Raw genomic sequence first — 72,089 nt, 5'->3', positions numbered from 1 at the left:
CTCACAGAATCAAAGTAAGGTTTAACATGCAATCAAGAAGGTGAATGACACAAAACAATCCACAATAGACCAGTCTTAAACCTATTCCAAGTGTTAAACAACTTACAAGAAACTAAATAAGCTCATAGAGCCTTTCCAATTACCAGAACACAAACAATAACACAGACTCTAAACAACCAAGAGGTGATAAAACAATACAGCACATTGATTTTTGGAGATAGCCAAATGTAGAGTATTAAGCTAAGGAATAGGAGCAAACAAAGCAAAAACCCCTCACAACTAGTTTTCCAAGTTCCAGAATCACATTAGTATCAGTTTTAGGATAATTTACTAACCAGCAACACAGGGTAAGAGATCAAACAAGTGCAACTAGGTATATCTTTAAGTCATTTTGCAGGTTTAGGCTAGGTTCAAGTCCATTTTTAAGATGTACAAATATGAGAAAGCAAGGTAACACAGGCATGATCCCACATGAAAAGTTTTTTTAAATTCAGTATTTTTTAGCTTTAGACAAGATAAAAAAGACAAGCAGTGTGCGAGTTTTATAAATACAACATGGTCTCAGGTTCCAAACACCTTGAATAAACTCAAAAGATCTTAATGATGGCCTCAAAATGATGGTCTAATCCTAAGTTATTTCCAGGACACACAAATAAGCCAATGGCACAAGTAGATTGCAGATACAAGGAGCAAATGCAGGTCACAGTAAGTGAAATCAATATGGTTTCAAGTTCAAAATTCATTTCATTCAATTACCGACTAAAAAAAAAAACTCCAAATGACTCAACAATGTTCAGATTTTATCAAAGTGGCAGTCACAACCTCGAGAGATGGTGATTGAGTCACAAGTCTGGTTCAGATCATAACGTATACACATAAGCTAAGGGTGTAAGTGTAACACAAATAGACAGGGGTCACAATGTAGGAAGGCTTAACAAATGGTAATGCACAGAATTGGTCAAGGTCTCTAAATGAAGGTATGATACAAGATGTAAGGTGCATGATACTAGATCCTAGGCTAATATGTCGTGGTAATGCAAAGCAAGGTTTAACAGTAGACATGGAAGATAAGAAAACATAAACAAGTCTCAAAATATCCAAATAGTGGGGAGAGGAAAGGACAATCACACAAGCAACACACGCAATCCCCCTAAGCCTCTAAAACAGTATTCAAACTTCAACATAATCAACATTTCAATCAATAAAACTCCAGATAGCCAATGTAACAGTAAACTAACATCAAAACAAACCTCATATCCTTATTGTTTATCAAGTTTAAACATCAATATCATCTAATAGCACCTAAATCTTAAACTAAACTACATCATATCAAGTTCATTACACAAAGATCAGATTCCACAGTTTCAGGTTATATACACATCAAGAAATAACGAAATATTCCAAATTCCCCTTAAGCATCCATATAAAATCATCATAGCACATAAACAAGCTAAAATAGGATAGAATAAACTAGAATAGGATATTACTTTTTTATCGGGCTACCTAAAGATCAAAATGGAGGGATTGAATCTCAACTTCAACCACAAAGCACTTTAAAACCTTTTCCAAACCTTTTCTCTCTCTTTTTTTTTTTTTGGTAAAAGTAATCCCTTCTCTAGGAGAGTAGTATCTCAATCTATATATGTATATATATATATATATATATATATATATATATATATATATATATATATATATATATATATATATATATATATATATATTAGTAATTTCTATGTATGTGATGTATATTTCAAAAAATGATTCAAACCCTTTGAGCCCTTCTCTTTTTTTCAGGAAAGAGGGAAGGAAGAAAAGAAGACTCTTTTACACTGTCCCCCCCATATCTATTTATAGCGGGGGGGAAATTTCATCCCTCAGAATAGACATATTTCAACGAATTTCCCACATGCCCCAATCAGAATTCCCCCCAAAATCAAATAAAACAAAAGGGATCTTATCCTAATCTTACTAAAATGGCAAAATAAATCCTAAGTTCATATGAAATAGTACACGCAAGGACGACAAAATAAAAAATAAAAAAATCCAACCGTCACAGACTCAAATTAAAAAAAAAAAAAAAAAAGTAATGACAAAATAACACAACACATTGTACTACTAGGAATCCCTATTTTTTCACAAATTGTACGAGTAATAACCAAAATGAAAATCGGATTAAACAACCAGACGCCAACACACACAAAACAACAAAACAGACCAACAAACAAACAAAATAATGTCGTTAAAAACCCCATCCAAGCATACACGTCCCCCAATAATCATCTCCACCCTCGAGTAAATCACCACACACCCCCTTTTTGTGGTGGTGTGATGGCACAAGATGGCTAGAGCCTTAAAGGCTCGCCCATGGCATCCCACACCACAAAGGGGGTGGGAAAATACCCGTTGGAGGCTAAAAAAATGGTGGCAACATGACGGATGGGCGGTGGTGGAAACCCTAACGCCGCCATTAGATCCTCTCAAACCAAACGAAATTAGGGTAGAAGAGGGGTAAAAAGTGACGCATCAAAAAATGATAAGGGGGGGGGGGGTGGTGAATATATTAATTACCCCCTCCCTTTAACAAAATATAACAAAATCTTTTTTCAAAAAATAAAACACATAGTTTAGGTTAATTAACTTAAATCACTTGCATAAAAATGGCATTTTGACGAAATAAAATTATAGTACGAGCTTTGAAACGAGCCCAATATTGATATACTTCCGAGCGATATTTAAAAATGTGAAAAAACGTAGTCAAAATGAGCTGTAATTCATACGTCATTTTTAATTGACAATTTTTTCGAGTTAGACGGAGCGAGATATGTATCTTCTTTTTAAATCACGTTTGTGAAAGTAAATAATTCGTAATTTCTTGTAATTGTCAATTTTTATAAAAACAATAATTAAACGTCAATTTTTGCAATTTTCTCGGGGATTTTAAATTTTAAAATTTAAAGGTGCATCCTTGCTCCGTTTTTGACTCAGAAAATTTGAAAATTAAAATACGCGTTTTATGAGGTGAAAATTAGGTGTCAACAGGAGTTATCATGGAAGACATTATGAGTTTCATGTATAGGTTCATAACAATGGAATCATGCCTTAAGAAAGAAGGGTTAGCCTTACATACCTTTACGTCATCTTAACTATTTAACGTTCTCCTCCAAAGTCCGAAAAAATCTACATTCATGAGGATTCATACTAAGGTTAGGTCTCAAAGACATTCTTAAGTTAAAACTAGTATAATTTGTGAGCTAGGGAAAATTGGGCAGCATTTCCCCTATTTCATCCACTTCTACCAAATTTCAAAACAATTCCCAATCAACAATGACATTATCAACAATACCATAATTAAAAGACTTCATTCAAGTTATGCTCCATTCAATCCCCAAAACTCCCTTTCATAATCACCCATAATAATAATTTCAACACAACACCATATACACTTGTATACAACACTTCCCCATCATCATTAGTACCACCCACAACAAGATTATACTCATAACATGCCAAAAATTATAACTCAAGTTAATTTATAGCTCAAGATATCCTCAAATTCATATTTGAACTCTCTCTTCATTTTCCTCCTTCAACCAAGTTGTATGACAATCAAACAACCTTAAATACATGCAATAGATGTAAAAACTTACCTTAATCACACAAGCATAAGTCTTGGATCATATTACTCCACTAGAGTGAAACCTCCAACTTCAACACCAAAGGAATTATTGAGCTCCACAAACCCTAGTAAGCTTTCTAGCACTTGAATCTCTTGATCCTCTTGGATTTGGTAGGGATTAGTACATAAACTTGGGAAGAGGGTTTTGGAGAGCTTTAGGGTCTGAAATAGGGAAATAATGAATCCAAATGGGGAAAAATGAAATATATAAAGCTTCACTTAAAATCCCGCCGGCAACCTTGACGGACATTTTGACGGACCGCCAAACATCCTGCAGTCCGTCAAATGGACCGTCAAATATGCCCAACCAAACAGACCTATCTATGACCATTTCACGTTGGAGGCTCCACCATTTGATGGGCTATCAAACATCCTACGATCAGTCAAATGGATCGTCAAAGTGCCCTTCCGGCAACTTGTTCTCGTTGACTCGTTTTAACCTCTAATCCTTCCAATACTTACTAAGCATAAACTTAACCCTTCACATACATAACATGAACATGCTTAGTGTCATATAACCTCAAAGGTAATCCCAGTCCGAGCCTAGAATGACTAACCTACGACAATCCTTTAACATACGGATCTACGAGGTGTAACATTGAGCTAAGGGTTCGCCTATCACGGCAGGAATGATAGGTGCCCGTACGGCCTAATAAAATGGGTCGTGATAGAAATCAACAAGAAAGATTGCTACAAGGAAAATAAGCTATGCTTATTTATGGAAGCAGCGTCAAATCATTCAAGATTTCGATCAAGTACCATTAAGAGATCTTTCCTTATATCAAAGGAAAGTAAATAGTCCAAGGGAGGAAGTCACTACTCAGCAATCAATTAAAAAACATTCAAGATCAATCAAATCTGCCCCAACTAGGAAACAAGTACTAAATCCCAACCGCACCAAATATGTTAGGGATTGACTGCATGGAAATCAAGGAAGGGATATATATCGCATTAAAAGCTCTAACCTTATTATTGGAAAATAGGATTCCTTATTCCTTTTTCCAAGGATCAACACTATTGGGTTGCCATCTCTGCTTTAAGCCAAACACTTCAAGCCGTTGCTATTTAAAGGCTCACACCAAGACGAAGAAAGATATACTTTCGTCTCAACTTCTCAAGCTCTCTGCTCTACTTTTCATTAGCATTGTAATTCTGAGTGACTTATAGTGTAAACAAAAAAGAAAGGAGATATGTAGTATAGTCGGTGAGGCACTGTATCAAAAGACTAAGAATATTTGAGTGTAGACGTAAAAGCTCCATTCAAACAAAATATTGTACCAAACCTTCTTTCAACAAGAGCTGCAGAGAACACCCTTGCAACCCAAGGAGATTGGATTAGGATTCAAAATTTATTTTTTGCACTTATTCAGTTAATAGTTGACTACCGATCCAAGTCAGTCGACTAACTAAGTGAAAAATTACAATTCACCCCCCCCCCCCCCTCCCCCTTTTGCACTTTAACATTCAACCCAATAGAAAATAAAGATAGGGTTTAATGTAAACTTTCTTATGATACATATAATAAGCATGAGACATGAGATAAAAAAGGGAGGACAGGTCAATTAAATTGACATCTGGATTTAAAAAACACCCACATTGGAGAGGTGATCAAGCAGAAGGTTAGGGTTCTGTTGGCATCCAACAAAGATTTAACACCAAAAAATCAAGAGAATCACATAATAAAATGAAGGATTGTGAAGTTTTAGGAAAGGTATTCCTAGAATTACTCGAAGATTTGATATTCTTAGACTTTGGGTGTGTTCGGTATGAAGGAATATGTTTTCTTAGAAAATATTTTCTTTGAAACCAAGTTGGCCTTTTACTTATTTTCTTGTGTTCCGCACATAAGCAAAAATTCTTATCCTAAAAGTATTTGTATATAATCTAGACAAATACTATGAGATGTGAAGGTGGGGTAGGGGTGTTTAGTGGTGCGGATGGGGACTACGGGGGTGAGGTTGAAGATGAGGTGTGTTGGAGGGTGGGGAGGACATAATCAATGTGGATGTCACTTGTGGGACTTGTTTTCCCTATTTCCACTAGGGAAGTCATTTTTCTCATTTTTAAGGAACTTGTTTTCCTAGAGAAAATATTTTTCAAAAATTTTGATCAACCGAACACACCCTTCATGGACAATATCAGTATTATCTACATTGGTTATAGACATACCTTCCCTATGGAGTTTTGATATTGGTTGTGTTGTTAAGAAAAATTATTATTTAACATTTACTTATCACTGAATAAATGATAAATTTAACAGGCAAAACGTATTTTAGCCTTTAAATAAGATGAAGCCTATAGGCATAATGCTGCATTTATATCTGCTTTTATTTTACAAATTGCAAAATTTTATGATCTTACAAACAAAGTTTTATGTATGTCTTTTGATAATGTCTCTAACAACACATTTGATAATGCAAGTTTAAAAACTGATCTCTTTTCGCCATCCGATTTCCTTCATGAAAGCTATATATGCTTGATTGGAGGGTTCCCTAGCCTCCGGATCAACTCCCTTCATTCATCCAAAGTCTTAGAATAATACGGATGATCTTTATGTAGGAGTTCTATTATCTCCTTTGAATCAGTGTTAACTTGTAGAGGAATTAATTTTAGTTTAACAACAGTTTCAATCCTTTTAGTAAAGCTATAAGTTTCACATCTGTGTTGGTGGTTGAGTATAACCTTTCCATGAAGCCAATAATTCTACCTCCATTAGGATCTCAGGTTACTCCACTTTTACCTCGGCAACCTATTTTTGCCATTGCTGCGCCTGGTGGTTTCCGTGAAAATATATTTTGATCGGACATTGCTCAGTTTGACCTTTGCCAATCAAAGCAGTGAATTCCATAGAACGAGTGAAAGGAGTATTAGTAGGTATATTACTGGTCCTCTTGTTATGTAATTGTCGTTTCTTGTTAACCAAATATTCCAAATGTAAGAAGGGAACGCATCCTTCCAATTAATTATATTTTGTATCTTAGTCAACTTCAAGCTCCTAACACAGTCTAACTAATGAAAATTAGAATTATGGAGCAAGTTTATTTAATCTATGACACCCATATTTTGCCAAAATTTGAGCACAATATATACCACATTCTAGAAAGATATGGGTGATTGATCCAGGATGGTTGCAGAAGTAAGACTTTCGTCCATTTAAATACATGTCTTACTGAGATATCCACATGTTGGTAGTCTATCTATCCTACATAACCGTATGAAATTTTTAGTTCACCGGGGCAGTTAAGTTTCCATATCGAGTTGAATTCATTTTTCCTGCTGCACGCAGCAAATGACTGGTAAGGAATTGGTAAGCGGATCTAGTTGTGAATAAACCTGTAGAGCTTAGCTTCCAACATGGTTTATCATTAGTATTGTGATCCGGGGATGTGTATGCCCTGATGATCATATATTTGATATCATCGGGTAAGTAGAAGGAGATTTTTTTAATGTCCCAATTCCATTATTGGCCATAACACTTTGAACTCTCATATTTGTATCCTCCTTTGATAGAGGACCTATAAGCATTTTCTCTAAGGATTTTACCATTATTTAACCAGTTATCTAGCCAAAGGGAGGTTGTGCTCCCATTTCCTATGGACCACACTAAACCTTTGCGACATACCTCCCAACTCGTTATGCTATTCGCCAAGTTTCGACTGGGAGTTTTACTGTACTGGCAATCATGGAACTGTCCAGACTTATAATATTTTTGAGTAAGTATTTCAGTCCAAAGGCTATTTCACTAAGACATTTCTGTTATGTTGTTCGTGCTTACCAATGCCCTCCCAGTGTTTATGGATTTGATGAATGGGATCTTCAAGCCATACTTGGATTCATTCGTGATTGTATTCATCGATGACATCTTGGTTTATTCTCGAAGTAAGGAAGAGCATGAGAAGCACTTGAGGATCGTGCTTGGTCTATTGAAGTAAAAGAATTTGTATGCCAAGTTTTATAAGTGTGAGTTTTGGCTTAGTTCTGTGGCATTTCTGGGCCATGTTGTGTCTAAGGACGGGATTATGGTTGATTCCAAGAAGATCAAGGCTGTTAGAGATTGGGAAAGGCATACTTCAGTTACTGAGATTTGTAGTTTCGTGGGCCTTGCGAGTTATTATCGTCTGTTTGTGAAAGGGTTTTCATCTATTGTTTCGCATTTAACTCGATTGACTCAGAAAAATATTTCTTTCTAGTGGTCCGACGAGTGTGAAGAGAGCTTCCAAAAGCTCAAGGCTATGTTGACTTCGGCCCCGATTTTGGCATTACTCGTGAAGGGTAACGAGTTCACCATATATTATGATGCGTCCCGCATCAGTTTGGGTTGTATGTTGATGCCAGAGGGCAAGGTAATCACGTATGCTTCGAGGCAATTAAAGGTTCATGAGAAGAACTACCTCACTCATGATTTGGAGTTGGTGGCGCTAGTCTTCGCATTGAAGATTTGGAGGCATTATTTGTATGGGGTTTTCATTGTGAGCTGTTCATTGATCACCACAGCCTTCAACATGTGTTCAATAAAAAATATCTCAATTCGAGGCAGCGTAAAGGGATGGAGTTTCTTAAGGATTATGATATCACCATTCTTTACCATCCGGGCAAGGCAAATATAGTAGCTGATGCGTTGAGCCGAAAGGCGGTGAGTATGGGTAGCTTAGCTCGTTTGGTTGTTGAGGAGCATCCTTTAGCTATGGAGGTTCAGACTATGGCTAATAAATTTTTGAGATTGGATATTTTTGAACCTGGCAGGGTTCTGGCTTGTGTTGAGGCGAGGTCATATTTTTTGGAGCAGATCAAGGCATAACAGTTCGATGATGCGAAGTTGTGTAAGATTCGGGATAAGGTGTTGAGTGGTAAGGCCAAAGAGGCCATGATTGATAGGGAAGGAGTCTTGAGGATTAAAGGGCGCAATTGCGTTCCTCGTGTGGGTGGATTGATTCAGTTGATATTGGAGGAAGCTCATAGTTCCAGATATTCTATTCATCTGGGTGTAACAAAGATGTATCGTGATTTGAGGCAGCACTATTGATGGGGTAGGATGAAGAGGGACATCGCGGATTTCATTTCTCAGTGTTTGAATTGCCAGCAGGTTAAGTATGAGCATTAGAGACCAGGTGGTGTGCTTCAGAGGATGCCCATTCCCAAGTGGAAGTGGGAGAGGATCGCTATGAATTTTGTGGTTGGTCTTCCAAAGACCTTGGGCAAGTTTGATTCGATTTGGGTTATTATGGATAAGTTGACTAAGTCTGCGTACTTCATTCCGGTTCAGATAACGTACAGTGTAGAGAAGTTAGCACGGATTTACATTAGAGAGATCGTCCGATTGCATGGAGTGCCCATTTCTATCATCTCAGATAGAGTGTCACGATCTAATTTCACTAAGTCGTGCGGGCACCTACTTTTTCTACCTCGGTAGGCGAACCCTTATCCCAACAACCATAAACATAAGTAAAGCGGAAGAAAAAAGAAATAATGTAAGTTTTAGAATAATGATATAAAGTGCGGAAAGTAGTGAAATATAACCCCAATATCATGGTCTGGTCATACAAGAGCTCTACTAAACCATAAGTCTGAATAATACATAAAAGTCTCAATTCATGTCCAGGAATAGAAAGTGAGACAAAGCAATAAAGAGAAGTCTTCGGGCAGCGAACGTCATCATGCTCACCCTGAATGGACTCAACAACAAACTCGAAAATTAACCACAAGGAAATAAAGTGAAACCTGGCAAGTACTCTGCATCCATAAAAGAATGCAGCAAATGTAGGTCAGTGCAAACAAAAAGTACTGGTAGGTATCATAGGTCGACTAGGACTAGCTAACGTATATGAAGACAATAAAGTAAGAATAACACGTAAACAGTAAAGTACAAGTCATTACTAGACAAGTATCCACAATGCCAATCACAACCTCTGTTATAGCACCGAAGCCCAAATGCTCCAGGCTTTAGAATAATTACCAAGACCAAACTATTACTACAGTATCCCGTCCCCATTTAAACACATACAAGGATCCCAACACAATCCATATCCAATCCAACAAAAATCCAAATCACGCTCAGCACATAAGAGAGAGATAACAAAATGCAATAGAAATATATGCCAAGTCTCAGTATATCAACTCTAAATCCATCAATCATAACCATATCACGCATCCAAACCTAATTGTGCCAAGTCTCAGAGATTTCAATCACAAGTCCATATCCTAATCACCCAAGAGAGATAATAAGATGCAATGCAAGATGTATATGATATGTATGCAATGCATATACTCATACACATGTACTCCGATGACGGAACATCACGTCTTGACAACACAAACCATGGGGGACCCGCGAAGTCCATGTATCGGTCACTCCGCACACAACCCAGAGATGACTCAATGTGCAATATCAGTTACTCTGCACACAGCCCAGAAATGACTCAACACCCAATACCATTCACTCCGCCCACAGCCCAGAGATGACTCAATATCCAATATGGGTCAGATATATAAGTGTTTCCATATCATTCACTTCGCACACAGACCAGAGGTGACTCGTATCAATATGTCTCAATGCATCTGTATTTTCTTCTCATTTCCTATCATCAGTACCATATCAAGGAAATATCAATATATCATGAGAATGAGTATGTATACAGTGCAAGCGTAATATCAATAAACCAAATCAATCCCAAACAGTACCACACATAGGCACACAAGTTATATTATCAATAAGGCTACGCAATAAGCCACAACAGATTCACAGTTGTTATCTTAATATCAACAAAGTAAGTTACCACAGTATCATAATCATGATATATAACTAACCACCAATATCCTATATCTCAACGTGGCGACGAGCCAACAAGTACATAGAACAGATAAGTCAAAAACGCAATGGGGTGGCTAGCCCCCAAATCATACAACAAGGCCCAACCTAAGGCAATATCCATCCCAAACTTTATACCTGAAGGTTTACATGCATTCTTCGACAATATCATCTAAACATACGCTTCGCTAATCGAAGTCTCACCATAAGGTAAACCATAACCGACCTGGAAGGCCGAACAGCAACCTCAAAGTGCCAATCATGAGCCTTGCCCTTTCGTAGCATCTCAAAGTAATGAAAGACTAGCCATATCCAAATATGAGATTAGAATCAAGAAGAAAAAAATCAAATAACCATATTCCTAATCAAGTCCTAAACCCTAACTCATAGAACGGGGAAAATAAGGGAATTCGAAGGTCAATCATGAAATTCGTACTCTAGGTGATCAATTCCCATAAAAAATTAGCCAATTTAACTCATAGATTAGAGAAGTTCGGATTCTAGAAGAAACCCCCAATTTTGGGTATAAACCCTAAATTTGATTTCACAAATTAGGCACTAGAAATAGAGGATTCAAGCTAAAATAGTCATTACCTATCAATTCCATGCTTAATCAAGTTAAATCCACTAATAAATCAAGGTTTTATAATCATAAGTCCATCAGAGAAGGAAACCCCAAAACCCACTTAGTTCTCATGATTTTAGGGAGATTCTAGCATGAATTAATGTTAAACTAGGTAGAATAGTGAATCATGATTAAGGAATGGTGTTAGATGGACTTACCTCAAATTTTTCCCAAGAATTTGTCGAAAAGCTCCCAAAATGCTCTTAGGCCGAATAGGGAAATGAATGGAGGACTTAAGGGTTTTTATAGGAAATTATATGCAGAAACTACCCGCCACCTGCTTCCGCGCTCACTCGACCTCTATAGCGATCCCACTTTAGCGCTATTGGGACCACTTCTGTGATCTCTCAAGAAACATAACACACCGCTACAGCGGCAGGGCCACTCCTATAGTGGTACCGCTGCCACGCGGTACTGGTGTCGCCATGCCGAAACACCAGAACCAGCAATATTCCCAACTTTCATAAACTCAATCCGAAATCCCGACTATCACCCGAGACTATCTGTTCACATATCAAATATGCAACTTTACATAAAAACACGCTACGAATGCACTCGTGGCCTCGAAATTTATGGGGTCTCGTTGACCAAGTCAACCCCTGATATCTCAAAATTAACTTTCCGACCCAAGTCCCAAAATGCACCCGAGTGCATTGGGACCCGAACTGAATATACACACGAGTTCTAAATGACCATTCGGACCTCTCAGAATCGACAGATTTTCGATAAAGGTCCATTTACCCAAAAATTAACTTCGAGTCAAACATTTTTCACTTTAAGCTTAATTTCACAAAAACTAACCTATTTCGCACCCGATGACCTCGAAAATTGTACCAGACATCCCCGAGGGTCAATATTCAATGATAAAACTCGGGAAAGGGGCAACAGGGTCAAACTAGCTGTAACGACCAAACGGGTCATTACATAGAGGTACTCAGTTTACTTCTCATTTCTAAAGGACTTTGCAACATGAGTTGGATACTCGATTGGAGCTTAGCACTACGTTTCATCCATAGATAGATGGTCAGTCTGAGAGGACTATTCAGGTGCTTGAGGATATGTTAAAACCTTGTGTTATCAACTTTGGTGGTCATTAGGACCAGTTCTTACCATTGGCAGAGTTTGCGTACAATAACAGTTATTACTCGAGTATCGACATGGCACCGTTCGAGGCTTTGTATTGTAGGAGATAGTGTTCTTCGATTGGGTGGTTTGATGCTTTCGAGGTGAGGCCTTGGGGTACGGATTTGTTGAGAGAGTCCTTGGACAAGGTGAAGCTAATTCAGAAAAGCTCGGCACCGCAGTAGGCAAAAGGAGTATGAGGACCCGAAGGTTCGTGATTTAGAGTTTATGGTTGGGGAGCAGGTGCTGTTGAAGGTTTCACCCATGAAGGGTGTAATGCGATTTGGGAAGAAGGGCAAGTTGTGCCCAAGGTTTATTGGTCCCTTTGAGATTCTCCGTTGTGTTGGTTAGGTGGCCTATGAGTTAGCTTTTCCACCAGGCTTGTCAGGTGTTCATCTGTATTATATGTTTTCATGTTGAAGAGTATCATTCAGACGGTTCTTATACCATTCAGTGGGATTCAGTATTGTTCGATTAGAATCTATCCTTTGAGGAAGAGCCGATAGAGATTTTGGATAGGCAGGTGAGAAAGTTGAGGTCTAAGGAGATTACTTTAGTCAAGGTGCAATGGAAGCACGTCTAGTCGAGAAGGATACTTGGGAGATCGAGGTAGATATGCGAGAGAGATATCCCCAGCTTTTCACCGACTCAGGTACCTTTCCTTCGTTCGCTTTCTTCTGCGTTCGAGGACGAACGGTTGTTTAATTGGTATATGATGTAACGACCCGTAACGACTCGTTTGGTCGTTACATACGTTTTGACCCTTTTACCCCCATTGACCCTTCCCCTAGCCCCCTTAGAGTGATTTAACCTGCGGGGATGGGTGACACGATTCTCGAGGTCATCGGGTGAGTTTTGATAGGATTTGAGAAAGTTAGAACCTTAAAGTGAAAAGCGTTTGACCAATAGTTGACTTTTAGGTAAATGAACCTATTTTGGGAAGTCCGTCTATTCCATGAGGTCCGGAAGGTCAATTATGACTTGGTGGGATGTTTGGTTCGGTTCCCGAGGCTCTCGGGAGCATTTTGTACCCTTTGTTGGAAACATGGTTTTGGTCGTTTGGGGTTTGAACAAGTCAAGGTGACCTCCGTTGGAAATTCTGAGGCCACGGTTGAGTTCGTAGCATGTTTTTACATGTGTCTGCATATTCAGTTTGTACCCGGAGGTCTCGAGTGGATGTTGGAATTTGGGGTGGAACTTGGTGAAAACTAGGAAATCTGATTTATCTGGTTTTCTGGTGTTCTGCCTCTGCGGGGCCCATACAGGACTTAACCCGCAAACGCGAGGTGCCTTGTCATTAATGAGGTCCGCCTTAGCGGACGAATATTTGTCGAGGCAGGAGCGCGTAAGCGGATCTTGGTCCGCCAAAGTGGGGATCACTGAATAGATTCCCTTTATATTTTCCAATTCGAACCATTCTTCTTTCATTCACCAAATTGAAAACCTAGGAGTTCTAGAGTCGATTTGAAGAGCATTTGGAGTTGTATCATCTTTGAGTAAGTTCCTTTGACCTTGACCTTGTTTATTTACTTCCTAAGTTAGAACTCATGGGGGTATTTAAGTTAGTTGGAAAGTAAGTTGTAGACTCTAAGTTATCATCTTGGGATCTTATGCTATGAAATTGGGGTTTTGGTTGGTAAATCTTGTTTAATCTAGTCATGAATTCTTGAATTAAGTAGTTACTAAGTTGAATCATTCTAATTTCATGGTTTATGGTTATGGAAGTTAGGGTTTCTATGAAATTTGGGGGTTTTCGATTAAAGGTTGGAATTATTCATGGTTTGAGTCTGATTAGCAATTGAGGGTTAGTATTAGACTTCCTAAGTTTGGATTAACCGATTTTTTATCAAAAGTTTCTATTTTACCCTTGTGGGCCCGTTTTCCCTTTTTTAAAGGGTTACTTTTGATTCGAATAGTATTGTAGCTTTATGGGCATAGTTAGTCTCCATTTCTAATATAGAATGTGTTATTAAATAGCCTTCGATCATTCGGAAGCTCTTCAAAAGGGCAAGGCTCAAGTTGGATAGTTCGTGACACCCGCTCGGCATCAAGGTAGGTTACAGTTTACCTTTCGGTTAGACTCCCACTAGCGAAGCATATGTAGGAGTTATATATTGACAGGGAAAGCATGCTAGGCCTTCTAGTATGAAGTTGGGATGTAATTCTATTAGGTTGGTTGTTGTTGTTTGTGGGCTTGTCGCCTTATTGCTGTGGTTTGGGCTTGTCGCCTTATTTGCTATGTTGTGACTTGTGTATACATTCATCTCTCTTGTTTATGTCACTTATCATCGAGCAGGGGAATAATCATGAGATTAGGATTGAACTATGATGTGTGTTTATGATAAGACACAAATAAGACTTTGATTTCGATTTATTGTTGATTTGATATCTTGCATGGCATACACTCTCATTTCATATGATGCATTGATATGAACTATGACTTGGTATTGATGATGATGAGTGAGACAAAGGAACATCCGAGGTCTTTTCCAGATAGTGTACAAAAGAGATGAGAATCTGTGATCCGAGATTGTTACCAGAGCGGAATATGTAATACTCGTTGTTCGAGGTTTCTTCCCCGAACAAGGAAGTACATGGATTTCACGGGTCCCCCATGGGTCATGACTATTGAGACATGGAGGTTTCTATCCGTAACATGTGTGTACAAGTTTGAGGTATTTGGCCAGTGCATTGCATATGCATTCACTATTACATTCATTCTTCATCGTTGATTTGTAAGTGGTATTGATATTGAGTTGATTTCATTGTTGATTGGATTCGTGAATGTGCTTGATTGCTTACATGTCTACTTGTTGATTCTTTCTTCATATATGTGAACTAATTGTTGTCGGCTTATGATATCTACCAGTACATAGTGTTTGTACTGATACTACCCTGCTGTACTTTTTTCTGAGTGCAAAGTTTGCTACAAGATCCACTTCAGCACCTCGTGAGTGATTTTCTCGAGGCTTCTAGTGCGAGTTTCCAGGGTGAGCTATGTTCCAGATCCGCAGCCCCGAAACTCTTCTTTATGATATCTGTCCATTGTTCCGAGACAGTGTTTCAGACTCTTTGTATTTGACATTTCAGACTTATGTATTGATAGTGGCTTTTGTACAATACTTAGACCAGATTTTGGGGCATTTGTATTAGTATTCCGCACTTCGTAGTTATTTATATATTGAGACTGCTTAGATATTTCTGTTTCTTTTTGGTATGCTTAAAATGAATATTGAATAAGGGAAGGGTTCAACCACCGGGGGGGGGGGGTAGCGTGGGTGCCAGCTCGACCTACGAGTTGGGTTGTGACAGACTTTAAACTTTTGCAATTAGAATTTCGTGACAGACTTTAAACTTTTGCAATTAGAATTCGATATATATATACATCAATTATCACATAGCTTAGGAGAAAATAGTTAATATTCTGTCTGGTGAATGGGGTATTTATACCAGGATAATATGTGAAATTGTATAACTATTTTTTTTTCATGTGATACACAACAGCAAAGAGATAAATATTATTACTCTAAAAGACACCACATTGATAGCTTGGTTAAATAGAATTCACCTATTCATTATGCTAAAAGTTTGTGACTTTCATAAATATGGATAAGGGCATAAGGCCTAGAGAATGTCCATATTATATCAGTAAGTTTTGGTTCCAATTTTGTCTCATGAACATATCACTAAGACTACATTCTAAACACTTTCACATGTCAACAATCTGTAATCCACTTGGAAAAAAAATTTAGAAGAACTCATGTAATATATCTTTATAGGCTGACATTTATAGTTTGCTAACATACGCTTGTGTTAGTTCATTCCATTGTGAAAATTCAAGACACATTTAGCATAGTTGTGCTTTCACGGTAAAGCCCACGCAATACAAACTTTCATCTCTAGAGAAATGGTTATCCACCATGCTTTCAAAGTCATTCGAGTTTCCTATGTCGTCATTTGAGGCAGCCCCAATAACAATGGTGGAAACACAGCGCACGCAGAATATTTTTTGAATTTGAAAACAGGGGTGACGATGAAAGGATAGATTAAAAGTGGGAAGGTCCTATTCTCAATTTGAAAAACAAAAATATCCCTAAATATTAAGGGATGGACTTCTAGAGGTTCACATAGAACCAAATGACTCAATTACTCCAGATATTATAGTTTAGGCAGATTCTTGCGAAAGATGATGAAATTCATGAACCACCTAAAGAGAAAGGTGCTTAAGATTGCGTAAAATACATGTTTACTGAGCAGGGGCATTTTCTGTAAGTATCAACACAAACTTAAGACCGAAGACAATGTGATATTCAAAACCAAAGGTCGGATCACTATACCATCTTTTTTCTGTTCACAGATGATAAAATCCTACTCCTTGAAGGTGTACTTGCTTTGTCTTAATTCTTCCTCGGGAATAGCCAATAAGGAGGTAGTTTGGTTCAAGCGTTTCTGCAAGAAGCATCAATAGTAAAAGCTTTTAAACAGGATTTAAAAGACGATATTAGAACAAAAGGCTAGAAACTCACATGTGTAGCATCATGTTTACATGTCAAATCTGAGCACTGATGAACTTGGTGATCAAACCTATAATCTACTTTGCAATTACTCAAATTCCTGATTTTCACAAACCAGAAATCAAAATCATTCACTGTATAAGTGAAATACATAGACACTTGTCAACTACAAGAGTTTTAGCAAATACATAGACACTTGTCAACTATAAGAGCTTTAGCAAACAGTTTTATATTTAAAGTTGGCTTTTTTCTTTTATTTATTTACTAGTGAATTTGCCGCATGGTGCGGTTATAAGAAAAATTAGTTCATGTGTATATGAAATTTCTTGTTAATTGATAACTTCTACTAAATACATACAAAATACAAAAACTTAGCAAATATAAAAGGCAAGACATTCATATTAAAAAAAAAAAAATTATTAAATTATTTTAGAAGCTTTACATTGGTTATATTATCTTTGTTTGGTAGATACTTGGTTACCTGTATATTTTTGTCTTATATTTTTTAATATATGCATCTGTAATTATGTTTTGACCAGATGATTTTTTCCACTCGTTGAAATGTTAAAAATAAGAAAGAAAAAAATCAATCAAAGTAGAAAAACAATGAAGAAGACAATGCCAAATTGTTATCTTCGTTGTCAGAATCATGAAAATTTTCTATTTTAGAATTATCTTTTTCTCTCTCCCTACACATTTCTTGTTTTTCCTTTATTATTATCCTTTTACTTTTGGGAAAATTACATCCCAATGCCTTTAGGTAATCTAGCTTACAAAATTTTATCAAATGTATAGATTTTGTATATTTATATGTATAATTTGCATAAATAACACATAATATACATACATATACATATAATCAGTGTATAATTTTTGCATATTTCGGCCATATTAGTAAATAAGTTTGGCCGAACCATACATATTGATAAGTTTCCCTTTACTTTTCATCCTTCATTTTGTTCCCAGTTAATCATTACAAAGTTTGTAAAAAAGAATATTACATTTTTCCTTATCATCTTAATTTTGAATTCATTAGATAATTATAGAGCTTTTAAAATATATTTTATTTTAATAAATAAATACTCATGTATCATTCAAGAAAAAAAGTATTCTTATTGTTATGTAAAGAAATAAAGAGACTAGGGTATAAAGAATAATAGGACAGAGTGCGCATCACAAAAGACAACATATATTAAGGGTGCAAAATGCAAAGAACTCTTCATAAGCCGAATTCATTTCTTTGAAAGTTCCGCATATGCTGTATAAAAAACAAAAAAATCTCTTTTTTTGTTAAAAAAAAAAAAAAAAAAAAAAAAAAGAAACTTATTCTCTTTGAAGTAAAGCTTCCTTTTCAGGCTCATATGGAGAAATGACACACTGACTACTCCTAGATACATTCTCAAAATATGCTCCATCAACAACATCCAAAGCACAGTTGTAATAAGTAAACGTTTTTTTTTACAAGATCTTTGCATAATGGCATTACACATCCTGCAAAGTGCTTAAATAACAGACAACATAATGTACATGAACATTTTAGTTTGCAGAAGACAAGAGTGCCAAACTTCTAATTTCACATCTTTTTGGAACCCCTTCATTAACAAGGAACTTAATGTTTCCCTCCTTCCGAGTCCACAACTCTATAACATTTGGTCTCAGACAAACTCTATTTTATCGAGTTTCAATGAAAGCACATAACAGAGGAAGAACAAGTTGGGAGGAACTGAAAAAATGACAGATTCTATTGATCAGACTGCGTTACTCCACTAGCAACCTCCTTATAAATAGCAGATTCCAACAGTCCACTGAAGGATACCAGCAACTCTTGCTCATTCAAGGAGAAGGGACATGTCCAAACTTAGCTACTTTGGCCTAACGTATATTTACATTTAGCTCTCATGTACAAAGTGGCGGAACTTTCACATTCTAAAAGAACAAAGCAGTTAATAAGTGTGGTCAATAGCATCAGGAAGTGAAGTAGAAGAGTTGGCACTCTTTCTGGTTGGCGCGGGAGTATTTCCTCTTGACTGGCGCTTTGTTGGGACCAGCACGGTACCGTTACTCTCCAACCTATCGTTGAACTCCTCGTATTCATGATCATCATCACCTTTAAAAACAGGATGCAAATATGCATTTTGAAGGTAGTCTTTCAAGTTAAGATTGGGTTCTTTGGCATGTTCTAAAGTATCTTTCCTCCTTGCTTCCTGAAATCCAAGAAGACAAAGTATCCCTTTTAGAGAAAAATAAAATAAAAAAATTGAGATTTAATCTTATAATTCCATGTAACTGTAACAAATCTCTTGCTAATGAAATCTAGCAGTTACATTTGAGATCAACACAGTTAAATCTTTATCCAGAAAAAATGGTGCACATAAATGGAGTTCAGTACTAAATACTTTTGTCAGCACCTCCTTGGTGCTATATTTATAACACACTTACTATTTCTCAGAAGTCCACGTATCATGATCAGAGTTTCTAAAATGCAACAGTTAGAAAAGAATACTCCAATCATATCTTCATGTCAACTTCAGTAACATAACCTACTTCCATTTCTGTCAATATAATAAGATAGAATATGCAGCATGGCTTTTTTGTCTATTATAAAAACCTATTTAGAGAACAAGGCGAGAGGACATCTTCAATTAGTAAATTCCGCTATGAGTCTAATTAAGATGGCATGCACATTAGCTCGCCTGGGAACAAGAGGCTCAGACATTTTTGAATTAATTATCATATGTTTACTAAAGCAAAAGTGGAGATATCAGTAATTTTATCTTGAGTTTATTTCAGGACTTCCATTTAGTAAAGCAACAGTGGAAATATAAATGTGCAACACATTTATATTTGTATTAGTAAGATTGTAAACTTGTACACACCTGCAGTGGATATTTGGTGAATGCTGGCTGATAACGCCCTTTACAGAAGAAGTGAAAAGAGATAGTCAGTACAGGAAGGGCGATAAGGAAAGGTGCTGACTGTGCAGCACGTTTTGTACTTAGCAACCCCAGTAAAGATAGCTGAGAGAAGATCAGAGCGAATATTATACGTCCATGAACATCTGGCCAGAATGCTGCTCCACTTTCATACTTTTGATGGTATACATTTATAATCTGCATAATATCAGAAAGCAACCCATCAGAAAAGCTAAATAGGCAGTGCTGATTATACGTGGGCATACAAGTCAGCAAACATCTAGAGTTACATGCAGTGTAGCAATCTCGAACAAATATTGCTAGGAGATCAGCGAACACATCTTCTATCCAATCTTATTTGGGATACATACATTTTGGGACTGCTCAGAAGAATAATAGCCATGAATGTAGGTTTTGTATATTTAAGTATAAATATACATATAGTATACATTGTATACACAAATATACATATAACATACAAAAGCAATGTATAGGAATTGTATAGTTTGGCTAGATCCCGTAATTATTTCGGACAACGGACCAAAAAATTAAAAAGCCCATTATTTTGCCCATCAGAAAAGCTAAATAAGCAGTGCTGATTATACTTTATCATACAAGTCAGCAAACACCTAGAGTTACAATTAAGAATAAGAAGACTTAGAAAGCCAAAAGATAACCTGATGACGGAACACAATATATGCAAGGGCAAAGAACACCAGTATGAAAGGAAGCAGAAATGGCGTGACTACAGCATAGACAAGGCCCAACAAGAAGTATAATTGTATCTGTGGTTCTCCAGTGTTGAAATCGAGGCTTCCAGGATCCATCGCCTTCTCTCTATCCCTTTCAGTTTTGACCAAGAAAAAGTTCTTCAAATGGAAGATTATTAGTGGCTTCAACCTTAGGATCTCTCCAGCAATACCGGCCCACCCGTCAACCATTATGTAAGTTATGAAGAAAGTTGCTTTCATTGGGATAGCAACACCGATTGTTTTAGGGATTCTGAGGCAAAAGACAGAATCTTTTAGTACTTAAGAAGCATAGTATTCAAGTAAAGGATATAGAAGATTCGAAAATTGCATATAAAGGGAAGCTAGTCATAGCATAATTCGCAGGAATAAGGGGCAATGAATAGATATTAGAGACATATTTCCTTATTTAAATGCTTCACAAGCTAAGACACAATGACGGTTGCTGCAATTTTGTCCATGCCATTAGCAAGCAAAGGAAAAAAGTCCTATTTTGCTGTCGTCCTAATTCATTACCGTCGATTTAAAACTTCTTCTTTCTAGCACTTTATTATCTGGACAATTATGTTAGCTTTGACAGACCATTGCCAAACCGGTAGCAGGTGGATATGTATTCTTACTAAATAACTTATCAAGTACTCAAAGCTCCTAAAAGTTGAACCTCACTTGTGTCAAACCTATGTCTAGTGGCGGAACTAGGATTTTCCCAGAGGGAGTCAAAATATAAAAAAATAGATATACACAATGTCAAGGGGATTCAGCATATTGTATATATTCACAAAATAAAATAAAAAAGTTGATCTATCTACGCACTACAATAGACATGGAAGAAGACAATAATTCTATTTTGGATGGAAGAAGACAATAAGGGTGTGTTCGGTATGGAGGAAAACATTTTCCGAAAAATATTTTCCAATTTTCCCATGTTCGTTTGATCAAAAATTTTGGAAAACATTTTCTTTAGGAAAACAAGTTCCTAAAAAATGTGAAAAATGACTTCCCTAATAAAAGTACAGAAAACAAGTCTATAAGTGAATTCCACCAACCACCCAACCCACCCCCCAACCACTCCCACAACCCCACCCCTTCCCCCACCCCACCCCTCCCCCACCCCTAGCAAAAAAAAAAAAAAAAATTAAATTTGTTTTGAAAAAAAAGTTTTGAATTTGTTTTGGTTTATTGCACCACCCCACCCCATGGCCACGCGCAATCAAACCCCACCCCTACGCCACCCCCACCCAACCCCCAACCCCCTCCCAAAAAAATTAATTTTGTTTTGAAAAAAAAGTTTTGAATTTTTTTTTGTTTGTTTTTTGCACAACCCCACCCTACTCCGCCCCACCCCCACGCCACCCACCCCTTCTCCACCCCCACCCCCTCCCAAAAAAAAAATTAATTTAGTTTTGAATTTTTATTTTTTGCACCACCCCACCCCCACCCCCCCCCCCCCAAAATTAATTTTGTTTTGAAAAAAAAGTTTTTGAGTTTTTTTTTTTTTTTTGGTTTTTTTTGCACCACCCCACCCCACCCTGCCCCACCCCCTCCCAAAAAAAAAATTAATTTTGTTTTTGAAAAAAAGTTTTGAATTTTTTTCTTTTTTTTTTGGTTTTTTGCACCCCACTGCCTCACCACCAACCCCCCCCCCCCCACACACACCAAAAAAATTAATTTTGTTTTGAAAAAAAAGTTTTGATTTTTTTTTTTTTTTTGGGTTTTTTGCCCCACCCCCCCCCCCCCCCCCCCCCCAAAAAAAATATTTTTGGTTTTTTGCCCCACCCCCTCCAAAAAAAATTGAGGGTGGAGGGGTGGGTGGTTGTGGGGATTGGTGTGGTATGGGTCCACACTGGGGGGGCGAGGGGGGATGTGGTGGTTTATAAAATCCATAAAAAAAATTAAATACTTCAAAAAAAAAATTGGGGGTGCGGGGTGTTAGTGGGGTTGGCGTTGGGGCGGGGGGTGGTGGTGGGGTTGGGCGTGGGGTTGGGGTGAAGTTGTGGGGCTTGGGTTGGTATTTTCCTGAAAATATTTTCTACCAACCAAACGAAAATGAGAAAATGAGAAAATAAGTAAGAAATTCACTTATTTTCCGCTACCCAAACGAACATGAAAAAATAAGTAAAAATTCACTTATTTTCCAAGAACACATTTTCCAGGAAAACATTTTCCTTCATACCGAACACACCCTAATTCTATTTTGGACTTACTCATTTGTTGACTGATGAAGAAAAGTATTTAGCTGATCAAATGCAGCTCCTGCAATTATGCTCCCGAGAAACACATTGACAAAGTTAAAGATGTAGTATTTAGATGCGGATCTTCTTTCCAGAGCTGATATACTTTCCCAGCCCTCAAATTTGGACATCAGCATCAATATAGTTGGCAAAAATATGAGAAAGATCTTCAAAGCAATCCCAGGTAGAAAACCTTGGATGAATGACTTGATGAAAGGTCTGCACAAAAGATTGGGTTGAATTATTGGTACAAAGACCTAAGCATAAAATGGATAACCGTATTTGCTGTGTGTGTTGGGGGTCGCACAAGTCTAACAATCATGCTTGACACAAAGCAACAACTCAGACAACATCATGTTCATTTGCATAATTACCAAATAGAACGGTGAGAAATAAGGGGGGGAAGTCTATAAAGTGGGCATACTCACATGTCAATGATAACTTTTAGGAATGGGGCTATTTTCATGATCCCCTCGATACTTGCAAGGGATTGGACAAATGTGATGGGAATCATGAAGAAGAATGTTAGGAAAAAGAATGCAACACCGATTATGAGCCTCCTAATAGTTAAATATACATAGGGAATCGCCAGGTTTTTCCAATATACATCACGCGGCTCTGGAGCCCATTCAGTTAACCACAAAGTCGGATTTCGTGATTGCTGAGTTTGAGCACAAACAGCAGCACCCCACCGTGTCTTGAATGAGACAAATGCCGCTGGCATAATAGATTTCGGGTCATTTTTAACCCGCTCTCTCTCTTCATCTATCTACAAATAAAGCCAGACATTGGTAAAATGAAAGCTAATCTACAGTAATAGCAATAAAAAGAATAAAGGTAACAAGCTCTAAAGTTACATGATTGACATAAAGATTTCTTCTTTTTTTTTTTTTTCCTTTCTTTTTTTGTTTTTTTGTTGTTTTTGTTGCAATAAACAGAAATGCATGGGATGCCTGAAAGCACCGAATCTTCCAAAGCTTCGAGCCTTAAGAGCTTTTTTTCCTTTTCTAAACAAATAAAAGCATTTGGTATCTATGGACCATATGATGCCAAAAGTACTACTGAAGACACTTTCAGGTTTACTCAAAGATATGTTACCTCTTTCGATAGTCTTTCAACTTCAGTTGTCTGATAGTTGATTGCATCCACTTTATTTCCACAAAGGCCATGGAAACGAGTCTGCAAATTTGAGAAGGAATTTACAAGTACAAATTAGGCTTGATGTAGAGAATTAGCGGAGCATCGTAGAATATTTTAAGATATCCTAAAAGAGAAATAAATAATGTCCAAAGTGATGGACTAACTCGAGTATACATCCATACCTTCATCATGGGCCGTTTTGATTGATTTCTAGAATACTTTAGATGGTAATAATCAAGCCAATTTTGCTTACTCTTCTTCTCCTTAACCAATTTTGCCAGTTTGTTGGCATTGTAAACAACCTGCAGTAAAATCCAACTATATGAATAAAGATTATTAACTTTTATTAGAACAAATTTTAAACTGCAATTAACAATTTGAAACAAATTATCCTATTAATTGTGATATCTGACATAAAAATGACTTTTCAAGAACTGAATTTGACTCTCTTATACATTCATCTGTAACAAAGGAACCATCCAATTTTCTATTCTTCTCCATTTCTGAATTATATCTATCTTTTTTCCTCATAAAGACGACATTAATATCTTCAAATAGTAATGCTGTTGTACTTCGACATGCTTATTAGCGATAAAATCTCAAGATGACAAATATCAAGTAGTCACAAGACGACGTTAAAAAAACAATGATACGATACAGTTCTGTTAACAGCTAAGTCTTACATAAACGAGACTATTCACGAGACAATAAACGATATATCTCTTTATCAATGATTCCGCTCATGCACATATCATATACATGTATTTCATCAATTACAAACCTGATGTGTGAGGTAATGATCTGTATGATTAACCAGGAAAAAGTGCTCGACACATTCACTGACTGATTCATCTGTGTCAGGTGGAACGTTTCTGACAAGGACCTGACAACAATCAAGTTTTCTATCAGACACTGTTCAAAATTGCAATTGGAAGTTGATATTACCAGTATCTAGTAAAACTGGTCAAACGACATTAGCGATTGTAGTATTTGAATAATGAGAATCATGATCATTTTGAGATATTCCTAAAGAGAGGGAGTCAGAACTGTTATGTGTGAAGAGATCCAAGGGTAATCCTACACTTAGTGATACTAAGGAAAAAAAAAAAAGGCTACCCATTACAAACCTATCTATGCATAAATTGTTATATTTATTCATTTTTCATGCAAAAAAGGTTATATTTCTAATTTTTAAACACTAAAAACAGAATGAAAACTTGTAAATTGTTAAGACTGAATAATTTCATATTTCTGTTAAACATACTGTAAATTGATCAGGGCGACGTTTTTCAGATGCAAGAAACTGCAGTCTCATAGCTGCAACTTTTTCATACTCCTTTTGTAAGACAAAGCATGTCCAAACTGTCGAGGCATAGGCCATAATGATATGAGTCCAAAACCTGAAAAGATCCCGTTTAATACAAGTCATGCAAAAAACAATTTACATAGCTTGTGAAGATAAAGCAACCAGAAACATATCGCCATGTACTTTAAAAATGAATTTTTAATGTGAAATCTAGACTCCAATCCACACAGGAAGTGAACCTCCTTTTCTTTTTTCTTTTTTTTTGCTTTGATAAGTCATATGAACTGATCATCATAATGTTGCATTATATAAGTAGGTATCAGAACTAGAACTTGGTAATGATTAGTCTATTGCATCAAATACTTGAAAAAAGAGAAGTTGCCTAACCTCTGTGATCCGAGTGGAACATTTGAAATGGAAAGCTTATCAATGTCACTGTAAGTAAACCCGGACTTCATAAGTGTTCTATTTGTCCAATTAACAGGTACCAGAACAGTAAAAGCAAGCAATGTAATAGGTACAAATATTTTTAGCCTGCAAATCAGAAGCCATAATCGCCATCAGATATTCAGCTCCTAAGTGTAACTCAAAAGTTCAGCTAAATACCCTTTGCAAGAGCTGGATAGTATAAATTATAAAAGATTAAACTAACCCTGTAATTTAAAGATGTGAGAAATTAAACGGTCAGCGTTGAATGCAATCAATTAGCTTCTACAGTAGAGAAATGATGTTTTTTTTTTTCGTTGTTTCACAGTGTTTTTATTCTTATTCGAAGTCTATCCTATCAAAGATAGAGCTTCATAAAAGGTGAAAATCCATTCACATCAATCAATAGCACACATTAAAAGGAGAAGAAACTATTTTTTCGTAGAATACATGGATTTCTATCGAATTCATTGCTAGTGAACTTCATATTTGAAAAAAGAACTACTATAGTTCGCTTTATTGCATGCTAAACTACATGGTTTACATTTGTAAAAGACCTTTTATAGACATTCAATTCTCAAAAGACTAAGCTCATATTGGTGGGGATTTAATGGGAAAAAACCAGAAGCGTCCTGTATTAACAAAAGGCAGCTTCACAAGCATAAATGTAGATAGTAGTAATAAGAAGGAAGTATCAATTATGTTGTATAAAAGCAATGTAACAGTTCAAAAAACTAAACTGTTCCTATTATCACTTATAATATATATGGCAGTCTCTTAGTTCATAAGGTTACGAAAAAATAGAAATTAAGCTAAAAAGAATTCAGTATTTCCCTTTCAAAACATGATGTGTCTCTTCCCACAACTGATAAAGGAACTAAAGTTCATTAAGCATGTACTACTTGACATTGCAACGGCACGATTAGGGGCGGAAAAAGTAGCCCATGAAAACATAAGATACGCTCTTGAGAACCTCTATCTCTTTCTTCAAAGCCTCATTCGAAGCCTGTCAGTCTTACATACAGTATATTACCCGCAAGTTCCGCTCCGCGTAGATGGTTGTCTTCTTTTCAAAAGCAGGAACACGTAGTCACGGTTTCAGTCCCCGCTAAAGCAATTGTGACTGGTCTCCATTCATAAATAACATTTTCACATATTCGTAGGACTAGTTCGACTGACTCTACGCCTGCGACATGCACGGGGCGGATGACTACCGAACCCCCAAGTTTTACCCGCCCATTTATTAGATCAACCCATCTAAAAATTGGGTTGATATGTAGCCCAGCCCAAATTGACCCATGAGAAACCTTGTCAAAATATTTTTTTAAAAAAATAAAAAACACAATTTTCTTTATATGGTATGTTATAACAACAACAAGAACATACTCAGTACAATCCCACAAGTGGGGTTTGAAGAGGGTAGAGTGTACGCAGACCTTACCCCTGCCTTGGGAGGTAGATAGACTTTTTATTAGGTACTTAATAAATTATAAAGAACAAACAAAGAAATTAAAACTTAATAAGAACTGGGCGGATTGGATTATGACCCCCTTTTTAGCCCAACCTTTACAGGCCAAGTAACTTTTGGGCGGGTCAATAACTGGGCAGGTTGGATTATGACCCGTTTTTTAGCCCATTCATTAACTCAGCCATTAAACCCTCCCAAATTCAGTCCAACCCGCACATTTGACGCCCCTAGGCACGATATATGTTGAAACAAATGACATAAATAATTAGAGAGGCATACCCTAGCAAGTAGATCCTTAAATAAACAGTAGAGTCTAATCCTGCATGGTCAATGAGCTCAAGTTCAGGCATTGTGAGTGCATCTGGTACCCAATTCAGAAACCTTATGTATGCCCTCCAATCCAAATTAACAACTTTTTTAAGAAATCCACCAGACTGCGTTGGACTGTTTCTCAAACCCTTAAAATACCATTTTGGAAAGTACACTCTGTCATTTATTGGTTGAAGCCTCAGAATTGCAAATGCCAAAAGAAAAATAAATGCAGAGAGAATATTTATAGCTGCAGAAACTCCTATATCTCCCAGTGTTGCCATCTTCTAATCTACCTGTAAAAAAATGTTATAAATGGATGATCAAATTTCTCTCAATCAACTATGTATACCTTAATCCTAAAAGCAGAATGAGAAAATAAGATTCATTGACCATATTACAGAACTCTAAAAATATTCCACTAAATATGCATGTGTTACAGGGTATTCAAGAATTCAGCAGAAAACATCATAACTAGATAAAATAAGTTAGAGAAAATAGCACAGTTTGGCTAAATCAGCCCAAAGATACTCTTAACGTGGTGTGATATTATCCGCTTTGGGCCAAGCCCGAAAGGTTTTCTTACAGCTTCATAATCTTTTCAGCTACCAATGTGCTGCACACCCAACGAGCAGTTACTTTCTTTATCTTACAGGTTTATGTTTATCATTTACGAATTCATGAAAAGAAAAAAGAAAGAAAGAAAGATAAATTTGGAAATAGTTGAATGAGTTGAACCAGCTTCTCAGTTCTGCTTTTTTCAATTACTAATCACGATAGGAAAAGAAAAGACAAGTTAATGAGAACAACTTATAGCCACACAGATATGCATACATGCATACAAATTAAGAAAACAGAAATAATGAATTCTTACAAGGAGACAAATTTTTCTAGTAAAAAATCCATTTGTTGATCATACTGAAACACTTAAAAATTCATAAATGTAAAACTCATTTTCATACACTCAAGAAAACTAAAATGCATCAAAAAAAAAAAATCATACAGTTTGTGAGTTTTACTTGGCTGTTTGTGAAAGCCAAAGATGATGCTGCAACACAGAGAAAGTTATAGAACAGTTGCTGATGGAAGAGTATATGGATTACCTCAAGCCAAGAACATTCCCAAAATTTTATAAGTATATTTTCTTTCTTTCTTTCTTTCTTTACTCTTCCACTTTAACTAAACCGCAAGCCAAATACTTGTAGATTCTTGAATATGTTAATTTAATGTAGCATTCTCTACAATATTCTATACCTTAAGTCCGAGTATGTGCAATTGTTCCTACTTGCAATGGAATTTCGAGAACCCATATGGTTTTTTTTTTTTTGTTTGAATTGTATTACTAGTCCCTCCGTCTTAATTTATGTGACATGGTTTGACTAGGCATGAAATTTTAAAAAAAAAAAAACTTTTGAAACTTATGATTTAAAATAAGTTATAAATATTTGTATGGGTTTAATATTATTTCATTAAGGGTAAAAAAATAAGGTTTTAAGTTAAGTTATCTCTAAATATGAAAATGTATCATTCTTTTTAGATAAACTAAAAAAAAAGTGTTTCACATAAATTGGACATAAAGGGTTGATATATACTGTTAATTAAGCAAGTTATTTCATTCTATATAATAATATTTGGCCGATCATGTAATATGTTAATAACAATTAAATAATGAAGAAAATATAAAAGTAAAAGTTACTAGTAATAATTTAGATTATGTTTGGTCAAGTGTCTAAAAACTGCTTATTTTGAGAAATGATTTTTTTAAAATTACTTTTGGTGAGAAGCAATCTGTGTTTGGCTAATTCATTTAAAAAGTGTTTTTAATAAACAAATTATGCTTGACTAATCTTTTTAAAAAGTGTTTTTAAGTGTCAAAGTAAGAAAAAGGACAAATATCAATGAAATCATTTTAAATATGTTATGAAAAACTTTAATTAAGTTTTACTTTTATTTAATTAAAATTAGAGAGAACATATTAAAATTTTCAATCAATATAATACATAGATATGTCAAAAAGTATTAAATATTGGTATAATAAGTAACTGTAATTATATTTTTATCAATTAAATATATCATTGAGATCTCATTAAGAATACAAATGAGTTGTTATACGTAAATATGTATGATTAAAAATTAATAAATTAATGAGGATCCACTTGATATATATATATATATATATATATATATATATGGTACGGATATTTTTGTCCCAAAAAAATAATTTTCTGGTTCTGCTTCTACTTTTTTGAAGAAGCAGAAATTTTAATTTCTCCAATCGCAGAAAAATTGTTTCTGCCTCAACTTAAAACTAGTTTTATTTATCGGTCAAACACTTCAAATTTTCAAGAAAAGTCCACCCCCAAACCCCCCGCCCCAACCCCGAAGTAAGTGCTTTTGGCTCAAAATGGCTTGGCCAAACAGGCTCTTAGTTGATACCGTTAGTTTTTAGCAAAAGAAATTTAGGAAAAAAAACAGAGAAAGTTCAAGAGAGAGAGAAACATTGGCTATGAAATTAAAGGAAATCTATTTTATTAATAACTCGTAGCTTCAATTTTTAACTGAAAATAGAAAAATATACTACTGACTTATCTGAAAAGTCAAATCACAAAGGAGGAAACTAACTCCTATATTCAAGCCACAAAGGACTCTAACAGAAAACAATTTGCAATCCTAAAAGTTAGCTACTGTTAAACTAATTTTCTGCAAAATTTTTTTAAATTGATTTTCTGCAAACTTTTCAGAGATAATTCAGTTATCTATTTTATTTTTGTAATATCATGAGACATATTATCAACACTCCTCTTTGGATCAGAAATTGTAGATTGTAGTCTTGGCTGAAATTGACCTCGTGAATAAATCTGTCAATTCTTTAGTCTTGCAGTTAGCTTGATTCACTTCTCCAAGTTGCAACTCTTGATTATCAACAAAAGATTCTAGCGTGTGTTCATCTTCTGTTGGTTAATGAGTTAATTTTTACCTCTCATTTTAATTCGTAAAAGTTTTACGCTTAGTGGCATCAAAGATTCGACAATATACTTGTCTTCAAATAGAAATTTAAATCATTTTTTCATTAGCTGGCCAACATTCAACAAATTTTATTGATATCAGACACGTTGTCACGCCCCGAACTATGACCTGGGCATAACACGGCACTCGGTGCCTGTCTGCATGTGACCGAGCGAACCAACTGGCTGGCTGAATCAACATGTGATATCAAAACATACTAAATGCGGAAATAACACTGACACATGCTGATCTACTAAAAGTCTGATTAAAATATCATAAATGCAGAAATATTGAGTAAGTACGAAAGTCGAATAAGTAGCGAAACAAGGCTAACACAAAAGCTGCTAAACATCTGATTGACTGGACTATAGTCTACAAAGCCTCTAAAGAGTACTGAACTGCTAACGTTACCGGGACAAGGCCCCCGGCATACCTCACTGACTGAACTACTATAAAGAATGAAAGTATAATAACGCCCTGAGGGAATTGGGGCTCACCAAGCAGCTGATACGAGAATGTCCTAGCGAGCAGAATCATCAATCTGTAAACCGTTACCTGCATCGCGAGATGCAGGCCCAGGGCAAAAGGGACGTCAGCACATTTGAATTGCACTGGTATGTAAAGCAACTGAAAGAAAGAACTGTAAATACTGAACTGATAATTGATAACTAAACTGAAATAAGGAAGTAAAGATATGAATACTCCCTGTTCTGATTGAGCAACTACCTGTTAATCTGAGTAAATAATCTGCGGCCTCAGGCCCAATATATATGTGCACAAACTGCTCCATATGGCCCAAGTATACGTATACACAACTGCAGCCTTAGGCCCAATAACAAGATGTTCATCATTAAGACAATTCACATAAAAGAACTGAGAACCATACTGAAAGATACAACACTGAAATCTTTGGGCAATGATTCACTCAGACATGTATTCATGGACTTATTATGAGAACTGAAGCTTTAACTATTTATAAACATGCTGAGTATTCTAGACTAAGACTCATTGATATCACACATAAGTCTATATTGATTACGTACTGATCTCACAACATTCAGAATGAAAGTCATGAATGAATTATGAAACTAGAGAATAGAAGTTCTGCAACTATTCAAAGAACCAAGCTTAACTATATTTCTGAGGCATTTTGTAACGTTGTAAAAGAACGTGGCGTAGGGAGAATCATTAACATTCCCAAACGTAGAGAGTTAGCCTCACATACCTTAATTCTGGTTAGCCTCACATACCTTAATTCCGGTTAGCCTCACATACCTTAATTCCGGCCTTTGAGCATAATATATAACGTTTGTCAACCCTTTCAACTTTAATCTATAGCAACACAAGTCAAAGGGATTCTATATTAGCAATAATATCCATGCTTTGGTCACCTAAGCATTTTATCAAACACTTGGTGGGCATAAAGCTCCACAAGCTTCATTAATGGTGTTCTCTTCACCCAATTCTCATTCTATTACTTCTAGGTGATTCTACAATCTCAATTTGATGAAATTAACATTATTCTTCATCACCCATATGATTACAGCAATCCTAAGTTAATAATACAAAATCCTAGCATAGTTCATATGATACTCTCTATCAAACCCATTTATTATTCTCCCAAGAACTCATTAGTTCACAACTATAAGTGATTAGAGAGTAGAAGTATTACCTTTTTGAAGTTCAATCATCTTGAATTCGGATTCTAGGGTTCTTTTGTCCAAGACGAAGATTCAATCGATAATCTATGGAATAGATGAGGATTCTAGCTTTAATCTTTGTTAGATTGAAGTAATAATCAATGAGGTTTGAATAGGAACTCACCTTGGATGATTTTTGGAAGCCCTAAGGTGCTTTCTCTCTAGAAAAACGGTTTCGAATGAAGTGAAAAAAGTTTTTTGGAGTTGGGTATATAAAAAATTCGAAAAAAGGTTGTTTCAGGCATAATTTGGCCTAGCGCGTTGCCTCGGGCATCGCAGGGGGGGACGCACTAGGCCTATAATACAGGAACCGATGAATTTTACACTTTTCAGCGACTTTGGCCTAGCGCGACGCTCGGGGCGTCGCCCAGGGTGATGCGCTAGGCCATTTCTAACAGCGTTTGGTAAATGGGCATAACTCCTAACAAAAAGCTCCGTTCAGCCTCCACAACATATCGTTGGAAAGGTATTTCAAATATCCACAACTTTCATGCTTTCATTTTTCTCAAATTCTCAACGGATTTTCACGAAATTGGAATGGAAGGCAGACGTATCGAAAACTTAGCCTATTCTATCGAATTATAAGGGTCTTACTATTAGCCATCTTGCAACGATCATATCTCCTTACTCCGATCTTTGATTGGCCTGTTCCTTATATGGATGGAAAGATATTTCTACGTACTACAACATTCATTAAGGGTACTTTCCCAAATTTCCAACTAATCAAGGGGTTACAGCTGCCCAAATAGGCCTATCAACTATTTTTGCAAAACGTTCAAACCTTCAGTTTTTCCACTAAAACTCTAACGAAACGAGTCTAACCATAGTTCTAAGATACAGGGTGTAACACACATACAGAACATCTAAAATTGCTTTTGTACCTGAACATGTTTTGATTGCAGCGGTCGCTTTTTCTTTTGCAGGAATTTGACCCCATTCCCGATTCTCACTTTCTTATTTTCTGGAAACTAAAGACACACTATTTCTTAAAATCATATATTTGTGAATTACCGGATAATATATGCTAATAATCCTTTCTCTGATATGTATTGTCACCGTAAATATAATTAACCCCTACTGTAATTTTTATATGGTATATGCCATACTCCCTATAAATTTTACAAATTTATGGCATAAACTTCTGTTGTCGCCTCATAATGAATTTCCTAACTTGTCAATATTCCTTAATTAATAAGGACGTTGACCCTTGCGAACTTTACCAGAAGAGGCTTACAAGGAAATTACTTATCCTTCACAACACGAAACTAAAAGAGACATAAGAACAGGATTCATTCTTTGTGAAAGCTGACTTGGGACACATATTCAGTTTTATCTGAGCAATTTCATTGGTCCAAGGCGTATCGACAAATTCAGGTTGACTGATACAAATTACAAAGAGCCCGTTTGGCTTAGCTGATCTAAAGCATTTTTTTGCGCGGATTGCCCTTCTTTTGGGGTGGTCTTTAAATTTAGCCCCTCATATTTGTGGTCTTTAAATTTTGCTCCTCATATTTGTGATCTTTAAGTTTTGTCCTTCGCTTAAAAAGGTGAGCGAATACCTGAGGTTCTGCGTTCGAATCCCCGCTTAGGCATAAAATAAAAAAATAATTTCGCAAGGCAACGCTGGGGAGCGTGTATGCCGGATCCGTTATACACTCCTTAAAGAAAAACTAAAGTTATTCCGAATCTGGCATAACTAAAAGTCTACCCCATAAGTCAAAACTTTTCCTTAAGGCATAGTTTATTTATGCCTTATGGGGCAGACTTTTAGTTAAGATATAACCAAAAGTATGCCCCATAAGGCAGAACTTTTCCTTAAGGCATAGACTTTGCCTTATAAGGCAAACTTTTGGTTATGCCTTAAGGAAAAATTCTGCCTTATGGGACATACTTTTAGTTATGTCGTATGGGGCGCACTTTTGGTTAAAAAGCGTAACTAAAGTATAGCGCGTAAGGCGGAACTTTTCGTAGGCGTAACTAAAGTTTGCTTTGAAAAGTAAAAAAAATAAAATATATATGCCTCAAGGCAAACTCTACCCCCTCCGGCAGAGCGAAATTCAAATTCTACCTTGCGATTTTTTTTTTAAAATTTTTGACTGAACGGGGATTCAAACCCGAAACCCATGGATTTTAGATGAAGGGCAAAACTTAAAGACCAGTAATTTGAGGGACAAAATTTAAAGACCACCCCCAAAGAAGGGCAATTCTGCAAATTGCCTATCTAAAGTAGCTGATAAGCATTAAGTGCTGATAAGTATTTTTAAGTGTTGAAGCTGATTTAATAAATAAGCAAATACGCATTTGGATAAAAATGCTGAAACTGATAATAAGTTGTTGAAGTGTTTGGCAAATAAAAAAGTGCTGATAAGCATTTTTTCTGTTAGAATGACTTAAATACCCTTAAAGTTGTTTATACTAATAAGAACGTAAATTCCAAATTAATTCAAATACAAAATAATTTATGCCTCATTTATTTTTAATGTAAAATTTATTAGATAAAATTATTTCGTATGAATATAAATTATTTTATGATAATCTAAATTACAATCATAAGCTTTAATAAAATAATTACTCCTTCTGTCCCAAAAAGATTGTCCTCTTTCTATATTTAGAAACAATTTAATTTTATGAGATGATTTACAATCACACAAATATCTAAGACTTATTTTGGACCACACATTTCAAAAGTCTTCCTTTATTTCTTAAATTTTGTGCCAAGTCAAAAGAAGACAATCTTTTTGGGATGGAGAGAGTAATAATTATACCAAAATTCGTTTGTATAACATACTCAAATAGCACACAAAATATTTGAATACGTGATAGAGAGGGTTAGGGGTTTTGTTAGAGTAAGGCCGTATTTCAGGGATTACAAAATAATATTAGGGATTGAATATTAAAAGTCTTGGTCAAACTAAAAGTGTTTATAAGCAAAGGGTATTTCAGAGATTACAAAATAATATTAGGGATAAAATAGTAAAAGTTTTGGTCAAACTAAAAGTGCTTATGAGCTAAAAAATAATAAGTTGGGGGAAGCCAACTTATGACTTATTGCTTATTTTAGCTTACAAGTACTTGATTTATAATTACTTTTATTTTTACCAAACACACAGATAAGCCACAAAATGCTTATAAGCTCGTTTGACCAGCTTATAAGCTTAGCCAAACACCCTCAAAGTATTATCGCATCAACTATAATTTGTGACAATTTACTAGAAATAAGTTTTCAAGCCAAAACCTGTCCCTCCAAGAATTCAGTTAATGAGGATCAGCACTTCCAAAAGAAACAGAAAACTGGTTCTTTTCTGGACTTCAAAAGTTTTTCTTTTTCTTTTATTTCCAGGAAAGGAATAAGAGGACCAAGTAGCTGCTAATAACTTTAATTAAAATTTATACAAGTTGCAGAGCAGAGGCAGATCTACATGTAACTCATGGGTTCACCGGAAGCCAATAACCTTTGCCTAGACCCTGTATATGTATTAAGAAATCCACTAAATATTTGACGGTGAACCTAGTTGTTATTGTATATTTGACTTGAAATATAATGCAGAGCACTATATATATAGAACATATGAATCCTTGATGACGTTTCAACCTGTGTATTTATTTCATAGTATACTTGCATAGTGTTATGATTCTCTCCTAGTCCGTCTAATCTGCTCTTTCTCCATTATCATCCTGTAGCAGCAAAATGAGAGCCTAGTTGGTAAATCATGAGAGAGAGAGAGAGAGAGAGAGAGAGAGAGAGAGAGAGAAGGATATATATATACTGCTAAATCTCAGTAACAGCTTTAGGGAAAACTAACATACCCCAATGTAGCTTTTGAAATCAGAGGAAGATTCGATGTGCCCTTCATTCAGATATGCCTGAGCACTATCTTCAATGTTGTCCAACCTGAAATGTATTTTCAACAGTAATTCAGTATCTTAATTACATATAGCCATTTCGGTTTCCTGTCATAAATCATCCCATTACATATTCAATTAGATAAGTCACTTTTCAATTCATTCATGCTAATATATTATGTGGAAAATGATTGTCAAGAATATTCAACTTAAAGCTGATAATCAGGTGTCTAAACACAGAATATATTTCAACATCACAATCAATAGACAGCATAATTGAAAGAAAAAGATTTTTCAGGACAACAGAATTACCTGTATATGTAATTTACCATTATGCCTCCACTTTGAGTAAGGCCCTTTTGTGACTGATCAGCCATCCAGTTTAGCCTTCCAATCATCTAAAATTGATATTTCAAGTTATAAAAAGGGGAATACTGACAATAAATGCAGAGCGGCTTGCTGTTCGTTTCTCATTCCATGCGCAAACATGGGAAAAAAATGCTCACCCTCATGGATTATAGTAACATCCACTTTAAAAGACCAGGATAATTATCCAATAATAACTAGGAAAAGTAAAGTAGAAAATATTTTAAGCTAAAATCTTTACACAAGCTTATACAGATGAACAAGTTATCAAATCTTAATCTTAACAAAGCATTTGAATGGAAGTAAAGTTCAGTTTGCCACAAATTTGGAGTACCTTTGTTCACTAGCTAATTCCTAATGCTAACTTGTGAACACACCTGGTCATCAGCAACCGTTATACGGTCATACCTCTCTTTAACAGCTACTCACTATAACAGCATTGCACGATAACAACCAAATTTTCTTTCGAACCGATTTTTTATGTTAATTTTACCTCTCTATAACAATTTTTGCCTATGTTACAGAATGAACGTAGACTATTTCCTAGGAATGTACAATACATTTATAAATAGCAGATTTGTAGGAATCCCTTTTATTTCTTTCCTTAGTTAGAACCTTATGTACCTGTATTTATATTGCTACCTCTTGGAATAATACAAGTTATTCTCTCAATTCTGCTCACATGGTATCAGAGCCCATAGGCTCGTGATCTTGTTTTGGTTTTCTTTCAAGAAAAAAATAATAATAATAATAATAATAACAGAAGGCTCGATCTTGTTTCTGTTTTGAGAAAGAGGTTCCAATTTTGAATCGATCACTTTGAACTGGTAATTACGTGTCATCACCACCTCAAGAGGAAGGGGAACATCATTCCGGCCAGACCACTCTTCGCCAGTGACAGTTTGTAGGGCGAGTGATTTCCACGCGCCACCTGTATTTTCCGCCTGCTCGTCACGCGCCGGCGCGTGGAGGCGCGTTCTCCGGCAGAATCGTTCGGGGCTTGGATTGCCAGCGTCTTCTCGTCAATTCCGGTGTATCCCAGGTTTGTCTTTTCGCCGTAGCTTCTGCGGAAGGGCATCTGGTATTTGGTTTATGTTTCTGTGGCTGTTGGCTTCTGCTTTGGTTATTGCGTTGTGGGTATAGCTACTAGTTCTGGTAATTCTTGCTCGTGTTTACAAGGTTGGCTTCCAATTTGCCTCTTTGGTTTCTAAACCAATTTAGAGACTGTTAGTCTATTTCTGTGGTGTGCTTGTATCTAGTTATTTGTGCTCGTGGCAAGTTTGTGTGCCATCTAAATAGTTGGAAAAATGACTATAAACAATAAGGAAGGAGAAAACAGAACAATTATTGTTTCAGCAAATGAGTTTGCAAAATAAATTCAGTATCAGAAATCACTGAAAGCACCCAATCCGGTTAGTACACTTGTTGAGTCGGGTACAGCATGTTTTATCTCCTCTACAAGCAAATGGATAATTGATTCAAGTGCCACAGATCACATGATAGGTAATCCTAATATCTTTTCCAACTTTCAATCATATAAAGTACACTCTTTTGTTACTGTAGTTGATGGGTCAACTTGTAGTATTGTTGGATAGGGACTGTTAAACTAAACTCTCGTATTACCTTGTTATCTATATTAAGTCTACCGAAGTTGGCCTTTAATTTGATTTTTGTGAGTAAACTTACTAGAGATCTCAATTGTTATGTATCTATTTCCCGATTATCGTGTGTTTCGTAATGTTGCGACGAATGAGGTTATTAGGAAAGGACATGTATCTGATAGTTTATACATCCTTGATGAATGGGAGCCTCGGTTTCTTGCCTGCTCTAGTGTCGTCTCTCCATTTGAAGCACGTTGTCGATTGGGACATCCTTCTCTACCTCTATTAAAGAAGCTCTGTCCCCAGTTTCAGAATATTTATTCATTGGAATGTGAGTCATGTCGATTTACAAAACATCATCGCAGCCCATTAAGTCCGAGGGTTAATAAGCGGGCTGAGTCGGCTTTTGAGTTAGTTCATTCTGATGTTTGGGGACCATGTCCTGTTATTTCCAAAACTGGGCATAAGTATTTTATCACTTTTATGGATGATTTCTCTCGGATGACGTGGATTTATTTTATGAAGAGCCGCTCTGAAGTGTTTACTCACTTTTGTGCCTTCTATGCTGAAGTCAAAACTCAATTCAATGCTTCGGTACGTATTCTAAGAAGTGACAATGCTAAAGAATATATGTCAGAATTATTTCAGTCATACATGAGACAACACGGTATTCTCCACCAATCTTCATGTGTTGATACACCCTCTCAAAATGGAGTTGTCGAGAGGAAGAATAGGCATCTACTTGAAACAGCTCGAGCACTTTTGTTCCAAATGAAGGTTCCTAAACAATTTTGGGCAGATGCAGTCTCAACGGCTTGTTTTCTAATTAATTGCATGCCATCTTCTGTGGTTGAAGGTAATGTGCCTTATAGTGTTCTTTTTCCAAACAAGTCACTATTTCCGGTGGAACCTAAGGTGTTTGGAAGCATATGTTATGTTCGAGATGTTCGACCATCAGTTACCAAGTTAGATCCCAAGGCATTGAAGTGTGTTTTCCTGGGTTATTCTCGCCTTCAAAAGTGGTATCGGTGTTATTCTACTGAACTTGGCAAGTATCTGGTGTCAACTGATGTGGTATTTTCAGAGACTACACCATTCTTCTATGCACCTCCCATTTCTACGAGTCAGGGGGAGGAAGATGAGTGGTTAGTCTATCAGGTTACTCGTGCTTTGAAATCAGATGATGTTGTTCCTTTGTCTCCTAGTTCTTCTATTGAGCACCAATCGACTATTGTGCCTTCAGCACCCGCTTCATCTACGCTAGCAAGGCTGCTAATTATTCAAGTTTACCCGAGGAGAAAAGAGACTAATGATACATGTCCCGCACCAACTCCAGTGTCATCAGATCCTCCTCCACCTGATCCTCTAGAAAATCTTGACCTCCCTATTGCTCTTCACAAAGGTACACGTACTTGCAAGTCCACATATTCCATTGCTAATTTTGTTTCCTATGATCGTTTATCCTCTACATCTAGATCCTTGATTGCTTCTCTAGACTCCATCTCTGTACCCAAAACAGTGAAGGAGGCTTTGAATCATCCTGGATGTCTGATGCAATGCTTGATGAAATACATGCCTTAGAGGAAAACCACACGTGGGATTTGGTGGATTTACCCAAGGGAAAGAAACCAGTAGGATGTAAGTGGGTCTTCACAGTTAAAGTTAATCCAGATGGTTCCGTAGCAAGACTTAAGGCTAGACTTGTGGCTAAAGGGTATGCTCAAACTTATGGGGTAGATTATTCAGACACTTTCTCCTCGGTTGCCAAACTCACTTCTGCTAGTTTGTTCATTTCTCTAGCTGCTTCCGAGGATTGGCCTTTACATCAGTTGGATATCAAGAATGCGTTCCTTCATGGTGATCTTCAGGAGGAAGTGTATATGGAGCATCCACCTGGTTTTGTTGCTCAGGGGGAGTATGGCAAAGTCTGTCCTTTGAAGAAGTCCTTGTATGGCTTGAAGCAGAGTGCACGGGCTTGGTTTGCTAAGTTTAGTAAGGTAGTCCAAGATTTTGGGCTGAAAATGAGCAAATGCGATCACTCAATCTTCTATCGGCAATCAACAGCAGGAAGTATCCTCCTTGTTGTATCTGTTAATGACATAGTCATCACAGAAAGTGATTATGCGGGGATCTCTGCCCTCAAGTCTTTCCTGCATACTAGGTTTCATACGAAGGACTTGGGCCAGTTGAAATACTTTTTGGGAGTAGAAGCAAATAGGAGCAAGAAGGGTATTCTTCTGTCTCCGAGAAAGTATATACTGGACTTGCTTGCAGACACTGGAAAGTTGGCAGCCAAACCCTACAGTACTCCAATGGCTCCCGGTGTGCATCTTATGAAAGACGATGGCGATTATTTTGATGATCCAGAGAGGTATAGAAGGTTAGTTGGGAAGTTAAACTACCTTACTCTGACTCGTCCAGATATTGCTTTCCTGGTAAGTGTTGTTAGCCAGTTCATGTTCGCACCTACAGTCAAACATTGGGAAGCTTTGGAACAGATTCTATGTTACTTGAAAGGAGGTCCTGGACTTGGCATATTGTATCGCAATCACGGTCATACTCGTGTGGAATGTTTTGCAGATGCTGACTATGCTGGATCCAAAATAGATAGAAGATCTACTACAGGCTATTGTGTCTTTGTTGGTGGGAATCTAGTATCATGGAGGAGTAAGAAGCAAAGTGTTGTATCTCGATCCAATGCAGAATCCGAGTACAGAGCTATGTCGCAGTCTACGTGTGAGATTATGTGGATACATCATCTTTTAACTGAAATTGGCTTGAAACATCCTACTCCATCAAAACTCTGGTGTGATAATCAAGCTGCGCTCCATATTGCTTCAAATCTAGTGTATCATGAAAGAACCAAACATATTGAAGTTGACTGTCATTTTATTCGTGAGAAGATTCAAGAAAACTTAATTTCCACTGGTTACGTGAAGACAGGAGAACAACTAGCTGATTTGCTCACAAAAGCGTTGAATGGAACTCGAGTTGATTATCTTTGCAGCAAGCTGGGCATGACCAATATATATGCTCCAGCTTTCCTTAGTTAAAACCTTATGTACCTGTATTTATATTGCTTACCTCTTGGAATAATACAAGAAGTTATTCTCTCAATTCTGATCACAGCCTATAACTACATCCATCAATATAACAGTACACTGTTTGTAAAATTACCGCTCTATAACAGCCTTACTCAGATATTAATTAATTTTCCTATCCCACTTTAGTTGCTAGTCATGTATTTTCGTAATATAGAAAAAGCACTAGCACTGCTTTATGTCATAATGCCACATATAGAAATATAATCTCTAAGATAACTAATAATAAGTCTAGTATTTTGACCAGATAATTTAAATCTTTAATACACCACTTCTGACAAAGAATATAACATTAATACATACTTCAGTAGTTAAAGATTCTTGCATTAAAAGATCTGCACATAATTGTATTTCATTTAAATGAAAAACTTTCATCTTGTAAGGGTCAAAGTGATTTATTAATAATGTATTAGCTTTCTTTAATTTTTAATTAGCAGAATTTAAATAATTCTCTTATCTTTTATAACATTTAAAAATGGAAAAAAATTACTTTTTGGATATTATTTATTTGTTTTGGATAATTTCTGTATATAACAGTCAAATAAGATTTGAAAAATTCCACATAAAGGCATCTATAGTTCTAATAATCGAATAAACTGATGTCCTTCAGATAATTTCTCTCTTCTCATAATTAGGTTTCACTGTCTCAGGTCTTATGCTTTGGCTAAACATCTCAAGATTAATTACAGCCAAATGTTGTTGTTTTCTTCTATTACAGCTTCAACATGGTAGAGCAGACCCTAAAAAGAGTGCGTCAGTGCAGTTCATTCAGCTTACCTCCTGAAGTCCCAAGTATACACATTCTTTTAAATGAATATTTTCCTGCCACTACTTTTCAGGAGAAAATAGGTTATTGGCATCTTGCAAATGCTGAATGTCCAGGACGCGTTTGAAATTTAGACAGCATCTGGACATTAGTCCTCTATCCTAGTACATAATCAGATAGAGACCCTGATATCTGTCTTAATCATGTGAAAAAACTTACGGATCCTTCTCAGCAATAGTTTCGAGAGGAGCAATCCATTTGATTTATCCCTTCGGTAGTTGTCAAAAGTCTTTTCCTTTTTTGACGACTGAGAAATCCGTCCACGGCCAACACGGTCACAAGTCCCTCAACTTTGTCAAAAGTTTTCTCTCTTGTTGGCTTTTATTTTTAATATTAACAAAAAAGTGGTGTTGTTTTGCAAGTAACAAAATTTTATTCACTGAAAATAAAACAAAGTAATAACTGAATCTGCAGAATATGAATTGCTCGACATACCGCTCCATTTTGTAAGTGGAAATTTGCAACCGAATCTAGAGCTTTTCCTCTCCTTTTTTCTTGCATAAGGTACCTGTTGCAACCAAACAAACAACAATATAGCAACTCAATGTAGTGATATTATCTCAATACTGCAAACCTTCACGTGATTGAAAAGCGTATCCAATTCACTCTCTAAGCTGTACAATCATAAATGCAATAACTGGTTTTTAATCACTGTGAAGCAGATAATCTTTGACAAAAAAGAAACATCTCGTTTGAAGGTGGACGTTAATCACATTGCACTTCTAAATAGAGTCTTTCTAATGCTTCCAGTATTTAGCTTTAGCATACCTGGCACAAAGTCGCATCATCGGGGTTCTCAAGGCAGATACCAGTTTAGGTGAATTGGTCCACTCATGGTTCTTTGATGTCAATAATTTCCACATTACTTCAATACCACTGCTTCCCAGGTCAGAACCTCTGCAAGAAAAGAAAGAAAATTAGGAGGACAGAAATTTGTTCCTTGGAACGTTACAACAACATTCTCAGGGAACAAAAAAGCATAAATGTGTTTTAACTTTGAAGAAAGTTTGCTATATTTTTATAATGAAATCTCTACTAAATATGAAGTTAATCCTTTTATGTGTTCTCCATCTAAAGAAAAAAATGCAATAGTAATATGCCCCACTTAAATTTATGAAGGAATTATCCTGGAGCAGACTTCGTATGTTCCAAGCATTCCCCTTCACCATGCTGACAGTTACACAGGAAACAGGGCAGAACCCATTCCCGAAAAATGCAAGCAATAGTTACTAAAGAGAACAGCGACAAATCCCATGCCATTGGAATGGTCCCCAGAACTAAAATTAATATATCTTCTCAACATTCTCAAGCCAGACAATGCATAAAACACACGCTTACCCTGATACATCCATAAGTGCTTTTTCTTCTTCCGGTCTAAGCAAATTTTCTTTGAAGGCAGAACCAGACGTCTCTGATGAAGCCAACTTTGATAACAGCCATTTCCTATAACCAGGGATAGGACTAAGAGTAGCGAATACCTGCAGACCAGTTCTGTATATTAATTTCACAGGAAAGATTACATGTGAGTAAACCATAGTAGCATATCATAAATGGTACAAGAAAGAACCAAATATTTGATTCTGAAACCTGAAAACACCACAGAAATTTCATAGAAAGTAGTAGACTACCCCTTGATATGAAATTAATTGCAGACCCCAAAGATTAATACAAAATAAATCCTTCACAGAACATTTGAACTCTTCATAACGTCAAAAAAGAATATCTGTATTCACTAAATTGGCAGTTCCACTAAAATTGGGAGTTTAGAACTTACACCTCAAGGAGAGAGATTTTGGCACAAGTACTTTAAAGAGTTCTATAGAAACATCAGTTCCTCAACATTTTAACTCCAAATCACACTGGCAGTTTACATATCAGTCGCTTAATAATCCAGAGCAAACATTTGATGAAAAATTCTGTAACTTACACAGATATTGGGCATATCTTTTTTTACCACATCAACCACGCGTTTGATTAGAAACTTCCCCAGATTAACTCCTGATAAGCCAGGCTGCATTTTGAAAAGAATAAAATACTCTCTTAGACAAAGGACATCATCAAAACAATAGTAAGAATATGAGGAAGAAGAAAATAGAAAAATGTGCATGCCAATACTCAATTAATTTAAGTCGTCGTTTCTTTTTCCCGGATGAACAAATACTGTAGAAATACTCAAACTACCAAGCCCGGATTGAACTCAAGGTTTTCTTACTTAAGCGGTGAAAATAAACAAAAGATGCTATCCTTAAGATTTCAGTCAGATGTCTGCAGGAATTGCACTTAACAGTTTAAAGTAGAATTCTTGTGGAGTACTTCCTTTTCCTCCTCCAGTGAGCACCATTGATTTGATTATGGTGCTTAAATAAAAAGACAATTTTCTTACTCAAAGACCAGAACTGAAGAACTACATATATTTCCTTTTCCGGATAAATAGGGAACCACATTACTATATCTTTCTACAAGGAGGATATAATTTTCCCCAGCCCAGGGGTGAGAGAGGTGGGAAAGGTTGCATGTTTCAGTTCCTTGGAGACGATCTCAAATTCTAGTTTTCTGATCTTATATCACTTAAAAACTCAACACTCACAGTTCGTAAATAGCTGTCCTACTTTAGAAACAAAGTGGGAGTTGGCTTCCAGAAACAAGTGGATACCCAAAAACACTTCCAATGGTTCGTTTGGGCCCGAAAAAGGGCCCTGCACCTGGAAAGTTTGCATTTTAACCCTTGTTTGTTCTTTTTTTGCCGCCCAGAATTTTTTTCCTTCACCAAAAAGAATTAATAGTTCCGTTTAATCAGGTTTAATCTATTTGCTGTCATCCATATAGAAACCTTGTAAAATGTCTAAGGGATTTACTGGGATTTTTCCTGAATAACAAACAAAAATCCAAGTCTCCTAAAGCCAGATCCAAATATCCATTTTCGTTTCCCCCAAAACAAAAAAGGAATCAAACCCTTTTCTAATCCAAACGCATTCTTAGAATTGTAGAGCTCTTCAAAACTAAGTAAGATGTCAATGTACCTGAGTTGATGAAATAGAGTAAAAAATTGCACAAGAAGCCTCATGTTCAGAAATTGGAGGATGGTCCCATAAGACCTCCTGCAATGATTAGAGGGTCGTTAACGCCTAATGGCAGTGAGCAACGACAAAATTAAACTAGACGAATTCAGGACTCTCACCTGTATGGTCGCCGCCACATTCTTCATAAGTGCAACCTCAATAAAAATAAGTGGTTCACCTGAAAAAACTTGATATCAGGCTTGATTTGGTTGATTAACAGGATTAGAATTAACAAGATAATATGTCAGCACGGATAGACAAGTAATGATGCATCTGATTTTAACAATGCTTCACTCCAGCCAAGCCACAAGAATTGGTGAACCCTATACGAAGACAAAAACTTCAGTTTGTTTCTCAAACTAAGACAAACATTCTAGGGCTTCTGGATCTAATCATCAAAGCCTTCCTTACGCTACTCTTACTTTTATAAGAAAGTTGATTTGCTAAATGAATCTTCTACTGCATGAGTAAAATTTATCCGCACTTTTGAGTACTAAGAAGAACCAGTAGACATATAAACATTCAACGGACCGCCTTAAGGAAAACTCTCCAAATTTTAGGTACTACAAAACCCACACTTCAGATAATAGAAAAAGTGCAAGTCCTATATTCTGGTTTAGAAAGTGATGCATAAATCTGCACCTGATTTACTTTGACCAGCATGACGAAAGCAAAGATCATATGCTGAATGTTATCATAAGAAAGGATCCAAAACCTTCATCTAGTAGTTGCAGTATGTTCAACCACATACCGTGTCGTTTCCAATTATTAAACACACGGGCAATACCAAGAAGAAGAAAAAATGCACTTCCACACAGACTACTGAATGAGGTTTTTATTCACAACCCATGAGAACAATAGGAAAAGGAACTGTAAGTAGAGTTCAACTCCTCAACCAAGACAGGGCTTACTAACCAGGTATTGCTGGATGGAAGTACCCAAAGCAGCGGCGACCTATTCCTAGCCTTCTTTTTAGATCTATAAGATTGCTTATCGGATGCACAGCCTGTATACAAGAAAAATTTATACAAAAATGTAATAGATCAGATGAACGGAAATGTAGGAGGAAAAAAAGGAACCTCATATGCAACAATTTTTTCCAACAAAGACGCAGGATCATCCCATGTAATATTGTGAAGCTCCAAATTAGCAGGACTAAGCCATGTAATCAACTTCTCCTTTAAGTGAGAATCCAATGCTCGCAGAGCTGCTATATTTACATCTCTGCAAATACATTGAATAACCATCTATGAAGTTCCTGTTTCATAGGTATTATAAGTATTACAGAAAATTAAAAACACATTTCCAAGATACAGTGTTAAAGAAAGACAAATCACTTCATTTGGGACATAACCTTACTCGAGAATACAAAGAATATCAGCTCGAATATCAGACAGGAACTTCAATCCCCCAGGATGTGTATTAAGCCGCTCAAAAAGAACTTCATACTTAGGCTTGAGAGCCTGCGTCAAGTTCCGCTCAATCCTATAGAAAGCTGATAATGACCCTTCCTCTTCATGACCACTCTCTTCAGCCTTATCTGCCAAAGCTTTAAGCTTCTAAATCCAACTAACAAAGTAACATAATGAAGTATACACTCTCATAAGAACGAAAAAAAGACCCACCACTTGGGAGCTGAAGATCAAGATGCTGCTTCATTAACTCACGAACTTGGGTCCGATTGAGATCATACTCTTTAGCTAGTGAAAGAAGTATCTTATATCGATTTTCTGCGGAAAGGAAAAAGTATCCCTGCAAGGTTAACGTTCAACAATTACTGACTTTTTAACTAATAAAAAATCAGTAGCAACAGCCGAATATTTCATTTACACCTGTGAAAATTCATTTAGAGCAACATCCACAATTTCTGTCTTGTTCATCGACATGGCTGAGTGCATTGACTCCCGTACTTGGGTGAACTCTCTGAAATGTTGAACCATTATAACTAATTCGCACATCATTATTGACGATAATAAGTTACAAGTTTCTTTATTTCTTTGTTCTTTCTGTGAGAAAAATAATATTACAATCCTGATTTTGATTGGTTTAATTTACACTGACATTTTCACTATCAGGTCACACTTGAAACCAACTACATAGGTAACTGTTGTTTCCCAAAAAAGAAGCTACTTAACGTGCTATGCTTAAACTACACTTAGGGTGTGTTCGGTATGGATAAAAACATTTTCTGGAAAACGTTTTCCAATTTTCCCATGTTCGGTTGGTCAAAATTTTTGGAAAAAATTTTCTCTAGCAAAACAAGTTCCTTAAAAATGAGGAAAATGACCTCCACAAGTGGGATTCCACATTGATTGTGTTCTTCCCACCCCCCAACACAATCCTACCCCCCACCCCCACACCCATAGACCCCATCCCCGCCACCCCACACGCCTACGCCCAACCCCCAACCACACCTCCATAGACCCCATCCCGCACCCCTATCCCCACCACCATCCCCACCTCCCATAGCATTTGTCTAGATTATATACAAATGCTTTTACGATAATATTTTTTTGCTTACTTACCGAACACAAGGAAATAAGCAAGAAACCCACTTATTTTCTTGGAAAATAAACATTTTCCTCCATACCGAACACACCCTTAGATCATTCACTCTTTACAAGGAAATCTTGATTCTAACATTAAGAAACTATGCTTGACCAAATGAATTAAAAATAAAAAACAAAAAGATGAAATTGGTGGTTATAAAACTAGAATCTTATTAAATTGCAATCAAAATTATATTAAAGACCTTTGTGGAAGAAGTGAAGCATCCTGAGAAGAAACTTTATCACCTTCCATTTGAGAGACTTGCATTTGATTCAATTTATTCTGCTTTCAATTGAATACCAAAAAGAAATGATGAATTTAATCAAATCCAATTACAAAAAGGAAATACGAAAAAAGAGAAAAAAAAAATGGAGTAGTTAAGTAAAGCTTACAGAAGAAGGGGAAAGAGGTAGCATTTTGGTTCGCATAAGAATGGCTAGACCTTTCTTGTTCATTACAATTATTATTATTATTATTACACTTTTTCAGTTGAAATATACAAATCAATATTTGGTTTGATTCCAACTTATATGTATTTTGTTGGTACATTTTAGCGGTTGGTATTAACCGAAAGAAATTCCCGCAAACCCCAAGACGACGACGTGCCAATGTCATGGACTGGAAATTGAAGTTTTTGTGCTTGTCTTTAATTTTTGTCACTCGTATTTGTGGTATTTTAATTTTGGGAAAAGGGCCAAAAATATCCCTCTACTAAAATTATTGAAATTTTAGTCAAAAATACCCTTCCCGTTCTTAAAGTTTTCAAATATACCCACCTAGCTTGACGTAAGTTATCGGTTAAAATAACCTAGAAATTATTTTTTAAACCTGCTCCATCATTTTGACCCAACTAAATAATAACTCATAAAAATCCCCTTATTCCCACGATACATACGTATGAAGTTTGAGGGAATTGGAGAATAGGGGATCCCATTATTATTTATTTATCGGGTTTAAATAATAAGCGGGTTTAAAAAATTTCGGGTTATTTTTTTATAATTTCCGTCAAGGTAGGGGTATATTTGAAAACTTTAAGGACGGGAGGGTATTTTTTGACCAAAATAAGTTCCTGAGGATATTTTTTAGCCTTTTTTCCAAAGTAGAGGGGTATTTTTGACCCTTTTCCCTTTAATTTTTTGCCACTGCTGCTTATTTAAAGAAAATATTCACGTGTGCTTTGCTCGGTATAATTTTTGTATCATTTATCTTTGAAATTGAATTTTTGCTTCGCTCGGGCTATATTCTGCATAATATTAAGTTATGAGCCTGTTTCTATGAAGTTTGATGTCTGTTTATGTTGCATTTTGAGTTTTGAAAGTTCTGCGGTGGGATATTATGATACGACAATATAGACTTATGTCGAGCAAAATTTAAATTTATAGCGCGCGAACAAAAATTAAAAACCTCAATTTTATAATAAGTTAAATTTGTGAGTGAGACAAAGGATATATGGTGTTTTAATCTATATTTTAAGGAATAAAAGAAAGTCGAATCTATTCGGTTTGTTAAGGGCTTGAGCAAATAGTGAACTGATATATTGAAGGCTAAGACGTTTATATCTATGTATAAGAGACAAATTTTTATATATCTATATATGTTAGATGCAACGTTGAATAAGGAGATTTAATGAACAGTTCCAGTTATAACCGACTAAAAATCAAGAACACTAGGCAAGAGAAATTTTATAATATATTTGAAGTACAAAGTTTGTGGATCGAAAAAACCAACCCTAAAAAATGAGAAAATGACCCCTATTTATAGTTTTCTCTATGGGCCTCCTATACATCATGGGCCCCTTTTAGGATAAAAAAACCTAATATGGATAAGGTTAGGTCGTACGGTCGACACCCGTACGACCGTCGAAACGGCGTATTCCCACACGTGGCGGGCGAATAACCAACTATCCGGACCAACGGCCACGATCAGAATGGTTACGAAGAAACCGGGCTAACAGCCACGACTGATCTCGCTGTATTCGAACGGGCAAACGGCTACAACCAACTCGGCCATATAAGGATCGGACACCGGACCAACCACGATAAGGAGTTATCTCCGGATACAACGAATTCATGCAAAGCTTCTTCGGATCAGACACTACCGTTCGTTCTCCTCCTTTTACCAACCCCGAGTTCCACCGAACAAACTTTACTCGATTTTTACCGTATACAGATAGTCCCCACACTTTCCGGACCGAGATCCTATCGGAGTAACGGGAAGTGGATGAATCGCGTAACCGAGGATCACATTGGCTTGTTCTTATCTTTCCATTTTGGCGGGAACAGTTGTCACCTCCTTCTGCCATCTGCCACGTGTTGTACCCTGACTGGTCCGGGCTCTGTAACCGCCGTTACGTGCGTCCCTTCAAATCACGTCCTCATTTATTACGGGACACGTGGCGCTCGCCGATTGGTCAGGACTTTTAACCGCCCAACCCCATGCGTGCATATATAACCTTCCATGTGCTTCCTCCTTCATTTTACTTTCTCCATTTCCACCATCTTTACTTCAAATTTCTTCACTCCACATCTGTTCTTCATTTCATCTTTTCTAACTTCTTTTTCATCGTTGATTCTGTTATCTCATCACCCATATTTGCCACCTAAACTCTGCTTGCAAGGAAACCGTTCTACTCAAAGTGTTGCTCGTTATTTCATTTTTCCATTTGTGCTCCATTTTATTTGCTTCACTGTCTCCATCTTCTTACCTTCATCCCTTTATCAAATTTTCATCAAATTTTCAAACTCTCACCCATCACAAATGTCTGCCAATACTGAAACCACGTCCCAGGATATTCCCTCGGTTTCCTCCCACGGAGCTGAGCCGGTGTCTCAGCCGAAGGGAAAGAATGTGGCCGAGCCAACAGCTTTGGATATTGTGCCGATCAAACCCAACTTCCACAAAGAGTTTGAAGCAGAGAAGCCTTCTCTAGTCTCGGACAGAGGATACGATGTAAGACGATATCCCTCTTCCATCACCGAGGATAGGCTCGATCAAGTCCGGATCGACTGTGGATGGGACAATCGTCCGGTACAAGTGTTTGCCCCGGGCCCGGAGGAATCAATCACCGACTACCGGAAGGCTTCTTATACGTTTACACTTATCCTTTCACGCTAAAGTTCGAACCTGAAATCGATCCGGTCATATTAGAGATGTGCCGGACATACAATGTGACTCTCGCGCAAATTGGTCCGATAATCTGGAGGACAGTAGCTTGCCTCCGGTTGTTGGCCAACAACGCCAAGCAATCATTCACGATGGCACATCTGATCCGCCTTTATTCCCCAAGACGGTTCCGGGGAGGCGTAATAAAATTAGCTAAACAGGGGCCGGAATCCGATCTTCTCAAAGATGGACGAAGATAGAGATCGGGGCTGGCTAGAGCGCTTCGTCCGGGTGAGGACCTCGGATATTATTCCGGAGGAATTCATGCCCTTCCCGGAAAAATGGAACGACAACCGTAAGTTTCTCGATCCCACTTCGTTAATTTATTCTCATTTTCCTTAATTTTATCCCTCGTGCTAACGTTCCCCTTTTTCTTCTCAATAGCCGTGGCGTGGATACCCCCGGTCATCCCACATATGAACGAGTGGGTTGAAGCACTCCTTGACCGGCATACGCACGAAGAGTTGACATGGGGAATCCTGGCTCGTGGCCGATGGATCGCCCAAAATCATGGTAACGTCATTTTCAGTTCGGTCATTACGTACTATCCGTCCTTTTTTAATTCGAACGTTTATCCATAACCCCTTCCATTTTAGGTTTACCAAGGGTTCGGTGCAACCTAGGCCCGGGACTGTCACGGAACAAGCTATGCCGACACCGGCATTCGACTCGGCCGGGTCATCCAGAATTATTGCTGCTGCCCAAAAACGAAGGAAACCCTCGGACAAAGGAGACAAACCAAGAAAGAGGGCAAGACGCGTCGTCCGGTCTTTGAGAGACGAAGATGAGTCCGACGTGACCCACCTTTGAGTCGGTCCCGGAGGAGGAAACTGCTGTTCCACCCCCTTCACCCGAGGAAAGACCCTCCACTTCGGCTCAGCTACCAGGTGGGGAAGAAATACTTTACCCAACACCTCTTAGGTCTATTGAGTTTGTTGATATGACAGGTGAAGAGTCCTCCGAGGAGATTCCCCTTCAAAGACCACGAGATCCGGACCCGAGCCGACTGCTGGAACGGGGACAAGAGTCGAGTCTGCACCGGCACTGAGGCACTAGAAGATACCGGCTCATTGCCTACCGAGGACCCCGTCACCGGGTTGAAGCCTCTACTTCGCCGAGGGCGCCGTGCGTTCCGACTACACCCACTGCTCCGAGGCCGGATAATCTAGATGAAATGTTTTTGGACACTCCTCCTGCGACCGGGGAGGCTGCCGGTTTTGGCCATCTTCCCATCCCTCGGGTCACGAGGGCGGCTAATCGATCTACCGATTCCGGTGCGAGGGAAACCGGCGAACATCTTTCCGCTCCTAGCGTGGAACCTAGAGAACCGATCGCCAGTAATCACCGTCCCGAAGATTGCGTTTCTTATCTCGTCCGGTGGGGGTGGCAAGCTACTTAAGGCCCCTTTGTCTCGGACTCGGACAAAAAGAAAATGGCCGAATCCATTGCGCAGCCCTCGATCAACGAAGGAATGCATGCGAGCAACCGGGTAGGCCTTTTAGCCCATGTCTTTTATAACTTGATGTAAGTTTCTAGTTTTTAATGTCTTTGCTTCTTTAGCAGAGTGTGGTGCTTGTAAACGAGGGCTTCATCCGGGCCCAACAAGAGATTGATGACCTTAGAGGACAGCTGGATGCCCAAGGTCGAGAAACGACGAAATTCCAACACCTTTTGCAAATAAAGGAAGACGAGCTGAGCCGAACAGTGTCCCTTGCTAACCTTCAGCCCGAGCTTGATGCTACAAAGGCTGAGAACCTTCGGCTGAAGGATGAGTTAGCCGGGGTCATGTAGAGAAACCGGCTTCTGGAGGAAGAGAAAATCGGTCTTAGTCAAGCCAACGCTCGGGTTTCTTCCAAGCTGGGCGAGCTCGAAACCACCATCTCCCAACTCCGAGGGGAACTTGACTCGGTTAAGTCCGATGCCATCAACTTGGCCGAGAGACACCGAAGGCTCGAATCCGAGAATGCTAAATGCGTAGATAGAATGAGGGTTTTCGAGCAAAAAGCTGAGGATAGGGCTCGAGTATGCGATGAGCTAAGAACCTGTGCTCGGGGAGATGACCGAGGAAAATGATACGCTAAAGCCGAGCTTGACTCGCCAATCAATATCGAAGCGTCCTCGATGTAGAGAGGAATGAGCTCCTGGTTAGATCGGCCCGGCCGAAGCCGATTTGCGCGAAGCCTTGAAAAGTGTGGGAGCCGTCGAAGCCTACTCCACGGTCGTAGTGGAACACGAGCGGTGGAGATCTTGAGAGATGACCCTCGAGGAAGCCGAGCGTGGCTTTACCGATCTTCCCGCTCTTATTCGAGGCTAGAAGGACCGAGGAGGAAGGCAAAGAGAGCACTCGACTCCGATTCCGAAGATTCGAACGGACGAGTCCGAGCATTCTGTGCTCTAGTCAAACCGGACAGCTGTGGCTCGTATTTACCCTTTTGTTTTGTCTTTAGTGTTTTGAACTTTCTCAAATTTCAAGTGTAAAAGACTTGCATATATGAAAAGCGTATCTTTCTGTTGACTACTCTTTGTTTGAATGTTTGTTGTGGTTTTAGTTAAACTGTCGTCCTTTCCAAGGATAAGCGGCCATTGGAGTCACTTTCGGACTAATTGTTATTCATTGGTTTTTAATTTCATCCGGTGTGTTTTACCCGGGAAGTATATAGGGTGGTTTGCCCGCGGGACTTATTTGTGCTTTGTGAATTCAGACGTCTCCGAATCACGTTAGGCATTTTTAGGGCCGATATTTTGCGGCTATTCCTTTATTTTTGATTAGGTTCGAGCACCTGAATCTCTGCTTAAACAAATTCTGGTGTAGCAGTCCCCATTCGGGGGTATTAAGATTTAGGCTCGGTTTGCTGTAACCTTGTGGCCTTTGCCGTATTTCGGCCGTAATGTTCGGGATCGAGTATACGGATAAACTGATGCCCGATTTTCGGAGCAAAGCGATTTACAAAGAAGATAACTCCGAAATGTAATAATTTGATTTTTCAATAAACTGCAAGTACATGTACATCATATGAGGACTTTATCCGTTTCCTTCTGTTTTTTGCCGTGGCAAATTCTAAGTGGACACGATTCGCTCTGATCGTTTGGTCCTTACATCGAAACCTGATACAGAAGGTCCGGCATCGGTTCCTGCCATAGTGAATATTAGAGGGACACGATTCACTTTTGATCGTTTGGTCCTTACATCGGAATGTATTGTCATAGCCCCCTAGTGCTTATTCGAGCTGTAAGTCGGGTAAGCACTATTCATCCCTCGGTCGTTGGTTGTTACCCCCGAATATCCGGTATTTATATTCTTACTTTAGTAACACGTTGTACTTGTCGCCTCATTAAAAACCTTGTCGGAAAACCCATTTGGGACAAAACCGAGCTAAGGAAAAGAGTGCAACACGTGTTTTCAGACCTAACAAGCTAACTACGTCGGGCACTCGGCTCCCTGCAAAAAGAAAAGGTAAGTGAATAAAAAATAAAAAGGTCCATACCTCAACAGTAGTATCTCTTCAAATGAGCCACATTCCAGTTGTTGCGTAACCGTCGCCCGTCCATGGATTCCAGCTGATAGGACCCTTTGCCCGTTATCTCGGTCACCTTGTACGGACCTTCCCAGTTCGGACCAAGTTTTCCCTCATTGGGGTTTTTGGTGTTCAAGGTAACTTTTCGGAGCACCAAGTCCCCAATTTGGAAATGTCGGAAGTTAGCTCTCCGGTTATAGTACCTTTCCATCCTTTGTTTCTGGGGCCGCAATACGATTAACGCGTTCTCGCGTAGCTCGTCCGTGAGATCGAGTTTTACGGCCATGGCCTCCTCGTTTGATCCCTCGGTGGCGTAATTGAACGGAGACTGGGTTCTCCGACCTCTACAGGAATGAGGGCTTCGGTCCCGTAGACCAACGAGAAGGGTGTTTCCCCCGTACTCGATTTTGATGTGGTTCTGTAAGCCCATAGCACCTCCGGTAATATTTCCCTCCAGTGATGCTTAGACGTTTCAAGTCTCTTCCTCAGATTCTGAATTATTGTTTTGTTAGTTGATTCCGCTTGTCCGTTTGCACACGGGTGATACGGAGTTGACACAATTTTCTTGATCTTCAGTCCTTCGAGGAAATCATTGACTTTGCCACCAACGAACTGTGGACCGTTGTCACAAGTGATCTCGGCCAGAATACCGAATCGGCAAATAATGTGGTCCCAAATGAAGTCTATAACTTCCTTCTCTCGTATTTTCTCGAAGGCCTGCGCTTCAACCCATTTTGAGAAGTAGTCAGTCATAAACAAAATAAAGCGGGCCTTACCTGGTGCCCATGGCAGCGGACCAACGATATCCATTCCCCATTTCATGAAGGGCCAGGGTGATACAACCGAGTGCAGCAGCTCCCCGGGCTGATGAATCATCGGAGCATGTCTTTGGCACCCGTCGCACTTTCGGACAAAATTCTTCGCATCTTCCTCCATCCGGTTCCAATAATAACCGGCTCTAATGATTTTCCGGACTAAGGCTTCCGCGCCGGAGTGATTCCCGCATGTCCCCTCATGTACTTCTCTCATCACGTACTCGGTTTCACCGGGACCCAAACATTTGGCCAAAGGGCCGAAGAAAGACCGCCTGTATAACTGACCGTCCACCAGGCAAAACCGTGCTGCTTTTGTCCTTAACGATCGCGATTCCTTCGGGTCATTGGGGAGCTTTCCGTCTTGCAAATAGTCGATGTATTTATTGCGCCAATCCCAAGTTAATCCCATTGCGTTTATCTCAGCATGCCCGTTATCTATCGCCGAGTTCATCAAGTGCACCACGGTCCCGGGGTTAATTTCTTCCCCTTCGACTGAAGATCCCAAACTGGCCAACGCATCGGCCTCGTAATTTTGCTCCCTTGGTACATGTCGCATGGTCCATTCTTTGAACCGGTGAAGTATGACCTGGAACCTTTCAAGATATCTTTGCATTCGTTCATCCTTGACTTCGAAGACGCCATTCACCTGGTTGACAACCAGGAGAGAATCGCATTTTGCTTCGATTACTTCGGCCCCCATGCTCCGATCTAATTCCGCCCCGCAATCATAGCCTCATACTCGGCTTCATTATTAGTTAATTTAACAGTTCTAATAGATTGCCGGATTGCATCTCCGGCGGGGGTTTTAAGGACGATTCCAAGCCCGGAACCTCTAAGGTTCGAGGCTCCGTCCGTGTGTAATGACCAAATACCCGTGGCTTTTCCCGGGGTTAGCAGGAGTTCCTTCTCCACCTCAGGGATCATGGCCGGGGTGAAGTCTGCCACAAAATCGGCTAAGATTTGTGACTTGATGGCCGTCCGGGGCCTATATTCAATATCGTACCCACTTATCTCTACAGCCCATTTAGTTAGCCTGCCCGATAATTCCGGTTTATGCAAGATGTTCTTTAAAGGATAAGTGGTCACTACGCATATCGGGTGGCATTGAAAGTAAGGTTTAAGCTTTCTTGAAGCGCTTACCAGTGCCAATGCCAATTTTTCAAGGTGGGGATAACGGGTCTCCGCATCCCCCAAGGTCCTACTCACATAATAAATGGGAAATTGTGTACCTGATTCTTCTCGGACCAGAACTCCACTTACCGCTACCTCGGATACGGCAAGGTAGAGAAAAAGCTGCTCGTCCGCTTTCGGCGTATGCAACAAAGGAGGGCTGGATAGGTACTCTTTTAGTTCTTGTAAGGCTTTCTGGCACTCCGGTGTCCATGTGAAGTCGTTCTTCTTCCTGAGTAAGGAGAAGAAACGGTGGCTCTTGTCTGAAGATCTTGATATAAACCGGTCGCGCCGCCGCTATCCTCCCGGTAAGCCTCTGCACTCCTTTGACGTTATTTACCACCTCGATGTCCTCGATTGCTTTGATCTTATCCGGGTTAATCTCGATCCCCCGATTTGACACCATGTAACCGAGGAATTTACCAGACCGGACACCGAAAGCGCACTTCTCCGGATTGAGCTTCATATTATATCTTCGGAGTACGTCAAAGGTTTCCTGCAAATGTTTTAAATGGTCCTCTGTTTCCAGGGACTTAACAACCATATCGTCAATATAAACTTCCATCGTTTTTCCTATTTGTTCTTCGAACATTCCGTTAACTAGGCGTTGATAGGTTGCCCCGGCATTTTTTAATCCGAATGGCATTACATTGTAGCAATAAGTCCCGTGTCGGGTAATGAAAGATGTTTTCTCTTGATCTTCCGGTGCATCCGAATTTGGTTGTACCCGGAGTAAGCATCGAGAAAACTTAACATCTCATGCCCGGCCATCGCATCGATCATTCTATCGATGTGGGGCAACGGAAACGAATCCTTCGGGCATGCTTTGTTTAGATCCTTATAATCAACGCACATTCGAAATTTATTACCTTTCTTCGGCACCACCACCACGTTGGCCAGCCAATCCGGGTATTTTACTTCCCGAATGGAGCCTATTTTTAAAAGCTTTGTTACCTCATCCTTTACGAAGGCATGCTTTGCCTCTCGCCATGGGCCTCCGCATTTCTCCTCACCGGGGGAAATCTCCCATCGAGACTAAGCTTATGAGTTGTCACTTCCGGCGACACACCTGTCATATCTATATGCGACCATGCAAAACAATCGGCATTAGCTTGAAGAAATTTAATTAACTTGTTCCTGAGCTCCGAGGTTAACCCCGTGCCTGTGTATACCTTTTCGTCCGGTAGATATTCGAACAAGATGACTTGCTCCACTCCTCTATTGTAGATTTTGTCGCGTCTCGACTCATCCGGCAAGACGAATGATCTAGGTATGTTGAAGTCGTCTTCTTCGTGCCCCGGGTCCAATCCTTTTTGCTCCGTTGCTGGACCCGTTAACGGTAATTGCTATTTGGAATCCTTCTCCCCGGATGATCCTTCCTTTTGACCCGTCTTTTTGAGTAGGGGTGATGATTCTTCGACCGCGAACATCTCTCTTGCTGCAGGTTGTTCTCCCCGGATAGTTTTTATCCCCTCCGGAGTCGGGAACTTCAGCAGCTGATGTAAGGTAGACGGCACAGCTCTCATGCTATGTATCCACGGCCTACCCAGCAATGCGTTGTATTTCATATCCCCCTCGATTACATAGAACACAGTCTGCTGGATGGTGCCGTCGATGTTGACTGGTAAGGAGATCTCACCCTTCGTAGTTTCACTCGCCATGTTGAATCCACTAAGCACCCGGGCACCGGTACGATCTGGTCGAGTAGCCTTAACTGTTCAACCACTCTCCACCGGATGATGTTGGCCGAGCTACCTGAGTCGATTAGAATACGTTTAATCTGAGATTTAAAAACAAGAATAGAAATTACCAGTGCATCATTGTGTGGTTGAATGATGCCTTCCGCATCTTTGTTGCTGAAAGTGATGGAGCCTTCGGATGCATGATCCCGGCTGCGCTTTTCACGAACAGTGGTAAATCTGGCTCGCTTCATTACCGGTCCTCTAGGGACATCTGTACCCCCGATTATCATGTTGATTATATGCTGAGGCTCTACCGGTTCACCCCGCTTATTCGACTCCCTTTCCTTGTAGTGGGTTTTGGCTCGCTCACTCGTGAATTCACGAAGGTGCCCGTTTTTTCGCAATCGAGCCACCTCTTCTCGTAATCGGCGACAGCTTCGTTCTATGACCATGAGTACCATGGTATTCACAAATCATGTTCGGTCCCGTTGATCGGGATCCGACCTCAATGGCCTCGGCCACCTTGCCTCCGGAACGCGACCTATGGCCGACACAAGGTCCGAGGTGTTGACATTAAAGTTGTATTCGATATTCTCGGCGGATCCTCGTTGGTTGCCGAACTTCCGACTTCACTTCTAAACGACAACCCCGCTATTTGACGGACGTTCGGTTCTTCTATCTCCTCTCGCCGGAGTATTGATTGACAGACCGGACCTCGATTTTTCCGGTCTAAAGTTTGTTTTCTCCGACTGAGGATACGGCCGATATCTTTCCCTTGATGATCGCATCTCCGGGTCAAAATTTCTTCTAGACCTCTCAAGTCCTTTACCTAGATTTACCGGACCCGGAGGAAGTTCGAGCTGATCGTCCTCGACCCGAATTTTGGACTCGTACCGGTTGTGTACGTCTGCCCAGGTCACAGCCTCGTATTCTAGCAAATTTTCCTTGAGTTTGAACGAAGCCGTCGAACTTCGGGGATTAAGCCCTTTGGTGAACGCTTGTGCAGCCCATTCCTCCGGAACCGGAGGGAGTTCCATCCGTTCCCTTTGGAAACGATTGACGAACTCCCGCAGTAACTCATCGTCCCTTTGGGCTATCCGAAAAATATCCGCCTTTCGGGCTGGACCTTTCTGGCCCCGGCATGAGCCTTTATGAACGCATCCGCGAGCATTTCAAATGAAGTGATCGAATGCTCGGGCAGATGGTCATACCATGTTAACGCTCCCTTTGACAACGTTTCCCCGAATTTTTTCAGCAACACGGACTCGATTTCATCTTCTTCGAGATCGTTACCTTTTATAGCGTAGGTGTATGAGGTCACGTGCTCCTGAGGGTCCGTTGTGCCATCATATTTCTGGATGTCCGGCATCTTGAACCTCTTTGGGATTAGCTTTGGAGCCGCACTCGGGGGAAAAGGCCTCTGAATATATCTTTTCGAGTCTGGTCCCTTCAAAACGGCGGAGCCCCGAAATCCGGTCCACCCGAGAAGTGTAGGTCTCGACCCTTTTCTCGGTTGAATCTACCCGTTTTGGCCAACGTCTCGAGCATTCTCGCACCTCGGTAGACGAGCCTGCTCCGGACCCGTTGCTTTCAACCATTCGGGCTTCTTCTCTCCGGGGTTCGGTAGCACCCTTGCTCCTTTCCGGAGTCGTTTCATCCTTCTTGTTCTGTAGTTGGGCTATCGCAACTCCCTGCTCAGCAATAGCTGCTCTTTGTTCCTGCAACATTTCAAAAATAAGGCGCAAGTTAATATCGTCCGGGACATCCGGCACTTTCCGGCCATGAGCCCGGGTCACAGTGACAGAATTGAAAGTATTTAAGGGATCAGGGGCCGGCTGAGCGGCGTTCTCCTGGTTCACGGTATTTTGACGGTTGAGGCCCTCCCTCGAATTGACAGAATCCGGTCCAATGGGATTCACTGGTAGCTCCTGTGGTCCGATGTTATCGTTTTCGGCCACAATCTCATTGTTAACGTGGCCGGATTCTCCACTGTTTGCCATTTTGTCCGTTTTTGAAGAGACGAACAATGGAACTGAAACCCTTAGACGAGTTGCAACCGAGATCAAAAGACCACTATTATCCAAGGCCCCACGGTGGGCGCCAAACTGTTTTTACCTCGAAATGGGTAATAAGTTAAATTTGTAAATGAGGCAAAGGATATGTGGTACTTTAATCTATTTTTGAGGAATAAAAGAAAGTCGAATCTATTCGGTTTATTAAGGGCTTGAGCAAATAGTGACCGATATGTTAAAGGTCGAGCTAAGACGTTTATATCTATGTATTTGAGACAAATATTTTTATATATCTATATATGTTAGATGCAATATTTGAATAAAGAGATTTAATGAATTATTCCGTTAAACCGACTAAAATCGAAGAACACTAGGCAAGAGAAATTTTATAATATATTTGAAGTACAAAGCTTTTTGGATCAAAAAAGCCAACCCTAAAAATGAGAGAATGACTCCTATTTATAGTTTTCCTTTATGGGCCTTCTACACATCATGGGCCCCTTTTAGGATAAAGAAAACCTAATATGGATAAGGTTAGGTCATACGATCTGACACCTGTACGACTGTCAGAAGCAGGTGGCGGATTCCCACACGTGGCGGGCGAATAACCGATTATCCGGACCAACGGCCACGATCAGAATGGTCACGAAGAAACCGGGCTAACGGCCACGACTGATTTCGCTCTATTCGAACCGGGCAAACGACCACAATCAACTCGGCCAGTGGATGAAAGTTAGATGGATCGGACACCGGACCAACCACGATAAGGAGTTATCTCGTAAGCATATTTTAAGAGATTGCAATGCAAGTGTAACGGGAGAGCAGGCCGAGAAAGACCTTCGAGCTAAAGGTACCAAAAGGGTGCTAGCAAAGATAATGAACCCAAGAGGACACTTGGAATGACAGCAGCAGTTGTAGTAAAAAGAACAACGATTAGTAGCTTGGAAAACTTTGAAGGAAAGAGAGGATCTTTGCTCTCAGGAACGGGAATAAAAGAGTCCACCGGATATTAGAAGAAAGTTTATGGACCACTAGTAATCTAAACATGAGAGCACACGCTATGGAATCACATGAAGCATCAACGTGAAGCTGTACCCAACTATAATGATAAAAAGTTCGCATCGATAAGTTAACAAGGAATAAGGACCGGCGAAAGGATCGCTGATATAGGGGAATCGGAAATACAAATATTTGAGTTGTAAGATAATCATAAGGGAATAAGAATTTTGATGGCCCTATGCTTTGAAGTTGTGTGGCAAGATTTGAGGGATAGTAACAAAGATGCGAAAGAACGGAAACCCGAACTGATAAGCTATAGACAAGCTGTTAGCAAAGTGTATGTCTTAAGGAAGGATTAAAATCGAAATCGAACCCTAAAAGGGGAAATAACTATTCTCAAGGAGAAAAGGGTATTACACCCCGAAATTCCTATACACTAGGATCCGTTGGAGATATTGTTAATGAGATGCAAAGTCATAGGTGCTTGTGTTATGATTATAAGGGTCCGAGTTCGTGTGGCGGAACAATAACAGGGAGGAGGTGACCTAGGAAGTTAAGGAAGAGATGAGGAATAAGTGATCTAAATTCCGAAGTTGGTTATGCAGATTGATGAATGAACGGTATATGATGGCTATAAAAGGAACTCCCCCGAGATGCTTATGAGACCTCGCAAGACTAGTTGAACATTCGAGGACGAATGTTCTAAAGGGGGGAAGGATGTTATACCTCGCATTTTGTACATTTGGAGATTCCGAGTTAATGGCGGAAAGTTAGGGGCGAGGTTATAATTTTTTTAGAATGCATAAGTTGCATATTCATCTTTTATTTGGTATGGATAATTAAGGGTAAATTTGGAATAAGTAAGAATTGGAAGCTAAAAGTTGGAAAATAAATAAATAAATAAATATTTCATAAGGTGGCCAATGGCCACGTGGCCGTGAGGTGGCATGGGCCCCACCCATGGTTGGCTAATATTTTTATGCCATGAAATGGCACATGTGTACACTACATATTTGTGGGAGTTGTATATGTATATATATACAAAGATTACCATGCAAGACTTATTCATCTTTGGTGACTTAAGAGAATTCTAGAAAATTGGAGAAAAATTGGAAAAAAATAGGGGCACATGACCGGCCATGTGCTATATAAGTATATATATATATATATATGTGTAAGTCATGATAAAGCAAGACAACTTATCATTTCCAATCTTAGAAAATTCAAGAGAGATGGAGAAAAAGAGAGAGGAGAGGGTTCGGCCAAGGCATGGCCGAACATGGTCATGGAAAGTTTGATCATGAAAAATTATTTTCTCCTTGTCTTCCTACCAAATGGAAGGTCCTCTATCACGTGGAGTAATTGTTGGAAGAAGTAGACCATTCGTCTTGCCAAGAACATCTCTAGCCGAGAGTTGAGAAAGCAAGTGGAATGAGGTAAGGTTCTATCCTTCCTTTATGTTTTATAGATGGTTGTGTGTGTTGTAATGTTGAAATGGGCAAAATTCATGAAGTTGTGTGTGTGGATGTGGTGGCCGAATGAGGGGCTGCTTTGGTGTAGGAAGAATGAATCAAATTTACCTAGTATTTTGGTTGTTGTTGTGATGGATTCTATGATATAAAATGAAGGTTTAATGATTTAAATGAAGATGTAAATTGTGTGGGCTGTTTTGGAAGCTAATGTGGTTGTAATATGATTTCTTGTATTGATGAAAATAATACTGCTAACGTATGGAATTGTTGATATAGTTTATGAGTTTGGAAGAAGAAAATGTGTTATTGATGTTCCTAATGTAGTTGAAGGATTTTAGGGTGGAATGGCCTATTGTTTGGGTTGTTTTGAATATTGTATGGATTGTTTGGAACGTTCTTAAATCTTGTTTGAATGGTTGCGGATTGGTAATTGAATATGTGAGCATTGGTATTGAAATGATCGTATGTAGTTTATTTGAATATAAATGAAATGTTGTCGAATTGTGTAGAAAAGGAATTATTAATGTTAGAATGCGTTTTGAATCAACATGGATATTGTTAGTATGATTGTGGGTTTGGTTGTTGTTGATTTGGCCGAGTTGAATTCTCGAGGATGTCGATTATAGGGGAAATCTTTGCCAAAATTTTTGTAGACAAAGAAGTGTTAATTTGGAATTAGTTCTTAAGTGTTATGGCTAATGGTTGATATCTAATGACATTATTGTAGATGCGTGAGAAGTCGAGACGTAAGTTTGGATTAGCTTAGGGAAGCGGCTAATGCATGTAAAGCTACCTCTTTCTTTCTTTTGGCATTGTCACACTTTAATTTTCGATAGGGCGTGATGGGCACGCCAACCCGCCTAGAGAGTAGAGACGGAGCATGGAGACTCCTTTGATATTCATAAACATACGGGCCCCTCCAAATCATATCATAAGTACATAATGAAGATTTGCTTCTTTTTCCGAAAACAAACATGCCTAAAATAACATTAGAACCAAAAAAACTAGCATCATATGAAATCGTAAACATATGAGGTTCGTAACATAATGCATAATCATCGTAAACACCACATGGCAGCACAAAAACGACGCGTATCACACACCGACAACGTACGCAAGGTCTGCCAACGTCTCTCGGATACCATGCAAAACGCACTCGGACTCGGCGGCACTGGGAGAAATGGAGCTGTGATCAGTGGAACATCTTCTACCGTAACATCACCTACTCATACGTGGGTACACGTGCGTAAACGCGACCCCGAAGAAAGGGGTCGATGCGGAGATATGTCATGAGTGTGCAAAACGAAATGCGACGAAGCCATAATAACCCGAATACCAAAGTACTTACGTACGACATACAAATCATTCATAAGGGTTCGGAAGACAAATAGGATAATCGAAATGCCAAAATGCTTCGCTTTCTTTTGAAAAAACGTTTGTCTCGTATATACGGAAAAGCAAACATATACGCTATGTGACGACATTAGCAGACGGATCATAATCGGTATCAAAAAATCACATATACACGTAACGCGGTCAAGAACCCGGCGGCAATATCCCTGCAGCCTACGCATACGCGGCCAAGAACCCGGCGGCAATATCACACACACATATACCGCGGTCAAGAATCGTGACAACATCACATATACCGGCCGGGACTCGGCAAGTAACAACGAATGCCACGAAGAAGCGAATCATAAGTAACCAAATACGGTTTAAAACATTTTTCAAAGACTTAATGGGTTAATCGAAACAAACCATCTTTTATATTGAAATAGTAGTCAAATCTGATTTTCTTCCGAACGTCACTCGGAACACTATCAGAAACCCGAACTTGACTAGTAGTTACGTATCAAAATCACATACATAAAAATCCTTATTTCGGACTCAACGGATAAATAAGTAATCATACTCGAGTCCAACGGAAAGATAGTCATGTTGAATTCTTTTAAAAAAAGTCATTAGCACTATACAAAGAAAAGTCGCGGGACCCGCGGAGGACGAAGCGTCAACCCAATCAGGGCCCGCCTATGGAAATCGTAGTCATTATACGTCATAGGATCATTTGCGAACATATCAAAAGCCATCGGTTACGTACGCATGAAAGTTACGGACGTTCGTAGTTACAAAACTCTTTTGACGAACTTTTTTGCAACATTTGTAAACCAATCATACGGAGACATAAACCATAGCTTGACCACGTTAGGATACTTGACGTCGAAAACGGTATGAATCATAACCATGCTCGTACTTTACGAATAGAATTACCCCCGGCTTCATAACATATCATAACTTACTTTGCGTCTAGGACATGCCAAAGAAAGAAAGGTAAACTTCCGTACCTCGTCCGCTTCTCAAGCTAATCAAAATTACGTCTCGCTTCTCAAAATCTACAACACGTCATTAGACACCAAACATTAGTCATAAACCCTCGGAATCCATTTAGATCGCGCTTTATTTATAAAAATTTGAGCGTATTTCCACAATAAGTTCGACATCCCCGAAATTCAACTCGACGATATCTCAACAACAATACCAACAACTATTCCAACAACATCGATCGTAATTCAAAACGCATTCTAACATCAATAACTCTTGCCTAAATAATTCATAACATTCCGTTGTATTCGGTTCAACCACTTTATTCAGAGCCAACATCCGTATTCGTACGTTCGATTACTAACCCGAAACCATTCAAACAATATTCTTGAACATACAAACAATTTACACAATATTTCAAGCAAACCAACCAATAGGCAACATCACTGGAAATGCCTCAATTCCATAAGAACAACGACGACGCATTTATATAACCCCAGGTATACACACTACAACAAAGCTACATGTTAACAACCATTCCATAATTACATTAGAATGCATTAAAAATCGTAATGTACTTCAAATCAGCCCACATGATTTATAACTTCAACTTGAATCATTAAACCTTCATTTTACAACATAGAATCCACAACACAACATCCTAAACATACCAAATGAAATTAGTTCTTGAACACATTCAACCACACATACGTACACACACAACACCATATTTTCATGAACTACATTCACTTCTACATTTCACAACATGCCTGATCACCCATAAAACACATAAAGAAGATTAAACCTCACCTTTTCCCTTCAACTTCTCCATACGGCTAGACTTGCTCCTAACAGCTGACGAACGATCTTCTTGCTCCAACAACTACTCCATGTTGATTAGAACCTTCCAATTAGTAGAAAACCCTGAAAGAAATAAATTTTTTTTTGGATGATCAATTTCCATAGCCATGGTTGGCCGAACCTCTCCTCTCTTTCTCCATCTTTTTTTTTCTCCATTTCTCTTGAACTTTCTAGGAGATGAAATGGTAAAGATGATTTAATTGTCATCTTTTTCACCATATATAATTCATACACATGGCCCATGTCCCACACACACACGGCCACATATAGCCATTTTCATGAATTAATAAGTTTTCAAAATTTCACTTTTGACCCCAAATTTTCATAAAATGTCTAACTTTCCATAATTCACTTTTGGCCCCCCAATTTTTCTTATTCCAATTTTACCTTAACACTCCGTACCAATGAAAAGGTAATATGCAACTTGTGCATTAAAACCAAAAAAATCAACAAAACCGAAAATTAAAAGTCTTGTCCATGACTTGTCGCAGCCAACTTAGAATATTCAACGTACAAAGTACGGGGTATAAATCATCCTTTCCCTTTAGAACATTCGTCCTCGAATGTTCAACTAATCGTATGGGGTCTTAAGATCTCGATTTAAACTTTTCCTTCTTGTAATTCCCTTTACTCAACTTGTGGTATTCTAGGCACATTATCTCGTGTCGTCTCTTGTCTTTAACTCAAACCTCGCTTATTCGTTCCATAGCTTGTTTTCCTTTCCTGCTTGAACTTTGTTATCACTTGTCCGATTAAATTGTCTCCTTGCCCACGTTGGTCGCCGAGATACTGTGATTTGGTCACGTACGGAATATCACATACACACCTACATATATACATAGTTACTAGCATTTCGTTTGCAAAATATTTCCAAACGCTACTCGAAACTACTTTAGTTCTAAAAGCGTAGTGCGCTTCCTTCTTTTCCTTTGGTCTAATCCGCCGTTCTACGCGGCCTCTTAGGGTTCTGCCCACTACGCGGACTCTAATTTTCCTTGGGTTACTCTAATTTCCCATTTGCTTCTTACGTACGAATTTGTAGAACTTTCGAAGAAAGCTTCCCCGGGGGGTCACCCGTCCTAAAATTGCTCTCACTCCGGCACACTTAACTTTGGAACTCGATGGAATACGATGCTTTAATGCTAATAGGATCGCGTCCACTTCCCCGTATGATCTTTATCCCACATAATACGGAATAAGTCAAAGTCTTAACGAGGATCCCGGAATGTTCTCGTTCTATCTCGTTCTCGTCCTTTCTATGGCAAGGTCTTTCGCCGTCCCAAGTCACTTATAGTACTTGTATCCTTGGCTACACGTATCATGGGCTATTACTACACCGTTATCTCGCTTTCCTCTTATTTCCTTTTCTAGCCAATTTTATCTTGACATTTCACCCGGCGGTCTTATCCATCGTCCATATCCGTCACATTTTTTTTTTCTGCACTCTTGTCTTAATCATACTATTACTTCTTTTAACTATAACTCGTCATAATTCATTCTATTAGCATCCAAATAACACTTCATCAAGATTATCATTTCTTAGTGCCACAAGCCCTTTTCAATTTCTTTTATCTGTCGATATCGACCTTCAATTATTCTCCTTAATTTAGTAATTAACTTCTTTCTCGATGTCGGCCGTACTAGCTTACTCAAATCTTACCATTACGGTGGACACGGCCTTTCAAGTCCACCCAAACCTACATCTCATTTCCTCTTTATTTTTGGGAAAATTTCGGCGAAGTTTCTCTGTTTTTCTTACTATCTCAAAACTTTGTACCACCGGAAATACCAACAATGCCTCACGGGGCCGGAATACATATATACATATCATATCATATCGCGACCCACGGGCTCCCAATATCGTCTTGATACACAAATGATAAACATACCTTGTATGCCCGACTCGAAGCAGCACACTTTTTACACTTTCTTGTTTCTTTCCCCTTTAGTCTTCAACTTGTATTTCAATCGCAACTTCAATATCTTTCAGAGCATATATCTTTCATACCTTTGCTTACATGTGCTTAGTAACTGACATCGTGATCACTGTATCGGTGTCATTCTTGTTGCAATCCAAATCGGGGTAAGAGTCCCGTCTCTGTGTTTGGCTCTATGGCACGATCTCGAGATGTAAAGAAGAGTAACCACCCTAGATGCCCCGTAGCCTCTGTTTATAAGTGTGGCGCGCTACACGCCATAGTGAACTACTGCTTGGACACGACTTTGGAGACAACCCCTAGGACGACTGCTCGATACCAATTTGTCACACCTAATTTCCGATAGGGCGTGATGGGCACCCGACCCTTACCTAGGGCCGAGCGAACCCGCGGACTCTCACAATATTCATAAACATGCTGGGACCTCAAATCATATCATAAGTACATAATGAAAATTTACTTCTTTTTTTTTTCGAAAACAAACATGCCTTTCATCTTTGTCGAACCAAATAAACTAGCATCATATGAAATCCGTAAACATATAGGTTCGTAACATAATGCATAATCATACATCGGCTTACATGGCCGAAAACTACAAAACGACATATCACACACACACAACGTACGCAAAGTCTCTACCAACATCTCGGATACCATGCAAACGCACTCTCGGACTCGGCGGCTGACACTCGGAGGAAATGGAGCTCGCCAATCAGTGGAACATCTTCACTAACATCACCTACTCATACGTAGGTACTGCGTGGCATGAAACGCGGCCCCCGAAGAAAAGGGGTCGATACGGAATATGCGAGTGTGCAAAGCGAGTACAAAAAACGAAGCCATAATAACCGAATACCAAAGTACTTGTCTGACATACAAATCATTCATTAGGAGGTTCGAGAAGACAAATAGGATAATCGGAATGCCAAAAATGCTTCGCTTTCTTTTGAAAAACGTTTACATCTCACGTATATACGGAAAAACAAACATGCATATGGCGCGTTAGCAGGCGGATCATAATCGGTGTCAAAATCACGTATACACGTACACGCGGTCAAGAACCCAGCGGCAATATCACACATACACATATCGCGGCCAAGAACCCAGCGGCAATATCACACATACATCTGGCCCGGTCAGAATCCGGCGGCAACATCACGTATACCGGCCGGGGACTCGGCGAAAAATGTAACGGAGATGCGCGGCGAATCTGCGTAACCAAATACGAGTTTAAAAACATTTTCAAAGACTTAATAGGTTAATCGAACGAACCATCTTTTATAGGCCAAAACGATAGTCAAATCGGATTTTCTTCCGAACGTCACTCGGGAACTTATCAGCCACGAACTTCGAAGCCGTAGTTACGTATCAAAATCACATACATAAAAATCCTTATTTCAGATTCAACGGATAAATAAGTAATGTACTCGGGGGTCGGAAAGATAGTCATGTTGAATTCTTTTTAAAAAAGTCATTAGCACTATACAAAGAAAAGTCGCGGGACCCGCGGACGACGTCGACAATCCCGGGCCCGCCTATGGAAATCATAGTCATTATACGTCATAGGATCATTTGCGAACATATCAAAGCCATCCGGTTGCATGCATGAAAGTTACGGACGTTCGTAGTTAAACTCTTTTGAAAGCGAACTTTTTTGCAACATTTGTAAACCAACATACGGAGACATATAAACCATAGCTTGACCACATTAGGATGCCAACGTCAGAAGCAATTATGAATCATAACCATGCTCGTACTTTACGAATAGAATTACCCCGAAGCTCGTAACATATCATAACTTAATTGCGTCTAGGACATGCCAAAAGAAAGAAAGGTAAACTTCACATACCTCGTCCGCTTCTCAAGCTAATCCAAAATTACGTCTCGGCTTCTCAAAATCTACAACACGTTATTAGACACCAAACATTAGTCATAGGCACCTCGGAATCCCATTTTAAGATCGCGCTTTATTTACAAAAATTTGGGCAGCATTTCCCACCAATAAGTTACACATCCCGAGAATTCAACTCGGCCAATATCATCAACAACAATACCAACAACCATTCCAACAACATCAGTAAGTAATTCAAAATGCATTCTAACATCAATAATTCTTTTCTAAATAATTCCATAACATTCCATTGTATTCGGTTCAACCACTTACATTCAAACCAACATCCATATTCATACGTTCAATTACTAACAGAAACCATTCAAACAATATTCATGAACACTTTAAACAATTTACACAATATTTCAAGCAAACCAGCAATAGGCGACATCACCCGATACCTCTCGAATTCCATAAGAACAACGACGACGCATTTCTCTCTTCCAAATTTACACTACACCAACAAGCTACACATGTTAACAACTTCATTTCCATAATTACATTAGAATGCATTAAAATCGTATTAACTGAAATCAACCCACATGATTTATAACTTCAACTTGGATCATTAAACCCCGTTTTACAACATAGAATCCACAACACGAAGCATCCTAAACATACCAAATGAAATTAGTTCTTCTTCCACATTAAACCACACATACACGTGACCACACAACACCATATTTTAATGAACTTCATTCCTTCTACATTTCACAACATGCACAATCCCCCATAAAACACATAAGAAGATTAAACCTCACCTTTTCCTTGACTTCTCCATACGGCTAGACTTGCTCTAACCACAACGAACGATCTTCGCTCCAACAACTACTCCATGTTGATTAGAGACAACACAATTAGTAGAAAACCTAGAAGAAATAAATTTTGGATGATCGATTTCCATAGCCATGGTTGGCAACCCTCTCTCTCTTTCTCGCTTTTTTTTTTCTCCATTTTCTCTTGAACTTTCTAGGAGATGAAATGGTAAAGATGATTTAATTGTCATCTTTTTTCACCATATATAATTCATACACATGGCCCATGTCCCACACACCATGACCACATATAGCCATTTTCATGAATTAATAAGTTTTCAAAAATTTCACTTTTGACTAATTTTCATAAAATGTCTAACTTTCCATAATTCCTTTTGGCCCCAAATTTTCTTATTCCTAATTTTACCCTTAACACTCCGTGCCAATGAAAAGATGAATATGCAACTTGTCATTAAAACCAAAAAAATCAACAAAATCAAAAATTAAAAGTCTTGTCCATGATTTGTCGCAACCAACTTAGAATATTCCAACGTACAAAGTACGGGGTATTACAGGCATGTCTTAGAGTAAATAAGCTATGACATGATTCTCGAGGTAACTCTACTCTGGTGATCCGAGCATGTCTATGATTCTTATTTGTCTCTTGACATTCGTATGCTTAATGTAGTCGAATTATGGTTCTTACGTTCTTTTGTACGACAAATTTTCAAAAGTTGAATAAAAAGTTTTGTTTTCGAAGAGTTTTGTTCTAAAATGATCCGTCAACTACGAACGTCCGTAACTTTCACGGAAAGGGCTCGGATTGCTTCGATATGTTCGTAGAAAGTCCTAAGGTGAATAAGGTCGAAAGTAACTTTCCGGCGGACTCGGATTGGTTTTGACGTATGACTATGATCCCTATGGTTCTTCTATATGTTTATGATGTTTGACATGTTTCCGAGTAACATGAAAAATATTTGATATAACTACGTACTTTGATTTTCAAATGACAATTCGTTTTAGATTACTTCGTTGGAAGGTCTCTAAAATGATTTATGTGCATATAGTTTCTCACTACTCCAAATGCAGAAGCTCAATATGTCTTTTTGAGTCCGGGCAGGACACGCATTCGTGCATATTCCCACTTTGCATTATTCACCGAGTCCCTCACTAGAGGAGCGGGACACGCTATATATATATATATATATATATATATATATATATATATATATATATGATGTGATGGGGATGGCGGCCGGATGGCATACGAGTCCACCTACTAGCGGGGCCGGGACACGCTATTCCGAGTCCCTCACTTGAGGGCGGGGTACGGTATATATATGTATATGTACGTGCATGCATACATGATGATGACATGATTTTGCACCGCGCCCCTCATTGGGGGGCCGGGGCACGTTATATGTATACTTTATATATGCATATTATGATTTTACGCAAAGGAGTCCCTCCATAGAGGGCCGGGACACACTATATGTTTTTACAATGATTTTATGACATTGACATGCATGATTTATGTTTTCAAAAGCAAGTCTTATGATTTTCTATACTCTTTACTTCAGTATGATCCCAACATTATTGTATTTCATGCTCTACATACTCAGTACATATTCCGTACGCGACCCCCTTTCTTCGAAATTTCACGTTTCATGCATGCGGTACACCGAGTGGCTGAAGATATTAAGCAGATGTTCCGACGGGATTGGCGAGCTCCATTTTCTCACGGTCTTTGCCCGAGTCGGTATGATGTTATGGTTTCATGTTACGTGTTAGATACTTTACCGAGACGAGTGTCGTGGGTATAAGATATCGGTTATGTGAGCGAAATATATGTAGCGATGTATTATTACGCATTGTATTATAAGTTTTATATGTTATAGATTTTATTTGATTCGAGAAGATAAAAAAGCATATTGTTCTCCGAAAAAAATTTCATTATGTATTTGTGTCATGATTTGAGGGCCCGGCCTGATTATGAGAATTACGAAAGTCGGCGGGTTCGCTCGGCCACCACAGGTAAGGGTCGGGTGCCCGTCCACATCGGATTAAAGGGTGCAAACCGCTATCCAGGCTCTTATTTTATTATGTCTTATTTTCTATCACGAGACATATTTGAGACTATTGATGTATTATTCTTGCTTCC

The 72,089-nt window shown here is 38.6% G+C and overlaps 2 protein-coding genes across 7 annotated transcripts; both read right to left on the bottom strand.

Moving 5' to 3' along the window:
- Positions 1-18,463: 18,463 nt before the first annotated feature.
- LOC132050139 (calcium permeable stress-gated cation channel 1-like) lies at positions 18,464-28,537 on the bottom strand. 4 transcript variants are annotated; one of them, XM_059441208.1, is made up of 12 exons: positions 28,390-28,537; positions 27,257-27,582; positions 25,471-25,617; positions 25,042-25,177; positions 24,559-24,660; positions 23,960-24,079; positions 23,736-23,816; positions 23,066-23,406; positions 22,611-22,856; positions 20,335-20,659; positions 19,622-19,855; positions 18,464-18,949 (listed from the first exon to the last, which is right to left on the bottom strand). In XM_059441208.1, exons 2-12 carry the CDS (start codon positions 27,568-27,570, stop codon positions 18,689-18,691), a joined length of 2,307 nt encoding a protein of 768 aa, XP_059297191.1. In that variant the 5' UTR covers positions 27,571-27,582; positions 28,390-28,537; the 3' UTR covers positions 18,464-18,688. The 4 variants fall into 4 exon arrangements, with proteins under 4 accessions (XP_059297191.1, XP_059297190.1, XP_059297193.1 ...); XM_059441207.1 differs by having other exon boundaries at positions 28,290-28,432; XM_059441210.1 differs by having other exon boundaries at positions 28,306-28,404.
- Positions 28,538-35,515: 6,978 nt separating this feature from the next.
- LOC132050138 (uncharacterized) lies at positions 35,516-47,880 on the bottom strand. Of its 3 annotated transcripts, none has more exons than XM_059441205.1 (16): positions 47,731-47,880; positions 47,541-47,620; positions 46,621-46,711; positions 46,414-46,540; positions 46,148-46,337; positions 45,868-46,012; positions 45,704-45,794; positions 44,908-44,966; positions 44,750-44,827; positions 43,657-43,740; positions 43,068-43,207; positions 42,498-42,626; positions 42,165-42,237; positions 36,148-36,233; positions 35,800-35,884; positions 35,516-35,667 (listed from the first exon to the last, which is right to left on the bottom strand). In XM_059441205.1, exons 1-16 carry the CDS (start codon positions 47,791-47,793, stop codon positions 35,641-35,643), a joined length of 1,548 nt encoding a protein of 515 aa, XP_059297188.1. In that variant the 5' UTR covers positions 47,794-47,880; the 3' UTR covers positions 35,516-35,640. The 3 variants fall into 3 exon arrangements, with proteins under 3 accessions (XP_059297188.1, XP_059297187.1, XP_059297189.1); XM_059441204.1 differs by having other exon boundaries at positions 47,541-47,623; positions 47,731-47,808; XM_059441206.1 differs by having other exon boundaries at positions 46,148-46,328; positions 47,541-47,623; positions 47,731-47,808.
- Between the last annotated feature and the right edge of the window lie 24,209 nt (positions 47,881-72,089).

This window comes from Lycium ferocissimum, chromosome 3 (genome assembly GCF_029784015.1).
Source record: "Lycium ferocissimum isolate CSIRO_LF1 chromosome 3, AGI_CSIRO_Lferr_CH_V1, whole genome shotgun sequence".
Lineage (NCBI taxonomy): Eukaryota > Viridiplantae > Streptophyta > Magnoliopsida > Solanales > Solanaceae > Lycium > Lycium ferocissimum.
Note: the sequence above shows the minus strand (reverse complement) of the source record. Positions and strands in the feature narration are given on the sequence as shown.

What these genes read in the sequence shown, in the direction of transcription:
- LOC132050139 (XM_059441208.1), bottom strand. Translation starts at nt 27,570, where the DNA reads ATGGCAACACTGGGAGATATAGGAGTTTCTGCAGCTATAAATATTCTC. An exon ending in GTTCCACTCGGATCACAGAG is followed by an intron (nt 25,178 to 25,470) that starts GTTAGGCAACTT and finishes GGATCTTTTCAG; the next exon opens with GTTTTGGACTCATATCATTA. An exon ending in ATCATTACCTCACACATCAG is followed by an intron (nt 24,080 to 24,558) that starts GTTTGTAATTGA and finishes ATTTTACTGCAG; the next exon opens with GTTGTTTACAATGCCAACAA.
- LOC132050138 (XM_059441204.1), bottom strand. Translation starts at nt 47,793, where the DNA reads ATGAACAAGAAAGGTCTAGCCATTCTTATGCGAACCAAAATGCTACCT. An exon ending in AAAAAATTGTTGCATATGAG is followed by an intron (nt 45,795 to 45,867) that starts GTTCCTTTTTTT and finishes TCTTGTATACAG; the next exon opens with GCTGTGCATCCGATAAGCAA. An exon ending in ATGTGGCGGCGACCATACAG is followed by an intron (nt 44,828 to 44,907) that starts GTGAGAGTCCTG and finishes TAATCATTGCAG; the next exon opens with GAGGTCTTATGGGACCATCC.